This window comes from Malurus melanocephalus, unplaced genomic scaffold (assembly GCF_030028575.1).
Source record: "Malurus melanocephalus ecotype Western Australia unplaced genomic scaffold, MMel_1.1 scaffold_12, whole genome shotgun sequence".
Classification (NCBI taxonomy): Eukaryota; Metazoa; Chordata; class Aves; order Passeriformes; family Maluridae; genus Malurus; species Malurus melanocephalus.
Genome location: NW_026623244.1, coordinates 3,428,464 through 3,491,801, shown reverse-complemented (window position 1 = coordinate 3,491,801; position 63,338 = coordinate 3,428,464). Strand labels below are relative to the sequence as shown.

Below are 63,338 nucleotides of genomic sequence, written 5' to 3'. Positions count from 1 at the left end.
AGCTTGGCTGATGGATTCACAAGGATGCTGAAGGAAGAATGCCTGGAAAGGTGTAATGAAAGTACTGCATTCCTGAATTTTGCTGTTCCTCTACCCCAGAGAGAAAGCTGGACATAGACTCAATCTGTGGAACTTTTGGATTCACAAAAGGGTGGGAAAAAAAGGATGAGAGACAAATAGGGAGGAAAATGTCAACAGCTGCAATTGTCTCCTTCAAATAAAGAATTAATTACTAGTGAGGATATGAACAATATTCTATAACTTAAATGAGTGCAGTTATTAGAAAGCTCCCAAATACTCTAAAATTTAAATGTCATCTTTCTGCAAGTGACAAAGTAGTTATTCTTTTTTATCATAAATCTTGCTATATAAGAAAAGCAGGCAAACGGCCTCTTCATAAATGAGTATATTATGGAGTAGATCTTCAGCTTGTCGTAGCTGTCCATCGCTGTTACCAGTATTAAGTTCCAAAAAATAAGTATATTAAGTATCTGCAGGACGTTTGCTCCATCTGAGTTATTGGCAGTCATTCAGAGAGTGCTACATAAATTATGTAACCCTAGTACACAGTATATACTGTCAAACTCGGTCTTACAGAGTGCATCTGGAAACAATTTGAAGGAATGTTTTTACTGTTTTTCTGAAGTAAAACAAGTCTTGGTGCTTTAAACTTTGTTTAGAAGCATTTCATTCAGAATTCCTTGAGCATAAAAGCRCACCAATGGCAAGAAATGGAAGATGCCAAGAACCTGTCCAGAGAAAAGAAATAGATAAAAACCTCAGATGAAAAGGCCTGACGTAAAAATGTGAAAGGGAAAAATATTTTTTTAGGAGAGAAGGACTACTAGGAAATGACAGAAGAGTGTGCTTAAAAGAGAGCAACCAATGAATGGGGGAAGGGAGCAAAGAAAGTGAAACATTAAAAAAATGAAAGAAAAAATCTTGCTGAGACAGGAGCTGAAAGATGGGAATGGGAACTMTGCAAAAACATACTAAAAGCTTGAGGTTGGCAGTGTTTGTGTTTGTACATGCTCATGCAACCCAGGCCCCCGCCCCCTCCCGAAATTCTAGGAGCTTGAATTGTGAGCGAAAGGTTACTCTGGGAAAATGCATTTTCCTATTTCATACTGCTAGGCAGGCCTGTGTCACAGTGGTTGGTAATGCCTTTCCCTGAGTTCCAGACTGTTCTTTGAAACAGCACATTTAAAAAAATAGTAATATTGAAAAGCACTCCGAGCAAAAGAGAAGCAGAACAGACCGGGGCTAATCTGCCAGCACTCAGAGGGAAAAACATTTTTCCCTACCACAAAGAACCCTATTGTTCCCATGTTAAGTATTTAATTTTGCCTGTATTTAAACCAAGCTGTCTTAAAATGTGTTTTCTAACGATGGGGAAGCRTGTGCCAGTTACTGCAGCRGCGTTCAGTGGCTCCAGGCAGGAGYCGACCTCTGTAATTTCCAGGGCTGTTCCATTTTTCTCAGCCTGCTAAAACTGATTTTTGGTGGAGGAGAGTGTGACCTGCCCTTTATGGCTGGGAAATCTCCACCTGCTCAGCACRTAAAAGTTGGTGTTGCATGAGAGAAAGGAGCCTTTGAGAAATCTGAGCATTTTGGGAAATGTTGGGTATAATGACTGACACTCACATATGTCCTTCTGGTAAATCTTATTAATGACCCTTCAGCATATATACTTTTGTATAGGCTTTGTCTCTGTGTTTGTGAAACAAATTTTCRTTTGTTCTGAGTTAGGAAATTTTTGTGTGCATTCTTCACACAGCTAAAAAAAGTCAGGCAAGTATCACCATGCAGCGCATTTCCCTGGTAGGGAGTCAAGTCAGGGAGCGTCTCTCTTTCAATATTARAAGAATTTCTCCTTTATTTAGCAGAAATGAGGATGCTATTAATAYAAGCAAGCTGTTATTAACAGATAGTTACTCACACAGTACTTTCAATGATTTCCTCCTACAGTCACATTCACTCACACCCGTTTCGCAGTGAGGAGATGGAGAGGGTTGGCATGATGCTGTGTTTGGCATGTTCTTCAGGGAAGAAAGGAAGAGAGGAGCTGGGGGGACTGTCACTACACAAACATATTTTTAACAGGACCAAATAATGGGATTRTTGTTGCCATAGCACTCTTGAGTGGCACTTCTGCCTGAGGCTACAGCCTGAGGGCTTTAAGTTATGAGGAGCATTAAAAAACCCTGAGAAATTATTGCAACTGTCTTCAGGTTTAGGTCACCACTTGGAACTGCTGCTCTCAATATTGCAAATTATTTAAAGCAGTGGACATTGTGTTGAAAGCAAGTGAAAAGCTCTGTTTTTGTTGAGCCCAGCTCAGTTTGTGAGGATGTTGTGCTTAAGATCCTGTACATCTTCACGTGTCTGTGTAATTTTTTTGGTCATATGGAGGAAAATCTGTGGGGAGAAAATTATTCCCGAGTAATATAATTTAAAAATATTGTAGTTTAKACCATAAGAGGATAAAACATCTGAAATCTCTGAAGTGTACTGACCTGGTATATTTTTACACTGTGTGGTATTGTTGCTTGGAGAAGTTCCTTGATGCTAAAAATAATCATTTCTAGCACTGTTTTCCATCTCCAAGGTTACTAAATCTTTTTAACCTAAGCATAATTAATATTATACCTACAAAATATATTTTTAGCCTGTTAGATTTTCTGTGATGTAATGTTCTAGTAGACCCAGCTGAGTTAGAGGAAGTCTGCTCCATGGGACAGAGAACAGAAGTGAAATCGATAGTTTCTATGGGCAGTTGTTCTTTCTGTGGTTTTTGCATGGCTACAAATATTTTACTTAAGCACACAAAGGTTTTAAAGACCAGCAACCAATTTAGAGAAAGAAAGTCCATGTAAACCCTGAATAAATTTGAAATCTATATTAAAATCTTTGAAATGAGATATAACCTAATGGGTTTGAAACTAGAGCTATGCACCGGGTTCACTTTTTTGTACTATTTTCTTGTTCCAGTGTCTTTTAAGAAGTAGACTGAAATTGAAAAACAGTGAATTGAACAGACATGCCTGTTAGTTCAGAGGGCTAAGACCTCTCTCTTTTTATTCTTCAATGTTTTATTTTAATATTTAAGTAAKTAAGGGATTGGTAACATGAACACCTGCTGAAAGCCTGTGATCCACACAACAGAACCACTCTCCTAGTGTGACAGGAGAGTATTTAAATGAGTATCTGCTCAAAAATGCCTGCCTTTGGCCATGGATAGCTATCCTTTCCTCACAGGGCAGGGCTGGAGCTCCAAGGCCTGAGCTGGAAGGTTCTGGCACAGAATCCTTTCCCAAGCYAGMCTGGTCCTGCTCCAGCCCCACCACYCCTCCCCACCTGAGGGTGGATACRACTTTTTGCTTTMTTTTGCTTATTTTATTGCAATTGGTACTGTAGAATGAAAACTCTGCTGGAAACATCACCAGCAGAATCTCAGTGGGTGGTAAATCCTTACTCCAAGAGTGGCGAGTACACCTGGGAAAGGGTAGCACCTTACAGATAATTTATCTGCAAATGAGAACTGACTTCAGGGCCAGTAACTGAGATAGTTAAGGTATCTCTTTTGTGAAAAAAAAAAAAAAAAAAAAAAAAAACAAAAACCCAACCCAACACTGTGCCAGAAAGTGTGTTGTGGAAAATCTTTGGAAATGTGACAGTTTCCTTGGAAAAGAAACTTCTGTGCAGGAATCCCTTAAAAAGACAGTCAAGCATATTTGTTTAGTCCTTCATGGATCCTTTCAGTTGGGAGCATTTTTTCAGAACTAAATCTTTCCTTCTACATAACTTTTCATATTATTTGGTCCCCTTTGTCACTCTCTTTTTTTCCAAAGGATGCTTGCTAGAAATACTGGCATAACTCTTTCACACATACTAAAATAATGTTGAAAAATACTGAAATAACTGTTGTAGGAAATAGCTTACTAAATAGAGAACTGAGTTAATAGAATTTATTTTGTTRGTGCWGTCAGGTMTGGGGTTTGAAGAGTTAATGTCTTAATGAGAGAAACAGGGATATTTAACTTCAGAAAAAATGTTTTCAACTTGAAAAGACTCAGCCATCTGATGATGCTGAGAGATGTAGAAAGGCTATTTCTAGAACCAAGACTGTCGGACAAGAATATACTTACACATTTAAGTAGGTGAAGACACTGCTGAGTTTATATGGGGAAAATACTGACAAATGACAGTTTAAACTGTTTAAACTGGATGCCAAGTCGGAGATGTGTTTATGGGAAAAGTGGATGGAGGATGCTTCCTGCATGCTGAATGATTAAAGCACACATTTTGGTACGCAGAACAGCTCGAGGAGAAAACGTGCTTTGAAATGATCTCTGTATTTTTAGTAAGGAGAGTACGACACAGTGTTGTAGTTAATAACTTCTGGTCAGTGGTGGAAAAAGGAAAAACCACTAAGGGAAATAGAAGGATTGGAAAGCCATTTATGCCATGTAGTCAATATATATGAATTTATGGATCTTGGACCAATCCTACTTTATAAATACATGCACAAACACTTTATTTCATAAAGTAAGTCTCTCAATTTAGAATTGAGCATGAAGCTTGATACAACTGGAACTGATCGATCTTTTTCCTTTTTCCCAAAATTTGTAAATCAATGCAAAGACTAAAAAATAAATAATTGCTTACTTTAAACATAGAGTAACTAATTCAAAGAGATTTGAAATGGGATGAAGAAGACTTTATAAGAAGCAGAAGTCCTAGAACCCGTGGAAATAAAAAATATCTATCACCACTAAACTTGAGATATTTCCTAAAATTTGGGACTTCTTTGAAGTTTTCTTTCTCAGTCTCTTGAAGTRCAAAACTACAGAGCAGGAAACCTCTCAGAGACTAAATAAAGATGACCACACTGAAATGTACGTAACTAAAGTCATGGAAAGCRTGCATAAACCCACAGGGAGGAAAATCTGGTGGTGAGAATCCAAAAGCAAGTGTGAAAATACCCAAGAGCTCATATCTCTATAGATAGTTCTCCACAGTGCTCATGGATGTACGTAAGCTCAGCACAAGCACTCGGTGGAGTGAGGGGGGATGGAAAGAGGGCAGCAGGTTTGGACAGTCATGAAGATTGTGATAAAGGATAATAAATGACCAATTTAATTGTTTTCCAAAGCAAAGCTTACATGTGAGGCTTTCTAAGGAGGGAGAACATTTTATTCTTCTYGAGCACAGGAAAGCAGGTGGATGATTTATCATGGGTTTATTTATGCTTCTGGTTAACAAACATATGCAATTTAGAGATGATTGGGGGCTTTAAGATTTCTCCATTTTTGCCACTGTCTTCAGAYAGTCACTCTGGATGGACACAGTCAAATTCTCTTCTGCTATTGACTAAGGGACATCTGATGGACAATGCATCAACACGCTGCTACCGGTTTTCCTCTGTGAATGCTCACTTAATAAAAACCAAATCACTTAACAGAGGGTGAGTGGGTAGTTAGGCTGAATCCAGAAATTTAAAAAGCATTTATTTTAAACTTATAAACTTTAAACTTTTTCATTTTACGTATGTTTTCTACATTATGTCTAATTTTATTCTTTTGAAGAAATACTAAGATTGAGTGACAATCTGGTTTAAATATGTACAGYTCTTTTTCTGGAAATATCTGCTTTGAGGTGGTTTGTGTATTTATTTTTGTCTTAGCTACCAAGGTGCTGCATGATAAATTCAGATTTAACAAACAAAAATTAACTTTGGTCATAAAAACATGGATATGAGCTGGTAATAAAATGGTGTCTTTTCTTCAGTCTTAAGGTAGCAATTATTCAAGGCCTATGAATAATTGCATGCTGCTAATTCACTTTTTCTTMTTTTCTTTCTATAATTTACTATGTTTTGGGAGGTATTCTGGGTGTTAGATGGGGCAACTGGCACTTACTATCTTTCCTTATCAATTCATTATATTGTTATCACTTACTGTTCTGGTACTTTCTTCTTGTTATTTCCTCTTAGAGCTTTGAGGATAATTTTTTTGTGTTTTTCTTCACTTTTTCTTTCTTCTGCCAGAGTACCTTTTCATAAACCTCACCTATTTCTTTTTATAGAGCTCCTTTCTCTTCCAGATATTGGWGGCCCCATAATATAAAATGTGATACTAAAGATGTCAAGGTTATTAGTTGCTCCCAAGGCCTTCTTACCCTGGGAACATTGGAAATTTTTGCTTTAGTGATCTATTATTAGGGATTGCCTGTTCCTGCCTGATAAAACATTAGGAAGATACAAAAAGATTCAAACCATAAGAATAAAAGATCAAAAGGCATGAAAATACCACTAGCACTTGTGTATTTGCTAAAAACCAATAATAATAGTTATGCCTAGCTCAGTTTGCAGTTGCCTGGGAGGAAAAACGAGCTTTGTTGCCAGCAGGGGAGCACCGAAGTGCTGGATAAATACTGGTAAATGACTAACAATCTGAGAAGCAGATTTTTAGGGCAGGGTGTTGCTTATGACTGGGACTGTGACGGTTTTGTTAAAATTACCAAGCAAACTGAAGACTCTGTATAATTTGTTTTATCATATTTACAGCTGGCAGGGTTAAAGTACCCCATGCATGAAATAACCTGAGCAGAAAGAGCAACTGGTGTTCTGTCTACCATTTAATGAGCAGYTATGTTCCTTTTAAGGACATATTTTTCTTTTACACTAAGTTGTAGATCACATAAAGACTGATTGTTTTTACTTTTAGTATGCTAATGTGTCTTTGTAAGGTTAAATAAAATTAGAAATATAATATTTAATGATATTATGAGKCGCTCATGTTGAAAGTATGTTGAGCCTACAGAATAAGGCACTGCAAGCATGTTAAAGAGTTTCACCTAATACATAATTTACTAATGAATATGCAAATTAGGTGGGCAGTTTGAGGTGTAAGAGAATGGGTCTTTGGTACAGCACCTTTCAAATCATGTCAGTGCCCATCATTCACTCTGAGGCCGAGCATGGGAATTTACCTGCATGTTTGGATGAGGTTTTGTGAATTTTTAACAATAAGGGTGTCAACATATTTTATTTATTGCACAAAAATACAACTTTTCTTCAATAGTTGAGACTGTATAGAAAAACAAACCAAGCAGAATAACCAGAAAATTAATTTACTTCTACCAAGACACGAGAACTTTTTTTGCCAGTTTCAATGATCACCATTACTTCTGTGTTATCAGTTTTGTAGGGTTCATAGAAACACAGTAAATAAGTAATTAACAGCTGCTCTGCAGATGTCATCTGAGCACYATTATTCCTATATCATGAAAATAACAGAGAGAGGTAAATCTCCATGCAGGGACCAAACTCACAAGCTTTGTGTTTTCAGCACCGTGCTCTAAGCAGCTGAGCTCATCCCAAGGTGTTAAAGGTGATGCACAGGTTTTGGCTGACAATGCTTGTGAATACTGGTATAAAGACAGCTTYTCTGGAAGGACAATTACAAATATTTAAACCAAGACAAGGATGTAAGATGATAGAAAGGAACTTAAATAATTTTAACAGATAATGCATTTCCTAAGAATAAGGCTAAAGAGCAATACTTGTTTGCAGCAACATGAAGCTGAAGGTCATCTCATCTTTTTACCTAAATACCAAAAGCAGTTTATTTTTCTTTTTCCAAGGATTGTATTCTTTAAAAATAATGCTCAGTGCACTCTGACAAATCCTGTATAGCTCACTGCTTGTTTGTGTTTCCTCAGGAGTCATCCAAGAGGTTCACAAAGGAAGTATTTGGGGAATCTAATTTAAGCGTTTGAACTTCAGCTGTTCAGAGGAACCTGGAGATGGGGGGAGGACTTGGCCTACTGTGTTGTGAAAACTGTCAAGTCTGAGGTGATTGCAATGTGGGATGAGTGGGCCAAGGAGCTGAAAACTGTAGAAAAAAAAATCTGGCATCATTAATAGTTTTGGTTATTTGTCTTTTTTAATGCCTGGCCCTTCTTCTCTGCCTTTCTTTCGATAAGGAAGTTGCCCTAATGTCTTGGATTAATGTCCCTTTGCAGAGCATTCTGCTCCCTCCAGTCCCAGCAATTTAACAAGTTCCTTGTTTTTCTGGAGGCCTTCATGGTTTATCCCTTCCCAGAGATGCTGGGGCTGCAGGTTTGTGTACCTTTGCTGTCCCTTTTCCCAGGGCTGACGGCTGCTCAGAGGTGACACGAGCCAGCACACTGGCTCTAAATGCCTGGGAAAGCCCAAGGACTGCTCAGCCGATCCCTCACTCAATATTTACACGAGTTCCTTGAAGCTGCCACTCCCCCCTGTTGGTTAAACATAGAGGAGTATGTTGTAATCTAAACACGTACCCTCAGACCTCTAAGCAAACACAGATTTCAGTGTTGTAGAGCTTGTTGTTGGGATGGCCTGTTTCCATTTGAAATACTTCAGATTTTTTCATACCAATCATTTCTGTGGAAACAAGCTCCTTGTGGYTCTAATGCCTATAGGTTTGTTCCCAGGCTCGCTAACTCTTTTCCTATGGATGTTTCTTTTCCCCATCCCAAAGATGAGAGGTTCTGGCTCTGGATTCCAGMATCATCCTCTCAATCCCATCTCCTGTTTTCTGGAAATGAAGCTAACATATCCCASTGCTCACTCACTCTTGCTCCTTTCTGGTGTCCCAAAGTCAGCATACCTCATCTGCAAAATGGCAAATTCTAGATATCTAGGAAGTTTCATAATCTTAGCCACAAGCCAACACACACACAACTTGTGTAAACTTAGAGGGAAATGACTGTAAACAAGTTCTTACTATGGATAGGAAGAAGATGGGTATTTAAGATGTATTTGTTCCTCCAAATTTGCTCAGGATGCTCAGTTTTGCCCTGGGAGTAGAAGARTGGCATTCTGGGGGTTTTGCTATTCTTAACCCCCTGCTCAAGATATGTGGAAACTACATCCTGAGTTCTCTGGTTTCCTCTTTTTATTTGTGCTTCAAGCTTCCTCCTCAGCTGTCTGGAGCCTTATCTGAGTACAAATGCCTGCCCCGGGGGCCGTTCTCCTTTTTCCTCATTTTGTTTTCTTATGGAAATGACTGCGACACAGAATSTGCTGTTGCCTTCTGTTGGTTTGTGTATCGCAGGCGAAGGACTGCCCGAAGGCAGGAGGATCAGCAGGCAGAACCAAACTGCTCTAGCAAATGTGGATCTGAGCCTCTGTGGAAGGGGAACTCTSCTGTCATGTGAGGCTGAAGAGCCCACTCTTCCCTTTCAGCTGTGACAGAGGATGGGGAACGTGTTTCCTCACTGTCTCTTACACCTAAACTGAATGGCTGCAGAACAAGGTGCCATACCACCATTCCCTGCTCTTGGAGCTGTGGAATACTGCTCACAGGTATATCACACTTAAAGCAGATCATCTTCAACACAGAAATCTGTTCCCTGTGGCTCTGTGAATGATCTGGGTATTTTTAGGTGCAGCAGACCATCGCTGCTCACAGCAAACCCCCCACAGGGCCTTTGTTATCCAGGTAACCTCCTCTCGTGTGAAAACTGCTGTGTGTTTCATGGTCACTGGCTAATAATGTATCTTCCTTCCCCCTAAAAGTTTCATTTGTCTCAGTTGGAAGCGAAACTTTGCCCAGAAAAAGAAAAGAAAAAAAAAAAAAAAAAAAAAAAAAAAAAAAAAAAAAAAAAAGCAATAACAAATACAAAAGCTGTCTCTGGCAGGCTGGCATAAAAAAAGCTGATTGTAGTTTGTCACGTAAATACACAATTGAAATGCACCAGTCTGGGCATCCTAAAAGGTGTTCAACATGGTGTGAAGTCAGGTCTGTCTTTCTCTGAGGGAAGCTTRTAGACATCTTGCACTTGCTAAATTTGGACTCCTCAGCCCATAGGTGAGCAGAGCTGACTGAGTTTATTGAATTTCTACCTGCAGAGACTGTGAGTCWAAGCAAAGCATTTGAAAAATCAGTCTGAAATACCAACTATTTTTAAAAATAACTGTTCATTTTGGTTTCATTTATTTAAGTGTGGCATTTTTGTATATATTTRGTTTATTGCCTGTGATGATGCTATATCAGCAAGTATTCTTTCAGAACATGAGTGTGTGTGAACTGCTACATAAGCACTCATATTTCTAGTAGTTTTTTCCTTTTAAAAAAAAAAAAGTATTACTGATATATCTGTGCAGTTGATATTTATTTCAGTGAATACTTCTCAAGTTGCATTTATTAACTAAGCATTGCACCAACTATGCTCTTATTTTTTTAAAAAAAATTATGTTCAAGGTGACCAATAAAATTACTTCTGCCRTGCTAAAACATTGAAAAATGTTGCTGYCTTATCACTGGAAGTAAGATCAGTTCTCTCTTGCACTTTTTCTCATTAAGATGACGAACACTCAAAGGCTTCCTTCAATTCCATCTCCTGAAACACTCCTATGTGAGCTTTTGAACCAAAACTGACACTAATTCACAAAAAATCTAATCATTAAAACCTAGATTATGTATATTGTTTTATTTTGTTGATCCTTATTTTCCTGTTCCCAGGAAGATTATAAATGTTGTCTCACTGGGTGGAATGGTCAATGTTTGTTTCTGTAGGAGAAAGAACTGGTCATTGTTTGTAATGGGATGCAATAACAGAATTGCAAATTGGAATTTGAAACCCCATGTCCAGATGTGTTTCTCCAGATCCTAGCATCAGGATCCCGCTTTTCCTACCTCTCCTTGGGTAAGAATTCTGGAATCTGGTGGCAGGCACAGAGCTGGGTGATGTCCAGCTGCAGGCAGAAATCAAAAGTGGCAGCTCAGAGAGGGCAGCAGGTTCTGGCCCAGGCAGGCAGAGCAGGAGGCTGCATTGCTGGTGGCCCATACTCCAGCGATTTCTCCCTCGGGGTGAGCAGTGGGGAAGCTGCTGAGCTGATGTCCACTGCCATGACAAGGAAGTGAAAGAGCCAGGGCCGTTGACAATTTCCTTTGCAGCGGGAAGCTGACAGCTCTGCAGGCAGTAGTGTGGAGGCATTYGTGGTTCCTGGAATGGGACTGAATGTCATGAGCTATGGAGAAGAGTTGCTGAGGCTCCTCCAGCACTACCCTGTATTCTTATTTGTGGTGAGTCGATCAGGGGAAAAAGTAGGGGCGGGTGGGATCCCTTCAGGCCTTCCAGGYAAGTAATCTAACATTGGCTCTTTCCTGGAGTTCCTCAGGAGCTGCAGCCAGAGGTGTGAGTTCATGCTATGGGACAAGTAGGTGCAAGACATTACTTTTCAGCACTTACTGCAACTTTGTCTCCTTCCATGATTTGGTTGGGTTTTTTTCCTGCAGGCTGGATCTCAGATGTAGAAACAAGAARGTCATCTCTTCTCTGGACACTTCCTTCCGTGTACCTCGCTAGTGTAGAGGGGATCTGCTCAGTCTCGTGCGACTTAAGAAAAAACAAACAAAAAATTTAAAAAAAAAAAAAAAAAACCTGCCCTAACAAAAAAAAAAAAAAAAAAAAAAAAAAAAAAAAAAAAAAAAAAAAAAAACCTGCCCTAACAAAATCCTTTCTCTCTGTAGCCACAATGCCCTGTGCCCCCGAGCCAGGGATGCAGTCCTGCCCCGGAGCACCGGTTCCCTTGGGTAGCCCCGGGCACGCACCGCTGCCCCCGGCCGTGCGGGACCCTCCGGCCCCGGGGAGATGTCCGAGGCGCTGCTAAAGCAGCAGCTCTGAGGAAATCCGTGTTCTGAGAAAAACAGGAGGTCAGCCTGCAAGTTACATGGATTGAGTCATGTAGAGTTAAACTAACCCCTCCCACAGCCATGGACCACTGAAGCGCCCATTTTCATGAGCACCTCTCACTAAGGCAGCTCGGAGCCGGCAGAGGCTGAGAGAGGAAGGAGGGGGAGCGCGGGAGGAGGGAGCGAGCACCGGCACTGATGGACGAGCCAAAGGGTAAGGACAGAACGGAGCGCTGCTCTCCGAAGGCAGCCCTCATCGCCGGCGAGGGGCGCGGGGCTCGGCGGGGAGCCCCCGGGCTGGMGGCATCCCGCGGCCGGCGCTCGGGGGAGGCTGTGCATATTCATGAGGAGCTCCTTCGGGATGAGCCTGCCAGGCGGGAGCTGCGGCTGCGGCATCCCCGAGCGGAGCGTCCCTCCCTCGGCGCCCGCGGAGCGCTGCCGGCGGTGGGCGAGGGCTCGGCGGCGGGGGCTCGGCGGGGTGGGCGCAGCCTTGCCGCAGTCCGCCCCCGGCTGACATCATCTCCCGGCCCCTGCACTCCCGGTCACTGCTGGACGGACAATGCCCAGTTGTGGCCGSGGACCCGGGCGGGGGTCGCGGCTGCTCGGGGGAGCCGGCGGTGCCCGGGCTGGCGGTGCCGGGCGGGGCGGGCGGGAGCGGGGGCTCCGCGCCGGCGGCTGCCAGAAGTTTGTCCGCGTCAGTGCGAGGGATTCCCTCTCCGCGGCGGGCGACAGCCGGCGGCGAGTCCCGGCTGCCGTCCGCGCTGTGCCCGGGCCAGCAACCCGCTCCGAGGGCGAAAGGGGCGGGGAGGGAAGAGCCAAAACTCGGTGGAAGTGCCGGCTCTCGGAGACCTCGGAGGGAAACAATAGCTGTGAGGCTGCAGCAGCGCGGTGCTGGGTGCCAGCGGCTCTCGGTGCACAGGCCCCGAACAGGAGGGTTCCCCGCTGCAGCCTGGCAGCCCTCTGGCMTTAACTGCGGTGCTGAGGGTCGGGGCAGGGGCCCGGCAATAGATGCTTATTGCACCGCGATTTTCCTACGAGATCCGTGYCTTGTACTTGGCTTTGCCTTTTATAATCAGCTGACACGGTGCACGTAGCAGCACTAGTCACAACGTTTGACAGAAACATTTCCTAGTTTAGTATCAGCTTTTTTTTTTTCTATCTGGGTGCCTTACCCTCTGTTTACAGCGTYTTCTGCAACGCGATCCGTCTTTCCGTGCTGCTGAGAGCACTGCGCTCTGTGCGGGGCTTTCAAACACACAGCAGGAACTCGGACAAATACCCAAGAGGCWGTAAACAGGGAAAATATTTGGGCAGATAGTTTCTTATTTGGTACCAGGTGTAAGGCTCTCATTTATCATTGTTATGACAAAGCAGAGAAAAAATGTGATTTATTTTTTCCCCCTAGAATAAACAAAATGCTTAACTAAACCTTTCCAACGTTTTATCTTCATAGAATGTAATAAATGGCATTTGAGGGGAAGAAGCATTTTCTCAGTCTGACGTACRTCAAAATTTAAAGCAAAGATTGGCAGAAGGAGAAGGTTAGCTCATTAATTTACGCAGTCATGAGTGAAGCTGGAAATATTTGGAGATAATTTGCCTCTGTTGAGGAGGGAGATAAGAATAGCTTTGAAAACAGTCTTTTAAAAGTTTCATTCCAAAAATGAAAGACAATGCTTGAACAGAGATATCTTTTCTAGTGAGTGAGGAATCACAGGGAAGAAACTTGGATAATGAGAACTGATTTAGGAAAGACAACCAAGTAAGCCTTCTTTTAGAAAGTGGAATTTTAAAGAGGCAGAAGGAAACTAAAGGAAACCGACTGCGCTCAAGCCAGTGCAGAGGAGGCAATGATGGTACCATAATGGGCCAACTTACAGAGCATGCAAGTCTTGCAAGACCCTAAAGAAAATTAGTGCAATAAATAGCAAGAAATTGCATATCATGTGTGTGGGAAAAGAAAACACCAGGTGATGTTTCTGAGAATGCCTCTCACAGTATTTCTGCCACTGGGCTCGACAAGGGGCAGTCTGGGGCAGGCAGTATCTATCAGGTAATAGGAAAGTTTCACCTTGAAATGAGGCACAAATGCACACCAAGGGCATGTCCTTTCATCAGAAAGGAATTATTAGGAAGTCTTTCAGTAAGAGACCTATTTCCTGTGAGCCGTGTCCACAGGACTGTAATACATGGGTTTGAAACTCTATTCTTCAGTTTTAGGAAGCCTGTTTTTAAATACTGACACTGTCAACTCTGTTTTGAAATTTGGATCTTTGTGCTAACAAGGCCAAGAAAAATATTCTGTCTGAGATGCTACAGAGCAAAAGGTTATATTAGAGATCAGTGTTTAGAGATTTCTTGGGCAGAAAATATGACAGCCTGMAAAACACATGTTACTGGAAGATAGATGGGTGTGCTTCAGTCTGGGGACAGCATGACATTGATCTCATGTAGACAGAAGTGAAAATCAAAATACCTTCTAAAATTTATCTATTTTAGCATAAAAGATACTCATGTAGTAACTCTGATTTGGARGTCTCTATATTCATWGATATTAATTRATTSTTGTCAGATGACTGCTSTCTATAGATTGTTCCAGCATGAAAYRGTRATAAATCGAAATCTGATGGGGGGAAAAAAAAGTAAAGGAATGTGAATGGAAAATCACAAATTTAAAGAAGTCATTGATCAGCACATCAAAACCAAGAATAAAGATGACTTTGATTTGTTCATTACGACAGTGAAGGTAGTAAATAGAAGTTAAAACAAGTAAATGCAAAGGAAGTCGAGAAAGAGGAAATGGAGAACATCTGAAGGAAAACACAGACCCTGAATTGGGGAAGATTATTTAGAGAAAGTAAAGATGTCGAGACAAAATCTAAATTTATCAGGACCAGGTGCAGTTCAAAGGATGCATTCAGTGTGCCACAGGAACAAAATAAGGTATATCAATCAACTGCGTGATCATTATTGAGGTGGACAGGGTAAGATTTTAATGATAATGCAGGAAAAAGAACAGAAAAGTGTTGGTTAAATACTTTTCCAAATTTGGGGGAAGGGAAGRAAATTAATTCTGATATGAAGGAATATTTCATGGATGTTCATGGAAGTAGCTTGTTTTGTAGATTAACATTTTGGTGGGCAATAAAATTTTACAACGATTTGTAATTAAGTGTGCCAAATATCTACTGAGAAGATCTATACACAGTGATGTTTATTTTCAGCACACTGGAACAATATGGATATCCCAGGCAATGGGAAGAATACTATTGTTCACCCAGTATCCCAGCAGTGTGATGGTGGGTATCCTGGAGAGCTATTRCCAATTTAGTTTGACATCAGCTGTATATAAATTAGTGGATAGATCTCCTCAGTCACCAAGTTTTAATAGCTAGTTTGATTATATTCTTTTGGTTTTGTAGAGGGTAAAACTTACCAAAGCAATTTTCAGAATAATATYGTAGAAATATTATCATTGTCAAAATAGATAACAAAATTAATGCATCAAAAAGAAAATTACTCATCCCAAATCTATGAGTTCATGTGCCCCCTCAAATGAGCATGTTGGTCTGCATCYTAGAATGGAGATAGTCCCACCCACAAGAATCTGCAGGAAGAACTTCAAAGAATATGATTCTTTTGGGTTTGGAACTTGGCTAGACAATGCACTCATAAGAAGAAATGGTGGGAAGGATTTCAAGTACTTGTAGATCTTTTAATTTGTCTTTGCTTTCTTGAAGGCTCTTTTGTTTCCACAGTAAGTCAGATGACTTAAAAAAAAAAAATAGATGTCACACAAGCCTGGTGTGATTCCCACTTGGAAAAAAAAAAAAAAAAAAGGCTGCATTTTGGCTTATGCATGCTATCACTCATCGAAGTCCTGGGGAAAAAAAAAAAAAAAGTATTCTCAAAAGCTGAGTGGCTGTTGAATAAATCCAGGCTGTAAGTTAAGGGACTTTCTAAGCCTGACTCTCTTGATAGTTAAGAACTACTACACAAAAGGGGAACTGCAAGAACTGATTTCCCTGGCTGGTATTTGACAGCCATGGTCTGGATTATAAGGGTAGGACTGGGAAGGCACTGGTCCTTTGTTTTCCAACTAATTATTTGCACTTGTTTCATTTTCCAGAGACAAAAATGTGGTTGAAAAGAGTAAAATTAATACCTTCCCAATAGATGCACTTCTGGTGTTTAAACTTCTTCCCAATAGATGCACTTCTGGTGTTGTTCTGATTGAAAAAGTCTCCCTATGACTCTCAAGCAAAGAATGAACTAATGGATAAAGACCTGCCTAACAACAGACCTCAAAAATAGTTATCAAAGGAAATAATCATGAAACAGCTGTGTTTTCAAAGGTATTCTGCAAGAGGCCTGATGGCATTAGACATTTCCAATAATGATCTAAAAAGCATAAAATCATTGCTGATTTGCAGATGGAGTTTGTCAATGCTGGGAGGACCAGTACAAATACCAATTAAGTCAGAGGAAAAAGTCTAAAGAAGCCAAGAGTGGTTGGAAACATAAAGAGCAAATAAAAGGCTTCAAGCCAGGCTTGTAATAGCTCAGCTAATTTGACTTTCGGAAGAAAATTGGACATTCAAACACTGAATAGACTAGAAAGATTTCCAGACATTGTTGTTTAGGAAAAAAATATGTAGAGGTGCGTGTATGTATGTGTATGTCTATAAATATATGTATGTCTGGGACAGCCATAACTCAGAGGGTTTGGTTCTTCATTACCATGGAGGGATAAGGTTGTCCTGTAGTCAACCTTACTGTGGCCACTACAATCTGTTTGCCCTTTGATTTGTRTTTGCCAGAAAACCCTTGAGGGTTTAAAATAAAGAATTTTTTTTTTTTTTTCTAATGGAGAAAATATAAGTTTAAGAGGCTGGACACCTGAAAAGCAAAGGGCTACAGTAGCTATAATAATTTATAATCTTTCTGGCTTAGTGTGGTGCAAAAATTTTATGCTTAGTCACATTCTTTCTTTTCCTAAGGCATCTTCACGCCTGTGGGTTTGAGAGCAGCTAGGAGATATTTTGGGTTAATACCCTCTGGGTAGGTATTTTATACATTTTTACTATCCCAATGCCCAATAACAGTGTTCCACAGAGCTGGATCTGGTTGGAAGTGTGTTGAGAGAGGAGCTGACCTCTCAGCTCAGAAATTATCTGCTCAAGGTGGTTAGGATGTGGTTAAAGACAGAAGTGTTTAGGCTGAACTTTGGCATGAAGTACGTGATAGCAAAATGACTTTGGGGAGATGCCTCATAATTGATTATTATTGCTTGAGACTGATCAAGCATTAATTGTAAAATTTCRGTTCATGTTCACAAGAGAAGCACTCCAGTTGGTTTTCTGAACACTGAGTTAGACGAGGACCACTTATAAAATTGTATTTTCTTACTGTTTTGTCATCTGGATGTGAGAACTGTCTTTCTGTTTCAGCTCAGTGGAAACCTCTGTTCCCTGAGCAGAGCTGYAGGTTTATGGCAGGCATTTCCATCAGTGCCTCTTCTTCACAGAGCTGCTGCCAGAATGCTCACGCAGAGAACAGCAGAGCTTTAGGGTGCACTTCTACAGCTGGTGTCATTTGACATAAATCTTGCTGCTGAAAGAGAAAAGGCGCCTGTCCTTGTCTCTAGCCTTGTTCTTTTCATTCTGCGATAACTTCCAGCTTGCCTAACTTGAAAGTCAACACCAGCCCGAGCGAGAGAACAGAAGGAGGGTAAGGATAAAAATCACTTTGATGAAAGTTATTGGGGGGTGCAGGGGGAATCTCTTCACTGCAACACAAGGAGAGACACAAAACCAACCCTGTGCTCTGAAACACTGCTGCATTAGCAGCACAAATTAAGAAATGAGTTAAGGGGAAAAGTGTGAGAGACCAGATGGAAGAGAACAGAGTCACCTAAGTGCACACTGAGCAAATTCATCTGCTCACATCATCTCACGCATTCRCTGCCCCCAAATGTGGAAAATGCTGGAGAGATCTGTTTCCCAGCCTGCTCTTTGGGCTCCTTGTCCTTCTGTCCCAGTGCTGCATTGGCTGCTCACGCTCAAGGGTGACACAGGCAGTGCAGTGGTCACTGCTGTCACTGCCCTGTTGGTGTTCAGCCACCACCAGCAGTTCCATAACTCTGCCTGTCATGGCTCTTGTCTGAACTCTTTGGGGCCCATCTTTGTCCATTGGGAAGAGCTTTCACTGAGGATCTGCAGAGACACTTCACTGCCTTCCTTCACTTTGCTGTTCAAATTCCCTTTGTGTTGTCAACGCAGGGACTAAGGATGAGGAGACAATGTCCATCGGTCCAACCCTGCCATCCCATGCTCCCCTGTGACCTTCATCCAGCTAATTGCTGAATCTCTTCTGACTGAAAAGTAACCCTTACRGGGTGGCTGAATGATTTACAGGCTGGGACTTGCACCTTTGAGCAAAACTTTAATTTTTCTTAAKTAGAAGTTAAAGGCTCTTCGTTTGCTTTGTATTCTCCCCCTTGTTTCTGATCTCCCTGAGAATCTTGGCCCTGATCACAAATCATGGTGAATGCCAGATTGTTCTTGATGGAGTAGATGCAAAGAAAATGGACCTATTTTTACAAAGGAATGAGATTTAGTCGATTTTTTTAATTAACCGTCTGCAGTCTTTCAGCCAAAGCTCAACCATCCCTGGCCTTTGAGCTCTGTGTTCTGGCTGGAAAAGGTGAGTCAGCAGCCCAGGACTCAGAAACCACTTCAACCACTCGGCTGCTTCTCAGCACTGTCACAATCTGCTCGCAGGGCTCCCGAGACGTGGAGAGGCAGGGACGGCTCGTTCAGCTGCTGTGGTTTCTGACGTTTGCTAGAAATGACACTGCAGCTGGGGGCAGGGGACACAGCAGCATCTCCACCTTCCTCCCTGGGCTTAGCAGGAAGGAGTAGACTCCTCCAAATTGAGGGATGGAGGGAGTTTGGAGTCCCCTCAGGAGAGCTGATGGGATGGAAACATCCAGAGTGCATGGCAGAGCCCGGGGAGCCGGCATGCAGTGGGAGGAAAGGGGGAGCTCCGATGTGCAGGGTGGATTTGGTGCTGGGGACAGGTAGCTGAGTGGGATTTGTTCCTCTGTTGAAAACTGTCCCTCCCTGCTACCTGCTCTTTGCCAGAATGTGAGGGGGCAGCTCTTGCCAGGGAGAACATCTGCTCTTCGCCACAATCAGCCCCTAGCTGCTGGCTCCAGCTTCTTTTGGGAAATGCACTGGAAATCTGCGATTTTGTCTTGAATTGAATGTGCCAAATAATTCTGTTCCATATATTTAGCCTCACTTCACTGAGATAATATAGGAAGCTTACTGTTTGTCAGTTTGAGACTGCAGTAAACACAAAAACAGCGGAAACCAAAAGAATTTTATTCTGGTAAAGGCAGTGGTCAGGCTCTTGTTTACAATACTTAGAAATACTGCTGTGACCAAAAGCATGAAAGCCATACAGAAAAGAAGAAAAGAATGTTCCAGCAGTGCTCTTTAGAATTTTTTCAGTCATTAACTTAAGAGAATTAGGACTACATTTGAAAGGTGGAATTATGGAATAAGACAGAGGTAGGATAGTACCTTTTTGTGACAGAGCAAACAGAGCAGTTAAGCAAACCGTGAAGCTAAACCTTTGCACTCTATCTTAAATATAGTGGTTTACAATAGAACCTGGCCCCATGCTATGAACTCCTTGTTAAAGACAGTAATTTCACCATTGCTTTTTAGGTTACAAAGCATGTCTTAGCTACAGAGACTAGTAATTTCTCTACCAATTTAAGAAACTTCAGTGCTGTGGCCACTTGGCACCTAAGAATGTTAACTGTATCCCATAGGCCTTGCTGGGAATAGATATGCTTCTGTAAACAGGRATTTGGAGAACTTCTTCTGCCCCTTTACTTTTCAGGAAGACTATAGCCATAAATTTTCAGGAAATTTTGRTGTGGTGTAGCACTTAGTCTTTAGTTTATTTGCACCTTTATAATGTAGCAATGACTTCTTTTAACTCTGCTGGTTTCTTCTTCCTCTGTCCCTGAAGTTAATCTACAGGAAAGGGAATGCCTTTATTCCTCCATGGGACTCTGATGCCTGTGTATCTTTTTTCCAGCATGTTTCTTCTAACCTCAATGGCATTTTCAATTTTTATCCCCTGCTTTTAAAGTTGTAGCAGAACTGCCTAGAAATTGTAGTGTGAGTCATGTGTGTACTTTACTAGACCACTAATCTCCAAATTGTTGTTAGTCTGGCAGAGCATCAGAGAATATATCAAAATGATGGAAGACAAATTTAAGAGTAGTTGTAGACAAAGTGTGCTGCTCTTACCCCAGACCTTGGGAATTCTGCCTCTCTGCAGGAKGGACTGTGCTGCAAACCCTGGTGCATGGGAGCTGCCCAGACAGGAGGATGAGGCGAGCCACAGGACAGAGCATTGGGATGCCTGCTGCTCTCTTRTGCTTTTTCATCAAATGGGGAAATAAGGTTAATGGTGCTGACCTCTGTAAACTCTTTGGCAATGTATGGGTGGAAAGCGCTGTGCCAAATTTATGTGTTATCATTTCTTATTAGGGAAAAGCTGACACAACTATGATGGGGGCTCCAGCATTACCTGTTTTGTGTTAGCTTCCCATACGATGTGGGCAGACAGCACTGCTGACAGCTGGAGTCATCTGTGAAAGCCACAGAGTCACRGGGAGCCTGGAAATACTGGGAAAGTGAGAGAGTCCTGGCCTTGCTTGGTGTCTGTGTGCTGGGAGAAGGCTGGACTCGGTGACTCTGTGACATGAGAACACGTGTGTGTGTGCACAACAGCCTCCTTTGGGAGCTGTGGTTCTGCTCTGGCACAGCTGCAGCTGTCCTGCCTCACTGGAGCTTTCTGGGAGAAGCTGAGGTTAATKCCAGCTTTGTCCTACAAGCCTGGATACAGGAACAGTATCAGGTGTCTTTTGCACTGGTGACAATGGTGTCACCCTGTAGTGTCACAGGAACTGCACGGCCCCTGACAGGCTGAAAACAGCTCCAGCTCTAACACTGTCAGGGAGAYCTTGGCTGTAAACTATTTAAAATCCTCCGTGGTGAGTCTGGTAGTGACACCCASGGACAGGCTTCATTGTTCCTCTCCAGGATTCCAGCATCCTCTGGAATCCTCTGCCTTCCCAAAGACTGCCAGTGCTGCTGTGCCACAAGCTCCGAGCAGGAGACCTGGCTACAGCTGAGCAGCAGAGCTGCGTGGTTACCACAGCAGCACTAAAACCTGTTTCCTTTGCTGTTGTCATAACTTAACCAAACCAAGGACATTTTTTGCCTGATGCAATGATGGCCTGTGAAAAGAAGCTGCTGGCACACCATGGGTAAGGCAGGCAGCTGGAGGAGCAGAAATACCACAGCTGGCCTGGAGGAAATGTGAATGGAAGTGTGTATGAGAGAGAGGAGTAGAAGATGCCACAGATCATGGGGTTAAAGAATGGTCTGTTTTGATAACCAAGGACGTAACTGAGAGCACTCAAACTGGGCAAGTGCTGAAAAATGTGTTTGCAACAGGTCCAGCTGCCTGCGCCCTGATAAGCCTCACATGSATGGCTTGGCAGAAAAATGCCTGGGTGCTGATAAAGCTGCTGGGCAGGCGAGTCCTTGGGGAACAGCACTGCCCAAATAACAGACAGACGGGTCACGGTGAACTCACAGCACCTCCTCTATGCAAGCTGTGCTTCTCCTCTTTCAGCAAGAAGGCAGACAGTGGGAGCTAAAGCACCCAAAATGAGGCGGGGGAAAGGCACTGAGCAGCCACCTGTCCTAGAGAAAAAGGATTTCCAGTCAAAAGGATCACACTGTGGTAACCATTAAGTCCTGAAGATGGCAAAAGACCTGCTCAAGAATTTGTAACTTGTCACTGAAGAGGAGCCCAAGAGGTGCAGTAAGGATTTGGCATCTTGGTCTTGTCTCACACAGGATCCTGCCGGAGCACYGGGTGAGCTTGGTACTTGTGAGTATGGGGGGGAGTGAATGTGGGTGAGAAAATGGGATCAAAACCATTTTTCAAAATTAACATCTTCTTCCTGTTTCACAATGTCATGCACTGTTGCTGCATTAATTTGCTGTATCATAGCTACATTAAAAACTTCTCCATTCTTAAACAAAGCTTCCACATCTTTTTTTTTCATTTATAACTGATTAGCCCATCACAGTTTAAGAAGCTTTTGTTTTAGTGTGATCAACAGTGCAAAAATATGATCAGGTCCAAACTGAGCTGTAAGAAGTTCTAAGGGCTGGAAAACACTGCATAAAAATATCAGWCAAAACAGGAGGGCAAGGAATTTCTCAGATGCTTTCAGTGATGGAAAGCGCAAAACTGAAACGACTCACAAGAACTTTGACTTCACCATTCCCACCCAAAGTGAGTTGACTTCCCACATGCCTGCATAAAGGATGAGCAGGTCATGGCCCAGGAAGGGACCTGCTGCTGAGGGTCATCTGAGCAAGGCTGCTGTGYGAGCCCAGCCCATTTATAAATGGATTTTAAGGCTTGGGTTCCCACATCTTCTCTGAGGAAACAGCTCCAAAGAGTCACTGTACAGCTCCCATTTCTCCTTCAGCTGCTAGCTTTCRTTTCCATATTTCACATCTCTTTAAGTGAGCTTCATCTCTTTGGGAGCAAATCCTGCTTTCAATTAGTGTTGTTGTCCTTAYGAGCAACTGRAGTTKGAATTTTTTTTCTCTTGTTTGTCTTTTTCTGAGTTTTATTGTTTCCTGTGTACRATGGTGGTTTCCACAGATACCTTGRACATTATTTATCTCTCCTTCCTGGACATGCAGTTCTTCCCAATGAAATACAGAGCAATTTGCCACTTCTGCTTGAGGCCTTGGTTCCTTCATCCATATCACTGCTACACTGAGCATTTTAACTCTGTTGTTCTAACATTCTATCCATCTTGATAAGCTGCCTCCTTCTCTTTAYACAGCTTTCAATCCAAAGGACGGAATCCCTGTCCAGCCAGTTTTAAATTCAAAAATCGTGCCTTGCATGTCTATTTTAGGATTTTGTACTGATAATTGTTGGAAACTTTAGCTCAGCTTTTCTCTGCTATGGGTAACTGTTAAACAGAACAGTGTTTTGTTATTTTTGTTCTCCTTCCCCCGCCCCCCTTGAGAAATGTTATCAAAGAACAAAGTCTGGCAAAGTATTCAGGATTGGTATGCTCCTAAATGAGTGCTCAGATAGCAGTGACGTTGTTCTTTCAGACAGCTCTAGCGTGAGTTTGGTGAGTTTTCTCTCTTTATCCTGTCTCCACCTTGTCCCAGAGGAAAGCAWACGTCCTGGATTGCAGAGGTAGATGCTAATGTGAGTCACTTCTTGGTATTTAGTGGTGAGGAATTTGAGCGCTATCAGTCCCCACAAATCCTAACAGAAACAAAGAAAAATCTGCACATGGTGTAAGCTAGTGCTTTCATGGGTCTGTTCTGCTCTTATCAGGCTATTTAATGCACAAGTGGGGCTGTTCTGCTGATGCAGCATCACAAGAAGTGATGCCAGGGCAGCTCCAGGCCACATTTAGGGAATTACAGAGGAGACCATGACAGTCACAAGCTTTCTCTTTAGCTGATWTATAAATGGATTTGTTTTCTTTCTTGCTCATTTGTCCCAGAACTGTTAATAAATAACCTTTTCAATGTCCCTGCTCCTGCAGGGGATGTGAGGAAAGTGTGTGCTCGTGTGAACTTGCTGCAAGCTCTGCAGCTGGGCTGGAGATGCTGTGGCTGGAAGGCTGATGCTGTTGCTCCAGCTTGAGCTTGGGGCTTCCCATCCTAAATCAGAGGGAAAATGGTGCTGAGAGAAGCTGGAAAACACAGTGGCCTAAGGGAAGCTGCAGACCTGCAGACCTCCCTTTTGCATGGGCCCAGGGTTTCTGGGCAGTCCTGCTGCTGTGGCTGTGCTCCTCTCAACAGAGCCAGCTGAGGGCTCTTTCCTATGCTGAAGGTTTGTCCCTTTCGCTGCAGTGGCCATGTCACAAGGTKGTTGCTTCATCACCAGGAGTGAGCTCTGTTCTGCTGGCTTTTGACAGGGGGGGATGTGGATTTCCCTGTCCCATCAGCATCTTCRGACTCACAGAGCACAGAGGGAGTGTTACAGAGGGGCACGGGACTACCCAGCTTGGGAGTGGAATTCCTTGCTGGAAATGGAGAGCAGCTGGGGCTCTGACTGTGCTGGGGTGATGCAGTGACAAGCCAGAGCTGTGGTGTCCCTCTGGCAGATCCAGTCCTGGGTGCAGTCTTTGCAGATTCCTGGGTGCAGTTCATGCAGATTCCTGGGTGCAGTCTCTGCAGATTCCTGGGTGCAGTCTCTGCAGATTCCTGGGGGCACTCTCTGCAGATTCCTGGTGCAGTCTCAGCTCAGCCCCCCGAGGCAATGGGGGCTCCATGCTCCCCGAGCAGCCCTGTGCACACAACGCGCCCTGACAGGACACAAGGGCGGCTGCTGGGACTGTCCCCCTGTACCCATGCTGCCTCATCCAAAATATCTAATGTTTGTATTTTGAAACATTTGAGACAAGAATAGTTGGGRGAGGGGGAGGGAAGATTAATGGAGGCATACAAATTGAAGGCCAAACTATGGCTTGATTATAAATGTTTTTTGGTTTTTTTTTCCTGAGCCTAATTCTCCTCTTAGGATTCACTGCACATCCCAGTTACAAGTATTCTGAACTTTAGAGATTAATAGCAAGCATCCTGTGCCAGCCCATTCATCCAGCAAAACTCCTCTGCTGTTTTGTTGCATGTCGGTATGAGGCTCCAGCCTTTTCAAAGTGCTCTTCTGACCATGAAAATTTAGATTCATATTTACCTTATTACCTCTGTAACTTMCAAGAAGAAATACTTCTCTTACGCTCAGGAACTTTGTCAAGACCTCTGCCCCGCAAYAGCCTTTGATCCCATGTTCCTTCCCATTGGTTGTCACTAAAAATACCRCAGGGTAATTTGTTTCCTGCTATTTGAAATGGAAATTGTGGCAGCATGAGGAACAGAGAATTATATTCATGACAAATATCATGAGCTGAATTCTCCTCATGGTTTGTGGGAATCCTAGTTATTAAAGCTGACCTCTGAGAAATTAGTATATTTTTCCAAAAGGCCTGGACAGTGGATGTGCTCCTCAGCAGAGAAAGGAACTGTTCCAGCTGTTCCTTGTCCCGTGCTCTGCAGYGAGGAATGGCCATAGTGCTGACAGCTGGGGCTAAAGAGGTGAGCTGGGAAGTGTTTAAGCAGAGTGCTATCTTTTTTTATGCATGCAGCCCTAACCCTGGCCTGATGAAAGGAGGCAGAAGGGCTGCTGCCCTGCCTGGATAGAGAGGGCTTTGCTTCATCTGCTGGGATCAGCTGCAAAAGGAAGGTGCCTACAGTGTTCTCTGCTGCAAATGGATGCTGTGCATGTAAAGGGACGAAAAAACTCACTGGGTGCCTTATAGGACGGAGATCTGCTCCTCTAAGAATTCACACACCTGTGCTGGAAATCACACAATTAATAGCACAAGCTGGATACAGCAAAATCCCAGACACAGCTGAGCACTGCAGCTCACGCACTCGCACCCAGAACTGCTGAGGAATGGGCATCGTCCCCCAGGGACATTGCCAGTGGCTCTGCTGGTGCTGCACCAGCTTGGAACAGTGTTTGTGTGTCTGAGATCAGTCTCCAATGGTTTTTGGTCCAGAATGGGAAGTGAAACTTCAGGAGAAAAGCTGTTTGTTTTGCTGTGCAGAAATCCTCGGGCAGCACAGGCAGCGGCTCTGTTTGCTGGCACGTTGGGTGGCTGTGATATTTTGGAAAGCAGGGAAGTGAGCCCCTGAAAGCGGTAATGTTGCTCCACACACAGGGTGATCCCACAAATCTACAGCTCAGAGAAAACATCCTTGAAGTGTGGTGAGAGTTGGTGGCCTCAGCCCCTTCAAGGCTGTCAGTGGAGAGGGTGTTCAGGAACATTGGTGCCTGCTGGGGGCTGTGTTTTGACACCACTGGGTGCAGAGCGTTCTGCAGGGGGTTGGATCTGTTTTCTCTGCGGTCATTCCCTGTCAAGAACCTCCTGTGGGGCGTAGCAGCATTTACAAGATCAGGACTTTTTGTTCTCCAGGAAGTTTCTGAACTTGCTGGCCCACCGTGSGTGTTGGAGCGGGGGGGTGGTTGCTCTGGAGGCTGTTTCCTCTCTTTTTCTTGTGATAAATTGTGCGTGGGTGGTTGGTGGGACACAGGGAAGGGTGGGTTGGTGATGTGACTCACATATCACCAATCTTCCAATATAAGCAGTGGTCCTGCTGTCTTTAGCAGCAAAAATAATTAAATAGTTGTACACAATAGCTGCCTGGGGCTGAACTGGGAGCGAGGGACCAGAGCAGGCGAAGGTCATGCTCATTTTACCAACCAGGATGCTGGAGACAGAGAAAGGCATGGCTGTCTCTTTGGGGATGAGAAAAGCTGATATGATGGTGGATTTTAGTGAAATACAGGGCAATTTCTCAAAGCTGAGGGTAACCACTTCGCAATTTGCAATGCATTACTTTCAGCCCAAGAGAAATGTATGTTGGCCAGTCTCAACAGAAAAAGAGTTTTGAGAGTTTTGAATTATTATAAAAGCAATCCACACTTATTCTGTGTCAACAATGTCTAGTAGTTCTTAAAAGAAGTAACATTAGAAAATAAAAAGTACTTGAGCTGAATCAGCAGAGTATTTAAAATGTGGAACTAGGAATGCTAGTAAGAAGCAGCCCATTCCCTTCTTATTTTATTCCATAAAGGCCATAATCCAACTGTTGAAGATTATGTTAATCTGAGATATAATAAAATCTCTTAAAGATGCATATTCAGAAGCAAGAAGGAAAGATAAAATTAGGGCAAATATAAAGTTGGAAGGTGTAAAACATRGTCAAAAGAAGCATAAGGAAAAAAACATGGCCAGAGAGTTAAGAAGAGCAAAGAAGAATGTAAGAATCTTGAGCACAAGAGGAAGCCTGGCAGAACCCTTTGCAAGTCAGGATATTTGAACTGTCAGTGATTACCAAGCTGAAAAGGTGTCTGTTTGATGCATCTTTCCTTTCCCCTCAGAAAAACAAACAAATGCCATCACATCATGTGATAGTCAAGTATATTCAAGCAATAATTTAGCTGGTATCAGGGAAGAGGAGAAGCTCCCCTGAGCTCACTGGTTATTTTCTGAGGAAACTTCAAGCTTTGTGGGTAATGGCAATAAATCTTCTCCAGTAAAAATATAGCTTTGATGGCTGGTAGCAAATTAATACCAGAATTTTCCTGACAGGAAACTGATGTAACTGATAACAGTTYTCTCTTCAGATTTGTAAAACCTCTTTGATGTGAGAATCCTTAAAAAATTAGCATGAGTACAAGTAGGATACAAGCTTGRAAGTCCAGTAAACACCATATAAATGTGAAAAATAACTGCCTAAAGGTCATTTTGTCAGCAGCATCCTGCCACTTACTAGTTGTATTTAAGAATATTGTGTATCTTAGTCTGACTGCTGTGATGTAAGCCAGAAAAATCTCTTCCTGCAGAGAGACTAATGAGCAGGCAGTGGGAAAACYGGGTGGGGCTGGGGACATGGGCAGTGAGGACAAGGTGCCAGGGGTTGTGAGTGCCTTGCCAAGAGCCAGGGAGCACCATCCCCAGCACCACACCCCGGGAAGGTCTCTGGCAGAGGAACCTGYTTTGTGCTCAGGGTGAATGGGGCACTTGGTGTGGCAGTGTGGATTACTGGGGCTCAAAACCCCTGGCTATCACCTCTCCAGCAGCAAATCTGTGCTGCAGGGCCATGGGGATGCCCAGGCACAAAGCCTCTCTGTGCTGCCAGCAGCTGTGGAAGGGAGGCCTGTGTGCTGACCGCTCCTTTGTATCTGTCTCTTGCTGCCATTGCTCAGCGTTTCTGCCTCTAGCACCCACCAGCTCTCCAGGATTTCCACGTGCTTTTCTTTTTTCCAGGAAAACAGGGCTCTTTCAATGTGTCTTGTGCAATCTCCCAGAGTTGCATCCCAGCCACAACACGAAAAGCACTAAGAGGACGAGGGACTCCCAAATCAAGCATTGCTGTGCACATGGACAGCATAGAGCAGGGGGGTTGCCATGGCTCAGTTATGTCCCAACAAAACCTGGAGCTTTGTTGGGCAAGGGAGGGAGCACATTTATCCAACTGCAGATCCCACAGGGAGAGCCTGTGCACTGCCCTGGCCTTTGCTGGCAGTATAGTTCATGAGAGCATTGCCTTCTTTTTGCTGACTCCCTGCCTTCTGAACCAAGGAAACAGAGCTGGGAGGAAGTCCAGGAGTCACCCTCATCCTGAGCAGGATTAGCTACAATAGTGCTGGCAGGAAGAAATGTCATTTGTCTGAAGACAACTAACGAGTCTCCCTTGCTCTTCTTTTTTGCAAACTTAAAAATCCAATTCCTTCAATCTTTCCTTGTAGGTCAAGTTTTCAGGCTTGTGATCTTGTTCTCTTCTGGAGTTTCTCCAAGTGGTAYACATCTTTCCTGAAGGGCAGTGTCCAAAATTGGTCACAGAACCTCACARGAGGATTTACCAGCTTTAGATGGAGGCAAAGATTAATGTAAACTGCTATAGCTGCAGTAATGTTTTCTCTGGAAGAGTTACTTAACAGATTGCTCACCACGCTGTCCTTGGGTGATGGCTCTTATCTAACTGTTGTATTTTCTCTCATCCTTAAGTGAGTTACAGGATTCCACCAGGCTCTCCCTATTTGTCAAATTTATTTCCAATTCCAGTCCTGTGTGTCAGTGTGCTTTGCTCCCAGCTCGGTGTTATSTCAGATGGAAGCACACTCCTTGTCTTGCAGCTCACTAATGCCCAACTATGTGTGCACATGGGACAGTTCAGGGTGCCAAGCTGCACTGTCTAAATTCATAGGAGTCTGTGGGGTTTGAGACGTGATTTTAGTATCAAATGTCTCTGAAAGACAGCATCCAAAAAACCCATTATGCTGTTTGGATTATCACTTTCACTGACACTTCAATGTTTGTATTTCAGCACTTACAAGTATTTTATCTGGAAAAATATAACCCARTAAATGTGTATTTATTATTCTACATAGCACTACAAGGAGGGGCAGAGATCACACCACTATTCAGGCCACAGTCTTTGGAGCAGAGTCTCCCACACTCTTCCATGTAACAGTTCCAAAAAGTGACATAAAATCCTGATCTGGAGCTTGAATTCTAATTTCAGCATGCTGATTGTCTTGCCCTGATACTTTGAACTAAAGCCCCTTAAACCAAAGCCTGCATATGTGCTTGTATGTAAATTCTAAGACAAACCTGAGCCTCTTGACAGCCTAAGAAAATACTTTTCCAATGTGCTGGCTTGAAACAGGTGGTTTGCATTATTTTGCAGCAAAGTCTTCCTAGGTAACTTGGATACGAGCATGTTGAAAGGAAAAAGGCAGATGAAGGATGAGTAAGAAGTCAGTTGGGGACAGGGAAAATTTCACAAAAGGGTTGATAAATGAAGAAGTGTGGCTGTTCTGAGTGTTTATGCACTCAGATGTTTGGTTGTGGTGAATCTGAAGACAGGAGTGCCTTTTGGGTAATCAAATCCTGGTGCAACTCAGCAGCYTCACAGAGTAATCAGTGAGTTTTTCAGGCAATTCAGCCTGGAATCTCATTTTCACTCACCAGGAGGGTGATGTGTGTGTCCCCTCTCCATGTCAAACAGCAGCACTGACTGCTCCCCTGCCCTTTCCCTGCCATCACTGCCAGGAGAACTGCACAGACACAAACTCCTGCAGTCAGGAAATGTGCACAACAGCATTGCCAGAGCCCCTCTCTCCTGTGTGGGTTTGCTGGGATCACATGAGAGGCRCTGGGTTGATTTTGCACTGCCTGTGAAGGTAGATTATCACGTTTCTGAGGTCACCACCTCACTTCATTTCGGTTGAGACTGTATCATCTCCTGTGGTTTGTTATTGTGCAAGATCAGTSTCCTTGCATCTCTGGTCTGAATGCTCAAGAAAAGTATAAGCAAGTAATTCTATACACAGAGAATGATGCTGGGCTCTTCARGTAGACAGAAAAGGCTGGAAAAGACAAAAATCCATAAGGGATCATTTCTTACAAACTGACTAAGAGAACAAATTCCTGCAGGATTGAGCATTGCAGAAGTTGTGAGATAGAAGTGGAGGGACAGGCAGAGGGAATAGACTGGCATTAAATAAATTAATGTTGAAAATGGGAACGTTTCTGACCATACAGAGGAGTGCTGAGAGGATAAAGGTGATTCTAGGAACTGTCTCTGTCAGTGTGGCTCTTGTGCAGTGGAAGGGGGAYGTCCTCTTGTGATCCTTTCTGTAACAGATTGAGCATGAACATCCAGAGGAAAGATCAAACATCAGCTTTATCTGTTATGCTAAGTCAGAGCTTACAAAAATATTTGTATTTATTAGAGATGATGGGTCTCAGTGAGACTGTTTAAACCAAGTATGGTTTTCATCTATGCACAACATCTTTTCTGCTTGACATTCCTAATGTCAGTCCTTAMATGAGCCTTTATCTCTCCTTATTGCATGTTTAAAACAGCTGGCTGTCTGATTCCTTTTAACTTGTGTTACCAAGTCTTATTTGTTGCAAAAAGGATTGAGGGTGGGCATCTCCTGGCACACAGAGGTGCCAGTGACTCTAGTGGAGTGTTGGCTGGGAACTCCATTTCCTAYTTGTTTGGAGCTCTGGAACACACAGGAGTCAAATCTGCTTCCTTGCCTTCACTCAGAGCTGCCTCCCACGCTGGCGTGGTCCTTCCTGGTTATTCACTGCCAGCAACAGAGTTTCCACAGCAAAACTGCTGCTACCTGGAGTGACTGAYAGCATCCTTCCCATTCCCTGTCTGCGAGAAATGGTGTTAAATCTGTTTATGTTTTGGGACCATCACTGGATGGAACCAGTGGTAGGCAGCCCCTACAAAAAAGCAAAGAGACCAAAATTGGAAACAGACAGAGATGCCTGAGCAGCTGAGCTGTGCTCCAACATCTGGAGAGTGCTCAATGCCCGTACAGCCGGGCAAGGCTCCAGCACCAAGCAGCTCTCAGCTCTGACAGAAGAAAAGCAGCATCATTTCTAKGGCCCTAAGGGATATTTTTGTCACTGCACACAGTGGGCAGTACGAGAGAAAGAGTAGAGATCTGTCTCTGTTTGGATTCTGACTGGGCACAGAGACAGAAGATCATGTCTGCTTAATCTTTAGCTGGGGAAAACTGCTAGTGGAAGGAAAATCCTGGGGCCTGGCAGTCAGTCAAGTACTGCTCCACTTGGTGGACACTGWGGAGTRTTTGCATGACAYTGAGCAGTGTGAATGTGAAATTCTAAGGAGCTGGAGGAAGCTGGAATATGTTAATTCTTTAGCCCCTGCAGAACTTGCAATTACACCTCGAGCTGATGGAGATGGATCCAAGAGTACAGAAAAGGSAACTTAYTGAAATACCTCACCTTTCTGAACAAATGGCAAGTGAATTTTAATGATATTGAATTCTTTAGATGGGTCTGCAGTGGGTGGTTTTTGTTTGGATATTTTAAGCCTGTCTTTTTTAAACAAGTCTGTCAAGTGTTCAAGTCTGTACATTTTGAGAGCTCTTTGGAAGGTTATTACTTCTTTACGCTACCTTCTGGATTATGCTTGCCAACTTGTACCTTTTCTTTTATTAAAMTTTTCAATAAAATGCTCCTTGGTAGCATTACAGGTCACATAGGTGGATGGTCTGGTATGGGACACAGCAATGAAGTGAGCTATCTGCAAACCCCAGAGTCCTGAAAAGTGCTCATGATGCTGAACCAAAATTCAGGCTAAACTCATATTMAGGATTAAGAAAATAATGTGCCTTKGCAAAAAATTTACTAATTTCAGGCTGCAGGTGGGATGCCGAAAATTGTCATTATGCCTCTGCCTACAGACAAGGGATTTCTAGCTGATAATTGGGATGGTCCATTACAGTGAGAAAAAATGTTTCTGCTTTGCTGCCAGTGCTGGTACTTTCAGAGTGAGGCTGCTGAAAAGATACAGCAGGCAGGCAATGTCCATCACAACAGGAAATTCAAAAATCACAGAATTTGTGCAAAGTCACATGTCCTTCATTCCTAAGACAGCAAACACATAACAAATTTGTTCATGGCTAGCTCTAGGCAAGACCTGGAGTAAAGGTGGCAATAAGTACATGGATGTGCTGTGCAACCATCAGCATCAGTTTCAGTTTTCAAGCACACTGACTTCTAATTTTATATTCTAGAATCTGTTTTTACTCTTTTTTCTAGGGTTAAAAGAATTTCTGTTCAAAAGACATGCTCAGTGCTATCATAACCTGAGCCAACTAATCTCTCCCTTAAGAAGGAAGGTCTCCCAGCTGTCATGCTCTGCTGTTTCTAATCACTTCAAGCCCTGAATTCTGGGGCGTTTTTTTGAATAAAGTTGGATAAAATACATTCTTACTTCCTACTGTCTGGTATGTGCACTAGACTATTTTTTTAAGCTGCATTCTTGGAGATATTGGCAAGCATGCTGAGCCTCTAACAGGGACTTACCAAATGTGAGAGTTACAAGCTTCCAAATTTCACAGTTAACCTCGGCAGACTGACATGTGAGAGAGAGCACAGAGCTGCAGGTCAGTGTTACATTCCCAATGGATCTGTCTGCGGCATCTTCAAAGCAAGCCCTTCTGGCACTTCTAGGTTCTATTTGCTCTAAGAAGATGTTATTTTCATAYAGTTAGAGATTTCCAGAGGTGCATTGCTTCTTTTCACTCAGATTGAATTCTGAAAATGACTTGAGGATTTTGGGTCATTTGTAAGGTCAGGTAACACTAAATAGTTATGGAACATGGGACCACCTCTCACATGAAAACAGAGCAGTTAGAGGCTTACCCTGAACAAAACTTGAATGCTTTTCATATTTGGATGCATSACATGAAGTGCCAGGATGGATTTGTAGCATTGATCTGGGCGTGGAGGTCTGGAGACCTCTGGAACCCAAATTTTAGCATGCAGATGCAGAGCAGGTTCAGTCACCTCAGAGCGTGACAAGAGTTGATGTGGTTGCCTGCACTGAGGTATTGCCATATCCTGAATGACCTGAAATGTGTTTCTAGACATGTCCTGGAGCATTTGTGTGTAGGGAAAAGAGAAACCTGTCAGATGGTCAGTGCTTTTGAGTATGGAGCCATCACTGATGGTGGAAAGTGATTTCATGTCATAGTGGCAGCAAGTATGTCCCCCTAGAGCTATTTGTTGAAGGTGTTGAATTTACATCAAAGTTACAAATCTGAAAAATGTATYGATGCCCTTTATAGAGCTCCAGGTAGTAAAGTGCTATTTTTTTAAACAGCTGCAAAAGTAGCCAAGTCTAAATTGTGAAATGAGGTTTTCACCATGGGATACATGAAGGATTGTCCAAAGCAGGAAAATGTGAAGGACAGCATCATGCTAACCACTAATAGATGCAGGTATATGTATATTGGTTCTGAATTCTATTGCTAATCATGTATGTTAATCCACAAAAATCTTAATTAGTTACATAGGTTACCCCAATACACCATAACATTTAAGGAACCGAAGTGGTACAAGTTCTGCAAAGTGTGATTTATAACCATATTGTGCCAATTGTGCAAACACAGGCCATTCATAAGCTGATGGGCAAAGGCAGATACTTCATGGTGGAAAGGGACAGCAGGAACATGCCACAAGACATGCCTTTGGGGTGTGAGACAAGATGGGCTAATGGGATATTAACATCCTTTTCCTGCTCTAGTCACAGGTACCAAACCAAAGATGTCCTCGACAAGAATGATTCTACTCATCCTGGGATTCCTCTCGACTTTGGCTGTAATTGCTTTAATTGCTGTAGCAGTGACCCAAAACAAGCCACTTCCGAAGAATATTAAGGTATTACAAGGTGCCCTTAGAGGGAAACAAGCTGGGGGTTAGGGGTTTATYAGTGCTCAAGTAACCAGTCCCAACTTTGCAGTTTCTCTGCTCCCACACCCTTTGATGGAAGTTTTGCTCTGCCAAGAGGAGCAATGGCACACACTGGCACAGCTGCCAGGCAGATGGGCTGTGTGTGTCTGGTCCCCTGTGTGTGGAGGGGACACGCCAGCTCTGGTTGGGTGCCTGAGGTGTGACAGTGGCTCTGTTCTGCCCACAGTATGGGATCGTGCTGGATGCGGGGTCRTCCCACACCAACCTCTACGTGTACGAGTGGCCAGCAGAGAAGGAGAAYGACACTGGGGTGGTGAGGCAGGTGGAGGTGTGTAAAGTTGAAGGTAAGAGGAGAAAAAGGAGCTGTGGAAGGGGCATGGGATGAAGAAGAAATAATGTAATAAAAGGGGTGGGGGAGGAGAAATCTAGAGGAAGAGGCCAGTAGTAAACAGTATTACATCTGTGATTTAATGTATATCTCACTTCTTCCCATGGGGAGCTGTATGTCCCTGAACTTCTAGGGGAGAAAAATAGATCCACTTTTTCCTTTGTTTTTAGGATGCTTGCATGTAATACCTTCCTGGAAAGAACTACACCAAAGAATGTTCTTAAATAAATAAAATATCTGCATGCACTCTTGCTAAAGTGCTGCTGAAGGCAGTGACAGGGGAGAGCATGATTTGCTCTTTTTCAAGGCTTTTGTGCAAGCTATGTACTGGGCTTGTGGCTCAAGGTCGCTCAATTAAGGCGTGTCAGGACCTATTTTTTTATTCTCTTTAATTGCTGTGTAGCTRCTGTATGGTTTAGAAAGGCATAAATGAAGCCCAGGGGTGCACACAACAAGAAACAGCACAGGCCATCACGGATTGCTGCATCCTGAGCAGGTCAGAGGTGTTGTCAGACCTGCCTGGGGTCTTTTCCAGCCTCTGCAGAGCAGGGGAGAGCCTCACKGTTATCAGGCTGCTGTGATATCTGCTCAGCGCTGAGCATCCCACACCATGAGCAGCACACTGAGCACACGGCAGCCTGGAGCAAATGGGGCTTCACTGCCACGCAGGCACTGGTTTTGGGGCAGTCCAGGGAGCCAGGGGACACATGGCAGACAGGGACACATGGCAGACAAGGACAATGATTTTTTCCTTGGGTTAGCATAAGAGGCAATAGCTGCAGAACACCCAGTGTTGTAGAGTGARTATAAAGTACACAAACAAATGACAGCATCTGCCCCCAGAGGAGCCAGCACAGCAGGGTCAGGGATTTTCAGGCACAGATCCAGAGTACATCCAGGCAGGCTCAGCAAAGAGACTGCAGATGTTCAGGGCATGCTAAAGAAATGTCTTGTCTCAGCCCTGATTGCTGGTTCATGGCCTGCTTTGCAGAGAAAGGGTGGCAGATGCTGAGCACTGTTCCACCCACCCTGTGCATTGGGTTCGGGTGGTGCTGTAGGATTTCTAAAGCTCCTCAGGAATGGGGTGATTGACTCTGACACTGCTGCCTGCGATACAGTTTAATACAGTTTAATACAGTTTAATACAGTTTAATACACCTGCTCATGGCAGCGTTCTGGGGTTATGCTTGGCGGTGAACAATGAAATGTCTTTACTCCCTGCAGGCCCTGGGATCTCAGGTTACTCCCATGCCACAGAGAAGGCAGGTCCCTCTCTGGCACAGTGCCTACAACAAGCAAAAGAGGTGATTCCCTCAGCACAGCACAAAGAGACACCCGTCTACCTCGGAGCAACTGCTGGCATGCGGCTTCTCAGGTACGGCAGGGCTCCACCCCTTCTCCTGGGATAGCTCCTGGGGCAATGGGAGGCTCTCCAGACAAGTCCTTGGACRTGCTGCCAGCTCCCAGATACCCTCTGCTGACCTCTCTGAGCCCCCAGTCCCCTGGGCTTTTCCCTTGCTTGCCCACTCACTCCAACCCTCCATCATCTTGTGCATCCTCATGCGGCACAGAGACACCCGATCAGCGGTGTCCAGGGTGATGCCAAACTACAAACCCCACAACAAAGGGATGCTCAAACATCCCACAGGCTGGTATTAGGTCTAATCCAGGATTTTTGAGCCAACCATGTTGCAACTCCCCACAGAGGTCCATCAGAGGCCAAGATAACTTTATAATCACATCTTCCTTTGATTACAACTTGTGATTTTTGTAAGGGTGCCCCAGACCTCTTGTGTGGCTGGCACATGGAACTGATCTTGAGTATGTATCACCTGGGAAATCTTCCTGGGGATACCTTKGGGACTTCTTCTCTAATGGTGATGGTAAACAGTGAGGGGAATCTCMACAGTGCAATTCCTATGAGGACACATGCTACAGAGCAAGAGCTCTGTTCTCTGCTCCCAGCACCGACCACTCTCCGCTGTAGGGTCTGTAAATGTCAGAGCTGGTGGCAGCTGTGCTGTCAAAGTGTGACAGAGAGGGGCATGGCCAGTTAGAGCTGGATGACCCACATGAATGGCCATTCTCTTGTAATTAACACTTGGTGGGGAGTTGCAGCCTGCCTGCTCAGAATCAAGCACAGCTCACAGCTCTGCTGAGAGCTGTCAGCAGAGTCATCCCATCCTCTCTTCCCTTCATCCAGGTTGCAGAATGAAAGTGCAGCCGACAAAGTCTTGTCCTCAGTAGAGAAGACACTACGCTTAGCTCCCTTCAACTTCCAGGGTGCCAGAATCATCACTGGGCAGGAAGAAGGAGCCTATGGATGGATCACCATTAACTACCTTATGGGCAACTTCAAGCAGGTGAAGTATCAATAGCAGCTACATTGGAATCACTGGCTGGCAGCATTTTGTAARCCATGCTTTGCAAGAAGGTGTCACAGGCACTGTCTTCCTGTGTAAGCCATTGACCTGGGGTCAGAGAGCTGCCCATCTTGCCTAAGCAGCTGCTGTGAGCATATCCTGATGCTTAGAGGTATCAGGATGCACCACTATAGTCAGGCTGCAAGCACGGAAATAAAACAGCAGCATCTTCAATAATTTTGMTTGGGTACAGCATCCTTCTGACTTCCTGATCTAAAATATTTCTGTTTCTGAAAAGTTTGGCTATGAATCTTTCTTATTGAGCTTAGAAATATTCTGAGAGCTGAAACAGTAAGTTGATTGGTTTTTTCTCATAACAATGGTATTGGATTTCATATTCTTTGTCCTCATGCAAGTATTTGGACATGATCTATCTTCTGTATGTACAAGCTTGCATCTTTCTTGTGTCTTTTTCCAGCTCTCATCTCATGTCCCCTCCAGGGCTTCCCATGCTTTCTGTGTTCTGTGCTTCTGCTTCTCTTCTCATAGTTCTTTTTCATTTCTCCAAAATAAATCTTCTTCATGCCTGATATAGCTGGTTTACTTTAATTTTTTCCCCCCAAGTCTGGCTGGAAAAAGCTTCTACACTCCCTGAAATCCTTAAGTGAGACATCAGGAGCACTAGACCTTGGAGGAGCCTCAACACAGATTACCTTTGTATCAAAGGATCTCTCTTCTGAGTCCCCRGAGAACCAGCTCTACTTCCGTCTCTATGGCAAGGATTACCAAGTGTACACACACAGCTTTCTCTGCTATGGCAAGGACCAGGCTCTGCAGCAGAAACTGGCCAAGGACCTAACGGCAAGTACATCTACACCTGCTTTGGGATACTGGTGTTGTAAAAGTCGCTGTGTCCCAGGTCGTGTCTCAGTCAGGATTAGGGAAATGTYATTGTCTTCCATACAGACTGGGCATGAGGTGCCCAAAGAGGTGACAGTCAATACTTTCAAAAGTACTGCCAGTCTGGGATGCCYTGATTCTTGGCCATGGGATAGCAAGAGAACTGCATTTAACTGAAGTACCAGGGGGAGGTGACATTTTATCATCTCTGAGAAACCCAAATCAACAGCAGCTTCACAAACTGCATCTTGAACTAATTTGYCCAGGGTCCTACAAGGTGGCTGTGGCAGTATCCACATTCTCCTCTGCACAGCCAGTGCCTTAAGCCATCCGCATCCCTTTGACCTTCTGTGTGCACCTGGATGTGATGTACTGTGACAAGTGCCACCCTTTCTCGTGGCTTTTTCTCAGGGTGTTAGTSCAGAGCAAAGTGTAACAGCTTGGATTGATTTTTACTTTTCAGACCATGGAGAACAGCAACCTCCACGACCCGTGCTTCCACAAGGGTTATCAGAGGACTATAAATATAAGTGACTTCTTCAAAAACCCTTGCACATCAGACAAGAAAAARGAATTACCTTTCAATGAGCTGTACATAGAGGGAGAGGGGAACTATCAAAAGTGCCGAGAAAGCATTCAGAAACTCTTYGACAAAACCAATTGTCCTTACTCCAGTTGCTCCTTCAATGGGATATACCTACCTCCATTACAAGGGGACTTTGGGGTGAGTCTTCMCATTCTTCAACTCTCTCTAATCCAGAATGTCAGAAGAGCAGAAATTCAGAGTAATGCCAGAGTGCATTCTTCATGACTGAGGCAGGAAATCATTTGCAAGATGACTTTTGAGGCACGTAACTACAAAAAGCAGTGCTGCACTTGCTGTGAGGACAGACGTGTTAAGAGTTACCCCAGTAAACACCGGCCTAMCAGTGCTGCACTGTTCCCATTCTAACCCATCTCCTTGGGGTGCTCTATTTACTCAATTTTTAAGCTGTCCTTCCTGATGTCCAGCAGCAGAGAGCCTGCTGCAGGCAGGAACACTGCTGCTGAAAACCTTGTGTCCTGAGGTCAGTGGTGGTGCCAGACCTGAAATTCACCCAGGAGTGTCAGAGTGCTGCTGAAAGCAGTCAGCTCAGCTGTCTCTTCCCAGACAGGATGAGGAGACCGTGCACACTCTGAACACACATTGTGTGTGACACCATGTGACCATCAGCCCTAGAGCTSCAAGACCTCAGTGATTGTGAGGCTTTCCAGGGAGCTGCTCATACACCCTTGCCCTGTGCTCAAGCTGCCTCCTACTGATCAGCTGCTGGCCGTGGTCAGAGATGTGTTTCCTGGACTCTGGATTATGTGATGGGGCTCTGTACAGCCCTTTCAGACCATCACCTCTGCTCTTTGTGGTGATATTGGTTGCACAYTTATCTGGCTCAGTTGCCAAAATGGGATCATGGTTGTGATGGCAATCAGCACTCACTGTTTGCCACTGGCAAAAGTAAAGGAGAGAAGTTCTTCAGGGTACCATAATTCCTCCCTCCATCTCTCAGCAGCTCTGAGGGGTGTGCCTTAAAATTACATCACTCTTGAAAAAACTCCTGCTCTTCTGTGTGATGATGCTTCTTATATTTTTCTTTCTTATCTTTTTTTCTTCCTTTCTTTTTCTTTTGTGGTATTTATGCTGTACTGCTCATGCTGAGACCCTGTCAGATTAAAAGAATCTTTCTCCCTCAGGCTTTTTCTGCTTTCTATTTTGTGATGAACTTTTTGAACCTGACCAGTGAGCCAAACCCCCTTGCCCTGCGCACAGTGACGAGCACCATTGAGACCTTCTGCGCCCGGCCTTGGCAAGAGGTGAGCAGTGTTTGTTGCAGTAGACAGGGGCTGCTGGGACTTTTCTGTAGGAGAAATGGCTGGGGTTGATTTCCAGAGCAAKAAAGATGGGGAAGATGCCCCCAGCATGTGCAGTGGATGCGCAGGCACAAGCAGGAGCAGTGGGAARGTGTGTTTAACAATCTGGTGACTGCCTCCTTCCCTAGGTGAAAAYAGAATATCAGAACATCAAAGAAAAGTACCTGAGTGAATATTGCTTCTCTGGAGCCTACATCCTCTCTCTGCTGGAAAATGGCTATGAGTTCACTGAAAATAACTGGCAAATGATCCACTTCCTTGGAAAGGTGTGTTTCACGGTGGGGAGGGCTCTATCCCAGCAGTTGTTTGCAGTCTCTGCTGCACAGCCTGGCCCTTTGAGCCCGGGGTGCCACTGCCCCAGCAATGCAGGCAGCTCCAGCACCTCCCAGCACTGACCCTGCTCTTGTCCTGTTCCAGATYGGCAGCAGTGATGCAGGCTGGACCCTGGGCTACATGCTGAACCTGACCAACATGATCCCTGCAGAGGAGCCGGCCGGGCCCCCTCTCTCCCACGGCAGCTACGTGGGGCTGATGGTGCTGTGCTCCCTCGTGCTGGTGTCCGTGCTCCTGTTCGCCTGGCTGCTCTTCCACAAGCCCAAGTGCCTGCAGAAGGGGATTGTTTAGGAAGAACCTGGAGGGGAGAGGAGCCTTGTCATCCTGGCTGCTGAGGGCTAGGAGACACCAGYAGAGCCACCTGTACTGCAGAGTCCCTCTCACTGAAGTTACTGACTGTACAACAAGGGCATTTATTTCTTCTGAATCACACTTGCACTGACAGATGCTGGGACATCAGGCTCGCCACCTTTCTCTGCYGAGGACAGACAAGCTGGTGTCCCCTCCTTGAATGGGTCGTACTTTCATTCAATGAAACTTTGCTGCTTGTTGGTTTCTGCCTTGTGCACAGCATTATAAAGAGAAAAGTGGCAGCAATCTTTGGGAGCCAGTGCTCCTGCAAGGGTTATCTCAGGGTCACACACCCCACTGAGCTCTTGGGAGCTGTCACATACAGGGTGATCCTGCTCCCTCTCTGCTGAAGCTGTTCCCAAGAGCCCTTTCAGCACCAGCACATCTCTGCTCACCCCCTGCGCCCTGAGCTCTCACAGCCCTGCAGCCGGGTACAGCGCTCGCTCCTGCTTGGCCCCTGAAAGAGGGTCAGGCGCTGGGAAAAGAAGGGATGAGGATGAAGAAACTGAGTGTGCTGGTGGTCAGCAGCCCTTAGCTGGGCTCTGTTGGCCGTCAGCTCCTTTTGCAGGTGGCCAAAGGCCTTTTTCCCACGTCTTCCTGATGTTGTTGCTGGACCAAAGCTGGCTCGCTGTTGCACTGAGCCRTTCCCACATCCCGAAGGTACATCAAGCCACAAGTTCCCAGCCAGGCATTGCTGGGTTTGGTAGGGACAGCTTGTACTGGCCCGGGTTCCTTGGCCAGGAGTGATTATTTATGCCTGCAGGGACTCTGCTGTGATCAGTGTGCCCTCAGGCCCAGACCCACTGAGGCAATCCAGGGTCACCGTGCTGATAACACAGCAGCCTCCAATCTAGGGAAAACGTGCATCAGGTAATGTTCCTGTGGGCAGCTGGCAGCAGTTCACCAGCAGGGGTGTGCACAGATTGAAATACTCTTTCCACCAGCAAAATTAGAGAAGATTTGCCTTTCCTTCCCTCATGGCACAGGCTTATCCTATGGCCATAAGACCCAGGGCTTGTGAGTGCACATATTGCAGCCCGTCTTCTCGCAGACAGCTAGGACAATGCCACTGATTGAGTTTATGAATTTTTTTTTTTTTCCATTTTTCCTTTTCTCCTTCCAAGAAAAAGAGAGGTAAGTCAGAAATCCATTTTTGTAAAAACATTCAGAAACCACTGGTGCCTGTCTACCTCCCTCAAAATCTCAGAAATCTCTTCTCATAATGATCTGTAAGTGTGAAGGCCAAAAGAAAGCAGATTGTAGAGAGAAAGGCATAGCAAACACACACATTCACCAGTTTCCCCAAGCAAAGGTGTAGGCAGTGTGGAGGGGTCAGGAGTTGCAACCCCAATAATGCCTTTTYCTTTAGGCAAGCACAGACACAGAGCTCTCCCAGCCTGTCCCTCTGCACAGTCCAGGCTGGAAAATGTCACCCCGTTTTTTCTACTTCATGCCTGGAAGTAGAAGCCCTAATATAATGAAGGACCTAAAGGTAAGGGCAGATCATTGCTCTTCCAAAAATCTCTGTCTTATTTTTGCTCTAAATTAGCTGGCTTCAGCTTCTGTTGGATCTTGTTCTGCCCATTTCTGAAAGACTGAGTAACTCTGCTATTAAAACACCTTTTTTCCTTGTTGGTGCTTGGAAGTTGTCATTAAATCGTACTAAATAGATTGATTTTCAATCTGTAAAGCACTCTGTGCTCACCTCACTTGTAGCTCTTGACTCCACTTCTTTTAAAAGTTTTATATTGTTCTGAAACTTGGACACCAAAGTTCTCAGYAATGAGTGGTAGTAGAGTCACCAATAGTGTATAAATCTGGTTTTGATCTATATTCTATGTTCCCCACTCATATATCTCTGGTCCGGGTTCTGCTCACTTAACAGAAATGTTTTAGGCTGTTGAGTCCAGCTGGACTATTGCAATTCAGTCTTGTTTTCCAGTCGTTGCATTTCAGAACAGCYTCTGTCTCACATCATACATCACTGTCTCTCGATATGAGCCATTTTGCCTTCCATGTGGCTCCACTGAAACATGTGCTGTTCAAACAACATTTCCCCAGCAGGYTATCCAGCTCAGTCAGCAAATGACACTTCACCAGCTCTGAGTCCATTGGCCAGTTTTTGTTTTATCTGCAAACACACTGCGGTGTCAGAATTCAGGAGTCTTCCTTCTGCTGTTTGCAGCAAAGATAGGTTGATGAGGGATGAACAGAAGTTTAGGTCGTGGCTGGAAGGCGTGCAGGAGAAACTGCAGCTCCGACAGTCTCATTTGCAACACACCMCACCCACCCAGTGCCAGCTCCCGTGTGCACGGAGTCTTTGTAGCAGAGCAGATGCCCTGGAGGAGTTCCCCACTTGAGCTGGTGCATCCTTCCTTCCCGTGAACAGCAAGGAAATGGGCAGAATGGCAATTCCTCTGCTGAGACCTCGGTGGGGATCTGGCAGCTGCTCAGTTGTGGCCATGACAAGAGCCGGCAGATCATTAGGACATGTCAGAAATTGATGCAAGAACTCCGTGTGGAAGCTGGTGTGGAAAGAAAGGTTCTGCTGGTCTGTTCTTCTGGTCTCTGCTAAGGATTTATGTCAAAGGGAAATGGCAAATACCTGGGAGAAGAGCTTTTACAGTGTTTTGTACCTTCATTGCAAGTCCCATAGTATTAATATTGTTAGCTCCTGATTCTGGAGCCAGGTGAGCAGCTGGCATCTTCACTTGCTCCTCCTGTCTTAATTATCTCACTTTTTGGTTCGAGTTTTGGGGCTTTTTAAAGGTTTAAGTGTGGCTTAAGTGCAACCTAAAGACCCCAAACTTAGATAAAAGCAAAATACATTAAARTATTTTTAAACCTTATGACTTTTAGACCCCATTCTCCTGTTTCTCCAGGATCAGAACTTCTAAGGTGACAACAGACATGCAACTCGAGCAGGCTGAGGCTCCAGGAATTGGTTGACTGAAGGCATCCTGTCAGGGTGACACCATTGCATGTCACTGCCTGTATGTGAACATTCACAGAACAGCCTCTGATTGTTTTCTCCCCATTTCTCCCATTATTGCAGGACTTTATTCATGGAGGYTACTCAAAATCCTTGGTCAAAGAGTTCAAATTTATGAGCATTCATTTCTTTGCTTTTGTGGTGCATCTGATCCAGCTGTATTCAAAATGTGTGTTCGAGAGCCACCGGTGTACATGAAGGCCAYTAATGATAGTGAAGGGAGTTTCCAAATGTGCCAGTAATAATGTATCATTTCTCTGGTTAATACAGTTGATCTGCCTCACTGAYAATTATCTGTGCCTTATTTCTAATTTGATAGCTTCTGGCTTTAATTTCCAGACACTGCCTGCTGTACCATTTTGCTTTTCSCGGGTAAAGCATCTTTTAACATCACATGTTCTTGTCTAGCAAATATTTATTCACTATTCAGCTCTGCTGCACTGCCAAGACTCCAGACCTTGGTCTCTCCTAGAAGAGAGAACTCTCCTGGGCTCCTAGGAAGCTCTGAGTGTGCTGCAGCAAGGYGGGATGAGTGTCTCCAGTTTGGGTTCAAATGCTGATTGGTCCATTTTTGGGGAAGTTCCTTGCAGAGGGATGTGATGGGTTTGCAGGGTGCAGGAGCAGCCTGGTCTTGCTGGGACTGAGGAGCTCTGTGAGTCAAGTGTGGGGCAGAGCTCTCAGAACCTGTCAGAAGAGAGAGCCTGGATACCTGCAGCACGCTCACCTCTTACAGGAAAGCTGTTCCCCACCAARGCTCAAAGTACCCTTCACTCTGCTCCCTGATAAGGCTGCCTCTCCTCTGTGCACAGGCTACAGCTGATTTTTCCAGCCCTACAGCARAGTGCAGTGGGGCCTCCATTTGCAAGCAAGCTCTCAGAAGTGGGGCCATCACCTCTGCAGTGGCGGCTGATTTGAAGTGCTGGCCCTGGCCAGGGCTTTCTGGTTGCTCCCAGAGCAGTTCTGGGCCGGATGTGTGCCCCTTCCTTCTCCACCCCRATCCTTCCCATGCTCTGTGCCAGGCAGGATGTGTGGGCTCTGCAGGGCTGCCAGCTTTGTCACAGRCTCAACAGCCTGTTCAGGAGGCTCTGGGGAGGACAAACTGAGGACAACAGTCCCTGCCACCCGGGCCATGTGTTTTCCTTCTGTGGCCCAGCCCTGAAGAAATGGATCTTTGTTTTGATGCACACACAAGTCTCTGTATGCTTATCATAATAAAGATTTCTGAACTGATGCCAGTTAAGTTTTCATGCTGTTTTCCAGAAGATGGGAGTTTGCCAGTAGTGGAATGGAGCTTCTGGCACTAAACATGGAAAAGTCCTGAGATGTGATTTCCTCCCTTGCCAGCTCCTTGATGCTCTCCTGGGCCAGCTCTGAAGTTCCTGGTGGATGGGTAGCATCCCCTCCTGGTAGAGAAAGGCACTGTTGTGCTTCCCAGGCTCTGGGCACCTCACACAGGTTGCCTCACTCCCAGGAAGGCTGTTAGTGCCCAAACCACATCTTTCCTTGCCTCAGCTTYATCCTGACTTCCCCAAAACTGTTTGCTCTCCCTTGCTGTGARCTGGACAGGGGCAGTTCCCATTTTCCCTCTCACTGCACCAGTGCAGCCCACCTTCCCAGCCCCCCAAACAGGTGAAGGACAGTGGCCCATGCCCCTTGTTCACAGGGCTGCATGTCTCTGTGTGCAGCCACAGCCRCAGCTCTGCCAAGGCAAACATGCTTGTCATGGTTTTATTTTTCTTTCAGGACGCTCTCTTCGGAGTTTGCTCATTCTTATGGCTATTAGCTTGAACTTTCCTCAAATTTTCCAATCTTCCTCTGTTAACAATATGGCCAGAAYGAAGATGAACCCATCAGATGAAGTCTTTCCATGGCCAGCTCCAGCGGGATCAGCTCTTTGCTGCCTGTGACCATCAGCAATGCAGCAATGGGGGGACAGGGCTTGCATTCACATTCCTCTCACTCTCACCACAGTGGCACAGAGCATTTCTGCTTCCCCTCTTTATCCCACTGCCTCAAGGTTTCTCCATTTTTTAACATCTGGGTGGGGGGTGGGGCAGTGTATGATCTATCCCAGATGTATTAGCCATATTTTCCAAATTAAGCCTTTATTTATTTCCTGCACTGTTTCTAACATTTTATATTKTTTGATTCTACTTTCGTTGGTGTTTTCAAACATGTCCAAATTTATTACTGGATTAAAGATTCATTAGGTTGTCATTTTTCTAGAATGTGTAAAGGCCGTGCTAGTTCAGATCAAACAGGCAGCACACTGGCATGCATATCCAGCTGTGTGGTGCATGAGGATTTAGAGGGATGCTTAGGGAAACAGCATAAACCTTCTCTTCTACCCAGAGAGAGGCTCAGGAAACTTGTGATAAAATGATTGCTTAAAGATCTGATAGCTGTGGGTGCCCCTGCTATCTGTGAATTCACCTTATCCTCTTTTGTACTCATGTAACTTTCAGCTTTGATGAGGTAATTTCATTGTGCAAAACGATTTCCTTTTTTATGCTTTAAACCTGCTGCCTGCTAACAGGCTGTCTCCGTCTCTGTGCTATGGGTATGGATAAGGCTGACTAACTCTCCAGACCTTGTAGCATGTGAGACGTGTTCTCCACCCACAGGAGATTTTACCCAAGACTCCTTTTTAGGCTCTAATGGTCTGGCATTTCTTTTTTTACTGTTGTTTCTTACATCAGCATTGCTTGTCTCCATAGGAGAGCTTTCCTCATGTGTCCCTTGGCACTGCAGTTCTAACTCTGCCACTGCTGTCCCAGGCTACTGAAAGCAGYCTAGGAAGGGAAAGGGGAGGGGGGGAACTGGCCAAACATGGGGCTTGTGCTATTTTACTACAGCCCTGCCTAGCACTCTCTGGCTGCCAAGTAACACTGGATAGTGCTGGAAACCTGCCCACAACTCTTTTACATGGCCTTCATTGCTGAAGGCTGGGGAGAGAGCAGCTCCACGGGAACCCAGCAGCCCTGGGAGCTGAGATGTGAAGGAGGTGAAGGTATTTCCCGCTGCTGTGTGGGATGACAGCTTTGTGAAATGCCGTCAGATATGTCTTGCTCTAGAGACAAGAGCTGTCCTACCATACCCATGCTCACCATGCCACAGCTTTAGCTACTTTGCCTTGGCWTCTTGCATGTGCTGGGAGAGGTTATCACCTTCTTGTTACCTGGCTACAGATGGGTGCAGTGTCATTCCTGCTCCTGAACATGTGTTGCTTTCAGACTTGCTGACAAACGTGGATGTGGTGGGATAAAGCTTAACTGAAAGGTATTAATATGGTTACTGCTATCTTTATATTTGTATATTTTTCTTTTTCTGGTCATGTCTTCAAAAGGATATTTTTTTCAAAAACAGGGGGAAGAGGGAACTGTGCAGATGGCACAGAAGACCAAGGAGGCCAAGGGACAAGGAGAGAAAGGATCAATATGGTGGGGCTGGGGCAGAAGAAAGTTGGATATGGAAAAGTCTGAGTGAGCCAAGCYATGAGCAGGCAAGCCAAGTGCCTTGCCTACCAGCCTGTACTGTTTGCATCAGAGGYTGTAAACAGGGACTCCCTGGTTTTACCACTGCTCTTCCTGGAAAACTGAGGTGGAAAGACYGTCAGCACATATGGAGAACACATAGGAATGCACTGGTGCCAGGCAGCACTGATAGAGAATGTTTTGCAGGGTGAAGCAACCCTTGACACAGAAATTAGAGCAATGCTGCACAGATCCACCTTAAGGCTGAAGGGAAAAAAGATGCTTGGCATGGCACTGAGTATCCTGGGCAGCCCACTGCTGATGGCCAGAGGAGTTCCTTTCTAGCATGGCCTGGGCAGAGCAGAATAGCATGCCCATGTTACCAGAGCGAGCCTTTCTCTGGGTCTGTCCAGCCATGATGGTAAATTTTTTAGCTGTTTGTGCTCATGTTTGGGCTCTGTGTCAGGGCTGTCCTAGTAAATACCTGTTAGAGCCACTAGGCTGCTGGAGTTTTAGCCTCGTGGGGCAAGGCTGCAAAGCAAGGCTGCCTCCAGCAGATGTGGCATCTGCGGGCAGAGCACAGGGACCCTGAGGTGTCTGCTGCCCACTGGGATAAGGGTGGCAGAGGGGCCGAGAGGAACTAGCTTCCCCTATATCCAGAAACAGTTTGCAACCCTTTGTTAGCAGACAGCAGGATCATTTCATTTGTCTTTACTCAATTAAGCAATCTCTTGCTGCACAGCGCCTGTTGGAGCTCTTGCTCATGCCCGCTCCCAGAGCAGGGTAGGGTGATACCAGACTTCCGAGCGGAGCTCTCCGTGATGGTATGTGCTCAGCAGACAACTCCTGCATCACATTTCACGCTGCTCTGTGCTCCCCCTGCACCGTCCCCGCTCGGCAGGACAGGGGGCTGTGGGGAGGGCGGCRCGGTGCCTGCCTCTGTTTATCCCAGGAGCAACGGGATCGCCGAGAGACCCGCGGAGCCCGCGGCGGTGTCTCCTCTGCTTCCCCAGGAGATGGGGCAGTAGAGAAGGCGCGGCGCGGAGCCGAGACCGAGCGCGGGGAGGAGCGGTGGGAGCTGCCCGCGCCGGGCTGGCAGGGKCCGGGCAGGGCTGCGGGACTCGTGCGGACAGCGAGGCCGCCCCGGCACCACCCCCATCGCCCTKGGCTCTTGCCCCACGAGAGGGCTCGGTGACGGGCATCCCCCCGCCCGCCGGGCCCCTCTCTTCTCCTCTCCCCCGCCCGCCTCTCCCCGTGCGCTTGGCAGCCCCGACGCCCTCCGCAGCCAGTTTTCCAGCCCTGCGCTTCTTCTGCGGTGACAGCCAGTGGCTGCGGGGGCCTGTTTGCCGTCCGGTTAATAAGTGAGCTGGAGCGGGGGGAAACCTCTCGGCCGGTGCAGAGCGGGCTCGCCGGCGGCCGGGCGGGGGGAGCATTCCTGCGCTGCGGGGCCCCGGCGCGCCCCGCTCCCGCCGCCCCCCGGCGCCCCCCGCCCGCAGGTGCAGGGGGCTGGCACTCGGCAGCTGGAAAGAGCTGGTTGGAGTTTGCACTTTAAGCTCCCGGCTGGGAGGGAGCCGGGGCTGGGAGCTGGTCCGGGCGCCCAGCGCCGCGGGAGGATGGCGCGGTGGCTGCGGCCCCTGGTGGGAGCGCTGCTCCTGCTCGAGGGGGCGGCCGCCCTCAGCTTCCTCCACCATCGCTACGAGGAGCTGGTGCAGGCCCTGTTCCGCGTGCAGAGCCAGTGTCCCTACGTCACCCGCATCTACAGCATCGGCCGCAGCGTCGAGGGCCGGCACCTCTACGTGCTGGAGTTCAGCGACTACCCGGGCATCCACGAGCCCCGTGAGTACGGGGGGATGGGGACAGCGCTCGGACAGGACGAGCTTCGCTGCCGCTCCCCTGCTAAGGGCACTGTTGGGGCACCGGGTGGGGGGTGTCTCCTTTTCCAGGCACGACTCCTGTTAGTGCCAGGTGCCAGGCAGCGCGGTGTCCGGCAGGGACGGGCACACCCGGCCGCACACATGCACCGTGCCATGCACCGTGCCATGCACCGTGCTCGCGAGAGCTGCGGCGCGGCCCAGGCGCGTACTTTGGACGGAGCTCTTGAGTTTTCAGCTCAAGCTAATGCGAGGGCGCAGGCGAGTCCCTCCCAGCACCCCACCTGCACTGCCACGCTCTCCTTCCCAAAACAGTGTTGTTCAGGCGAGGAGAGGCAGCACCCACCCTCTGCCCTGTGCTGCTGGGTAGAGGCAGGAGGAAAAGAGTTCGGTCCTTCCTCCTCCAGACGGCAAAGCCAGGAGGGCAGTAAGCAGAGGGATCCCGGCTGAGAGGACACTGGGCTCCCACAGCTGTCCCAGCCCCGTGGCTGTGCAGCCCCAGTGACAGGCTGGTCTCAGCGGTCTCCACCTGCTGCCACGTGGCCCTGTGGAGCTCTGGCAGCAGTGGCCCCTTGAGCTGCTGCCCGTGCAGCTTGGAGATGCTGCCGAGCCAGACCTTGCTGGCAGCCCGGTGTCCCAGGGGGGCTGAGGAGAGCATCTGGCTCTCCAGGCTGGGGGGCTGCACACAGGGATCCCTCGCATCCCTGCCTGTGTCCCTGAGCTGCAGACAAGGACAGAACTCTTCCTACTTTCTGCAGGATCTTTTGCTGTTTCAAATCCTGCCAAATCCGTGGTCAAACGCAGGGGCCGACAAGTGCAGGCAACTTAGTGACATGGAAAACTGCTGGTAGGGCTGCAGGGGTGAACAGAGCCTGTTCCTGTGCCCCTGTCAGTGGAACATCATGCCTGGCASCACTGCTGGGGCTGTACTGCTCCACTCCTGTGGCCCAGAGTATCATTTTCAGGGGTGCTGGGAGGTGGAATGGGAGGCTTCCCACCCTGACTACCTCTGTGACAGCCCTGCTCAGCAYAGGGAAACCTGCACAGCACTGAGGGCATCTGGGGCACCTCCACAGTGCATCAAGGGCTGATTCAAAGCAAGGAGTGAGCAAAGGGCACTGGCAGTGCACCACTGGATTTTAGACTTGCAGAACCACATGAAAGCAGCTGCGAAGGCTGTAGGAGTTTGCTAAGATCTCCCCTGCCCCAGGCAGGCAGCATGGACCTGTGTCCCTGCTTGTAACATGGGGCATTCTCAGGCTGGCAGTTTCAGCTTSTAGCACAAGGAATTTGGGAAACTGTGGATTTCCTTGAAGAACATGAAAAGTAACTCTCAAAGGCAAACTCAGAGCCAATGGGCTTACATGCACTAATTAGAGCTTGTGTCTCCATGAACACAAAGTTTAGGGGTTTGCATGTCGAAAAAGGCTGGCAAATCCTGCTGCAGGCTCAAACAAAGAAGAGAACTCCTGCTGAAACTTTTTTTTTTAAAGGCTCCACGTATGCCCAGGATTTTCTGTATTTTTAATAACTGAATTATCTAAMTAAATCAATTCTCGTGTCTCTGAAATCTAACAAGATCATAATATGATGCTCACCTCTGGTTTCTTGCACTGAGACACAGCAGTCAAAAGACATGGAAAAACAAAATCTTTAGCTAAAATTAGTTTGTTTTTTTTTTCTTTTTGATGCAGCAAAGGCACAGTGCTTTTGCAAGCAGCGGCTCACAATCTGGGGATGTCRTGCCTTTTATCCCAGGGATTGTGATGGACATCATGCCTGGCAGCAGGGCAGCACACTGCCACTGTGACTCTGATCCCTGCTGGTGGCCAGAAAGCTCACGGTGCATTGGGAGTCTCAAGATCTGGCAGGCCAACATTTGTAACAACACCCTTTTTTCTCCTGACTCTTTCATGTGACAGTCAGGCTCCYTTTTTAGCTGAATTCCCCTGTTGTCTTTCGTTCTACCAATGCTGGCTCCAGCCTGCAGTGTGACATTTTATTTTCCCACAAGAAACTGCTTTAAAAGCCGCTCTGGGAAAGCGCAACCTGTCCCTCACGTGTCCTGCCTCTCCTTTAAGCAAAGCAGCAAGTCCTGTTCCAGCCACTGTCTGCCTGTGGCCTCCAAGTCTGTATTTTGAGACCTTATTTTAGAAAAGTCARTGGCAACAGACCTTTTTGGTCATACTGGAGCTGCCTGAGGGACAGTTTGATCCATATTCAGCTCTTCTGCTGTGGGTTTCTCCAGGCTCTCGTCCCTTGAGGGTGAGGAGGGCCTTAACCTCGACCTTGGAGGCAAAGGGGAAGGAGAGATGCAGAGCCAGGAATGTGCCATGCTGGTGAGAGGCACTGAGAGCAAACGTGGAAGAGCAGAGGTGGGAAAAAGTCTGTGCCCTCCATTGCCAGCCAGCACAGAGCTGTGCAGCCCCGGCAGCCTGGGACAATCCTGCCAGTGCTCCCTGGTCCTTTTGTGCTGCCTTTCACCAACCCAAAACCAAACCACCTGCAAATACTCCTCTGTGCTCCAAAGGCCCAAAGCAACCTGRCAGAGAGTCTGAGCTGCTCCCAGGGTGCTGTGGAAAAATGGAGGGGAGCCCATAMCAGAACTGTGCCATGTTCCCTCACTGAGGATTGCATTTTCCAAGGGAAAGGGTCATTTTATACCATTTATTGGGTGTTCCTTGGGTTTGCCTGGCTCTCCCTGTGGTAGGAATTTGCTCTTCGCCCCAGTTCCAGCCCAGGCTGATGGCGTCACTCTCTTTCTCTCTCCAGTGGAGCCAGAGTTCAAGTATGTTGGGAACATGCATGGGAACGAGGTGCTGGGCCGTGAGCTGCTGCTGCAGCTCTCCGAGTTCCTGTGCGAGGAGTACCGCCGGGGCAACGAGCGGATCACGCGCCTCATCCACGACACGCGCATCCACATCATGCCCTCCATGAACCCCGACGGGTACGAAGTGGCTGCCAAGCAGGTACCAGGCAGTGATCGCCTCCTCCGGACGGGTAGGGGAAGAAAGCCCTTCAAATCCCTTTGGGATCCTCTTCCCTGCAGTTAGGAGGAGGGGGAATCCTTTCTCTTCATGCCCTGTYAAATTTGTCCCATCAGCTGGTGTCAGCCTCCCTGCCAAGGGCTCATGTCCTGTCACAGGTGACCTTGGCAGCTGATGGAGGAGACTTCCTACACCTCTACACCAGTCTTACTCTCCTTAGAMGTTATTTGTCACAGGAAAGTCACTGCAAATCCCCTGTCCTAGACTGGGAAAGTGGCAATTGAGTGCCACTGTCATAAGCAGACAGTGACATGAGACATGGGGGAGGAAATAAGCCCTCTAGTCCYCCCAGAAAAAGATCACCTGTTTCTTTGTGCTGCTGGACTTCAGGGAGATACTCGTGGCTCTTTCAGCTAAAGCAAAGTATTTCTTTGTCTTGTGGCTTATTCTGTCACCCTGGAAAATGAAGATGTTGTTATTGATTTTCCCTGTCAGTACCAATACTCTTTATTATCCTGCCAGCAGTAACACATGTTGTGACTCCAAGGCCCCGGAGTGCTGTTACAGTGGGCAGTCTCTGCCTCTCTGACACCCCACCTGACTGCACCCACCCTGTASTCACCCCTGTGATGCACCTTTGCCCCGCAGGGCCCAGACAGCAAYGGGTACTTGACGGGGAGGAACAATGCCAATGGAGTGGACTTGAACCGCAACTTCCCTGACCTCAACACACTCATGTACTACAGCAGGGAAATCAGCGGGCCAAACCACCACATCCCACTGCCTGACAACTGGAAAAGCCAGGTACCGCTCTGGGATGCTGTGAGGGCAGCACATCCTCTTAGATTGTCCCAGCATGCAAGCAAATACATTCTCCTTTGGCTTACACAGTGCTCATCTCCTTCTCTGAGCCTTCTGCATGCAGAGAAGTGATGCAATCRTGGTCCCATATGATAGCTTGCACCTCTGTCAGGAGAGGCTGGCAACACGGCCAGCTTGGGGAGGAAGTTGCAATGTGCAGGGCAGAGGAGGTGGCACATGCTGGCTAACACCTGTAGGTGTAGCTAAACCCTCGGGTTTGGGGTTGTTCCGGGGGACCTGTAGCAGGGTATGCACAGGAGGAGCCTGCTTTGTGTGTCAGGGCAGAGGGTGGAGAACAAAGGAAGCTGCAAGAGCTGCAGCAGACACATTGCAGAACAGGGTCTGACATGACTGATCACACCACAGGCTGGCATGGAGCAGCAGCTGGTGCAGAGGTGACTGAGCTCTTGTCCCTGTCTCCTTCTCTCTTCTCCTCACAGGTAGAGCCAGAAACAYTGGCTGTGATCCAGTGGATCAGCAGCTACAACTTTGTGCTCTCGGCCAATCTGCACGGTGGAGCAGTGGTGGCAAATTACCCCTATGACAAGTCTCAGGATCAGCGCTTCAGGAACCACCGGCGCACAGTCAACACGCCTACCCCTGATGATAAGTTGTTTCAGAAGGTGAGCACGGCCACGCTGGGTGAGGACATTCCCTGGCAGGCTGCAGAGTGAGAGCTGGATGGGAGTTTCTGGTCACAGCATGAAGCAGGAGCTGAGCCAGGAAACGTGTTGGAAATAACCATTAGCAGACTACAGCATTTCTGCCAGCCACTGGCTCAGGGGCCAAGTCAGGCCAGTCTCTCCCTGTGAGCCAGTCCCACCACAAGAACAGGCCAATCTTCACCCTTAGGAGCCCCCTCCTTTTCCATGCTTTKCTTGGGTTCCCCATAAACCAAATACCACTGATATTCTCAATAACAACCTGCTCTTCCAAAGCTGGAAGCCCCCATCTTTGCCACACCATCTTAGCATGCACAGGATTTTTTGTCCAGAGAGGTGGCTGGGGCTCTGCGGAGACCAGGATAAGGAAGGTGGGTGTCCAGCAGAGGCTTTCAGATGGTGAAGAACAAGGACTACAACAAACAACAAGAGCTCCAGMAGCATAAGCAAACATCAGGGAATKCATCAGTCYGTGCTGTCAATCCTGTTTGTGCTASCTTAAGTTCATGTTTTTTCTTTATTATCCCAGAAAACAATGCCTTTAGTCACTGCTTCCATTAGGAAATACCCAGCATAAGAAAAAAGTAAGTCTGCATCAGAACAATTAATGAGAAAAATAAGTCTGAGCTGGAGTTCAGCCTTCTCTGGAAGCGGAATCTGCAGGGGCTTTTCAGGACCTCCTGGGATCACGGCTGTGCTCAGACCCAGATGTGAAGAGGCTGCAGTCTGGGGTGTAGGCTAATGATACTCACATGGCCTCAGGRCTCAGAAATGTAGAGAAGTAACTGTTTTCCTGCTGACAGAATGATATTACACTGGGATCTGAACCACAATACAAGGGTACAGTTTGCATTAGAAAATGCAAAGGCCAGTCTCTCTTAAACTGTGTCTTATGCAAAGGACTGGCTTTGGATGCAGCAGCACAGTTTTAGCCTTCCCTKCATGTCTAAAAATAAACAGTAATCTTAATAAGGGCAACAAACAAGTGGTTGCTAGAACCAGAAGTTGCCCAAACTCTTTCCCAATCCAAATTCCCCTGATATATATGGTATTTGCATCAGGACTGATACTGGTTTGTTTTCTTCGTGTATATTTTCCCCTGCCAGTGCCATTTGCTGTGTGAGGCCAAGTGTCCCTGCACGGGGACCCTCAAGTGCCCTCTGCTCCCCTTCTTCTCAGCATGAGCAGGGCAGAAGTCACCTGTGCCATCAGCAAGCTTCCATCCTGCCAGATTACTGCTCTTCCTCCTCCACCTTATCTGCCTCCACCTTTTAGAGATCCTGAACCCCTTGTGTTGTTTTTTGTGACAGTAAAATGCAGAAACTGTCTCCTGTCTGAATTCCCTCCTATGCTCCTCAGCAAAGGAGGGAGTGTGTTTTGTCCAGAGCCAGGCAGGTTCTCCAGCCATGCGGGTCTGGAGCAGTGACCACTGGCTGCTCTCCCTCTAGCTGGCCAAGACCTACTCGTACGCCCACAGCTGGATGCACCGGGGCTGGAACTGCGGGGACTACTTTGCTGATGGCATCACCAACGGGGCATCCTGGTACTCGCTCAGCAAAGGTAAGGGCTGGGCAGGTGAGCACTGGGCAGGTGAGCACCACCCGCAGCAAAGAGAGGTGAAGGGATAGACAAGAAACCTCAGGACAAGAAACCCTCTTCCTCAGAATGGGATGGGGAAGGACTGTGGCAATGGGACTGTGCCCATTACTAGACACCATTCTGGTGTTTGTATCTCAGACCAGGAAGTGGCTTGGAAGCACTTGAAGTGGCTTGGGAAAGAGCCACAGAAATAGCTACGGTCTGCAGAGACTTGCAGTGTGCTGCTGGATGAAGGAAGCATTAATCTTTTACTGAATTTGAAAATGCCACAGTGTAATCCCATCAAAACCCAAAACTGTGACCAAAGGGAAGGCAGCTGCTGGTTTCTGAAAAATCTGATTAAAAAGAGGAAACTGAAAAATCAACACATAAAACTAGAAAAAAAAAGATTGAAGAGGAGCTGGAAAGAGACATATAGGCCCCTGGGTTACTCAACCTCCCTGGGCTTCTGAAGGCAGGTTGGTGAATGATCCAGCTGAAAGAGTTTGGCAGCCACAAAGGGAGGGCTGCACGGGTGGAGAAAGCTCTAGTTACACTGTCATGGAGGGAGGACCCTGTACCTAAGGTGCAAACAAGGGGTCAAAGACAGATGGACCAGGATAACTGGAACGTGTGAATAGGAAGGAAGCCATGCCCTAGCCATAGGCTATTCTTCTCTTCCAGGCATGCAGGACTTCAATTACCTCTACACCAACTGCTTTGAAATCACCCTGGAGCTGAGCTGCAATAAGTTTCCGCCCGAGGAGGACCTGGAGCGGCAGTGGATGGCCAACCGGGAGGCCCTTGTTGCTTTCATTGAAGAGGTAAAGGGGCAGTCCTGAGACCTGCACCCTTCTCCTGCAGTCCCCATGGGCCCTGGTGGTAGRGGACCAGGAGGCACTGGGGTGGAAGGGAATGGAGCTCCTGGGGTGCTCTTGTGGGTGGCCTTTGGGGAAGCTGTTGTATCCCAGACTGACTCTGCTGGGGATAACCAGGATGCAGGGAAAGGYAGAGTTGTCCCTGAAGCTCTGCCCTGCCCCAGCAATACCCTCTTGAGCAAAGGAGGGGCTTTGATCCATAGGTCTGTCTCCCTCCCTGCAGGTTCACCWGGGCATCAAAGGGATGGTGTCCGACGAGAATAACAATGGCATTGCAGGAGCAGTGATTTCTGTCCAGGGAATCAGCCATGACGTCACCTCTGGTGGGTTGTCCATCCRCTTGCATTTCTGGATATGTGGATGMAGGTCAGCAGGCAAGGCTGTMATATGCAAGGMCAGCATGGTTTKCTTCCCAAAGACACCAGCAGGGAGAAATATACCTTATTCTTATCCTTGACCAGGGAGGMCTTAGGAAAGCCTAGGAAAGACAGAGGTGAGAACTGGAATGCAAATTGTATTGTGAAGGACTTGAGAAACTCAGTTCCTATTTTATCTGAGAGAGACAATTGAGGGGATAATCAACTCAAGCATGTAAGTATCTGCAAAGAGCTGAAACAGAAGATAGCAAGAATAAGATGAATGACTGAAAGTTCAAGCCAGACAAGTTTAGACTGAGAACTGCCACTTTAGTTTATCTAAGTTGTGGTTGTTTCTCCTTTGCTGGCCAATTTTAACCTCAATTTCATGAACACCCTCTTCCAGGCAGACCAAACATTCCAGACTGCCTGCAGAAAATAGCTGATACTACAGCTTTTCAGAGTCAGACTACGAAATCATCAAAGCTTCTCCTGGCTAGGTCTGTGACTCAGTTACACTAATATTTGGTGCTTATTTTGCCAATCTGCGTAGGAAAGGGGACTGTGGAAGAAATCACAAAATCACAGTAGAGCTGGCTGCCAAGGGCCCTCTGGAGTCTCCTGTCCAGCCTCCTGCTTGAATCCCCAGCATTGGCTCTGATCAGCCACTGCTCCCTCAAGCCAATTCTCACTGACCCTAAGGATGGGTATTTCACAGCCTAACTGTTGTCCTGTGCCAGGTCTTTACCACCTTCACAGTGAAGCTGTGCTCCAGACCCACCCTGAAGCAATTTGAGATACCCTTCCAGTTCCATAGATGGGATTACACTCAGATTTCCAAARTGATCCATAATGTGGTGCTTACCTCACTGTTGGCCATCTCCTGTCCCTGAGCACCGTCTGTAAAGTGCTCCTGGGTCTTTCTTATGCAGASAATTAGGGAGCAGCTGAGCTAATGAGCAACTAAAACCCTGCTAACCCAAATGTGGCAAAATTGTGTGTGTGTTGTWCATAAGGAGTGAGACTGGAGCTTGTCCTTAGGTCTGCTGTCATCTGACTGRCGAGTGCTCAGCTTTGCAGCCTCCCTACACAGGCACAGCCAGTGCTGCTGTGCAGTCCCYTTTTATTTGGCTTTTACTTGCAGGCTGACCTCTCCTCCATGGCACTAATGAGACATCACTTGCAGTGTACCAATATGAATCCAGCCTTGCACTAGCCAGCAGATTTGGGGAAAAAAAATCTGGGTTTTGAAGGCTACACATCCTAGAGGAAGTAACTCAGCAAGRGCTACTGAAATGTCTTTTGTTTTGCTCCCTGAGCATCCTGAGCGCTTTCTCTTCCTACCTTTGTTCCAGGTGATATGGGGGATTATTTCCGGCTGCTGCTGCCTGGCACTTACACTGTCACAGCCTCTGCAGAGGGGTACCAGCCCCTGACAGTGACAACAACAGTGGGCCCAGCTGCCCCTTCATTGGTGAGTCAGGCTGCATAGTCACGAGGGTTTCTCAAAATATCTTCACCCCAGGGAAAAAGAAATGCAGTGGAGGATGTCTAGTTAGCAAAGAGAAAGGAGATGGGATGTAGAGCATTGCCAGTGGCTGCAGGTTATCTGTTTTGGCAGACAAGGCTCCACAYAGTTCACAGTGGGGAACAGAGTGAAGACAATGCCACATGCCTTTCAATTCCTTACTGAGGCCTTGCAGCTGCACTGGGCTGCCATGCCAGTTCCTGTGTCCTTCTGCCTCTTGGCCAYGGGGAGAGCTCCTGGCTGGATGGAACTGCTGCTCTTTAGCACTCTCTCCACATTCTTCATTCTCCAGGATGAGATGATGTRGAGACAGCATCTGTTCCCTGAGGTTCAGTTATCTCCCCAGCTTTGTGGGTTTCAGCACTCTGCTATCATCTGCCTTCTGCCTGGGACYAAACATGTTATCAAACTCACAGCARGAGGCTGAAGTCTGCCTTTCTTTGTGCTGAGAGCACCAAAGGCAGATGGGAACTGGGTGCCRACAAAGAACAGCCAAGCACCTTCTGGAAATGGAGTGCTCTTGACACTGGTGTGGCCCCTACAGTGCCTTACTGAGGGCTGGCTGGACAACTAGAAATCAGTTGTAAAAACAGTGGGTGGTGACCCCTGCCCCTGCTGTTGCCTTGTGAACATGGTGGAAGCACAGATTCAGCCTCCTGTAAGGACCAGCAGGACCCCCCCATCTGCAGCATCCTGGCACATCATTTGTATGTACACAGGTCAGGCTCTGCTGTAAATATACTGTGGTTGTTCTCCCACCCTCCATCGCTTCATCCCACCCTGCCCAGCCTCTGAAGTTCTTCCAGAACTGCCCTCTTCTCAGGATTAGAAACCTTCTAATTTTCGTACTAAATTTATTTATGGTCAGTTTATTCCTATTTGTTCTTATGCCAATGTTGTACTTTAAATAGCTCCTCTTCTTCCCTGGTATTTATTCCCTGGTGTATTTATAGAGAGCTGTCAAGCCCAGTCCTTTGTTTTGCTAGGTTAAGAACCCAGCTCTTTGGGTTTCCTTTTAAAAACAGATTTTCTTTTCACTGTGTTACTGTAGAAGACTGATTTGTTCCCTGWTGGTCTGATTTTTGCGTATCTCCTCCCACAGCAACCCTCTTGTTCCCATTTCTGCAGCACCTCCCATACCCACAGTTCACCCTATCTCTCCTCCAAGAAGCCCATACATCCCCATTCTGGTTTCACCTTTCTGTATGTCTTCCCCATTCCCCATTTATCTGACACTGTGTTTTACATGCTCTCTGTCTCCTTCTCCCTAATATACCTACTTGCATGGCTGTAGTGGATGGAGGTTTCTTTCCTGGAATTTTTTGTGCCTGGATCCACTAGAAGCATGGKTTTCTGAAAGACTGATTAAGCAGATTCAGCTAACAAGATGCAATTGAGAAAGAACTGTCTGTCCTAAACCATCCTGTGTATTAAATATTCACAGAGTTGCAAAGCAACGCTATGTCTCTGCTCTGTGGTGAGAAAAGGAGAAGAAAGGACATGGTTTAGTCCCTTGCCTTTTGCAGCCATCCTTGGACCATCCTAGGACATCCACTGCCACAGGAGCAACTCTCTGCATAGCAAATACAGTTCATTGTCAGTACACTTTACCCTTGAGCAAAAAAGTTTACATCTGCTTTAAGAACTGAGTTTCCTTGACAATGTCTGAGACCCATTATTGTTTGACTTGGCCCCAGAGTCACCTTCGAAGGCAAGTGGCAGAGGCAGGTCCTGCAGACCCCTGAGCTGGCTGAGCATACACRGTTACATACAGTTATCTTTGTTCTTTCTCCAGGTGCATTTCCAGCTCAAACAAGAAGTGGTGAGGAAGCCTGCAGAGCGTAAAGCCTCAGGCACACGTATGAACAACAAAGCCCTTCAGAAGAAGGTCGTGCCAAGAGCCACCCGCCGAGGGACCCAAAGATGAGGACAGCTCACTTGGCTGAGAGCTGGGGAAGCCGTTTACATGAGGCCTGGCTGATGACTCCGGCCAGTGAACTTTCCAACAGTCCAGCATGAAACTAGCCCAAATCATTAGGTTATTAAACAAGAAAGTATTTAACCCCTGAGCAAATTGTGAAGTCATTCACAACAAAATGTGCCTAGGCTCCAGTTCCCTGGGCAGTGTGTCTGTGTGTGCTGAGTTCTTCTCGTGCACTTGCTCCATTTCAGAGAGCTCTGCTCCCTTTACTCCTGGACTGTTGCTACAGCCCACRTGAAATGCCACTAGTAATACCAGGGTAATGAATCCAAGCCTTGGTGTATGCTGCACTCACAAACTAGGCCCATGAACATTAGTCCTCCGGGTGCAAGTGCCATGCTTCTTCCACAGGTAAGGACACTTGCTGCCTGCAGACCCCAAGATTGGGGGAAGGTCAGTTTTAAAGCAGGCGGTGATTTGAGAAGCTCTGAACACAGTTTGAACCACATGCAGCACAGYTATTGCTGGTTGGCAGTGCTAGGAGGAGATGGTTCAAGGTCATCTCCTGATCTTGGGACTTTCTAGTAACTGGTTTGGATTATTTGTAGTCAGACAGGCTGAAAGTATTCATGCTGGCAAAAGCCTAGAATTATCCTGTCTCCTTATGTCTTCAGARCCAAACCAGATGGGTTGCTGAGGGGTCTGATCTATCCAACCCAAACTATTATTCTGAGCACAGATGCAGCCAGGTGAGGTCTGGCAACTGGTGAGGAGTAGAAGTCCAAGCCAGGTTATTTGATATTCCTTTAAGACAAATAYCCTGAACCTTGGTCCCATCAATATGCAGTAGGGAAGTGTGGATGRTTGATGCCAGCAGTGTGCTGTGCAGGTACAGCATCAGCCATGCAAGTTGTAATTGGGTTAGGAGGGACAGGATCCATAGTTCAGTGAGGTGGGGTACAATAGGTTGAGRCTTAAAATGCTGCTTAAACTGTGTGGGTAGGTTTGGAGTGGRAGCAAGAGAAGAAACAAAACTGGTTATTTCCATGGTAAAAATATCTTRAGCAGGCAAAACCTTTCTAGCATTCTCCATTGAAAATAACTCCAGAGGGATAAACAGTACCACCTATGTGCCCCAGCAATTTCTTTTTCCCTTGGCTGGTTATTCCAATATACACCATAAAGCCACTGGTTTACACTGTTTCTTCCCTGTCTCAAGCCTGTCCAAAACGTGTTCCCCAAACATTCCTTTGCTCCTCCTCTTTTGCAAACATCTCSTCATTTCTTGTGAGCAATTGTATCACCCTATTGCAGAAGCAATATTGTGATCTTCACTCCTCACTGTCACCTCCTCTGTCTCTGCTACAAGATGCTGGTGGCATTTTCAGCATTAGCAGCACACACACACTTGTGGCTGTGTCTGCTAACAGAAGCTCTTTCTCTGTCATGCCTTTCCTTGTAAAAGCAGAGGAAGCTGTCCCTTGCAGRTTAATTATACAGGCTGTTGCAAAAAAGTGCCCAGAATGGTAATGCACTTAACCATGGCTGTGAGTGATTTTGGTCTGCAGAGGCCAGTGCAGGTTGGAGACATTGGCCAGTTCAGCAGTCACAGCCAAAGTTCCAAAGCTGAATTCCAGTTCTTTACTATTATCTTTTTTCCTTCTTTTCTCTTTTTTTTTTTTTCTTTTTCTTTTCCTGTGGTAGAAGGAGATGAAGAAGGATGGTGAGGCTGAGATGCTCAAACTTCTATGTGGTTTTACACCTCTTCCACTGGCCAAGCACAGCACAGATGCTGGACCCTCCTGTTTGAAACCAARTGCACATTCACCCAAGGAATTTCGTGGTGGACATGCAGGCAGGACAAGGGAGGGCACCCTGCATCCCACAGCCTGGCCCCATGCGGCATTTAGTGGGGTCTGCTGTCACCAAGACTGGCCCACATGCAGGAAGATATTGCTGCTCCCAACTATGGCATTGCTGGCTGAGCTGACCACTGACCTCTGAGGATGTGTATGAAGCTGAGAGCAAGAAAASAGCTCCCAGGGAGCAGCCTTCAGCTGGCTAATTCGGCTGGGTGTTCCCTGGACAGGGAGGTGCCGAGCCTGCTCAGAGCTGCCGTGCCACCTGCATCCCAGCTGTGTCACAGGTCATCTTGCTGAGCCTGCAGGCTGCAGGGTGCTCTCATATTGCCCTCTTGTGGTCCTAGAAAATGTGAGACSGTCTCAATTCCACGTATTTTCCAGGGCGGAGTCAGAGGAGGGAGATTCCTTCCCTAAAACAGGGACGACCAGCCCAGGAGGCCACATCACTCACCCTCACAGGCTGCTGTGGGTTTGGCAGTGCAGCAGAAAAATTAGAGCCTCAGTCACAAGCGTATTCCCCTACAAGAAGGGGATATAACCCTGTGGAGGTCTCTCTCTCTCTCTGGGGTGGGATTTGAGCAGCTCGTTCTCCTCCCAGCTCTGAATATTTTTGTGTTGAACAATTTGGTACTGCTCCACTTGGCCRTGGCTGAGCTCTCCACGTGAAAACATGGTTACAAAATGTTTCTGAGGCAGGACTTTTAAGCACGCCCCTCAAAAGCCTGCCATGAACTTCGCCCCCAATGTTGCAAGAAGTGTGGGCTAAAGAGTGCACAACCTTTGGATGTAACATCTGCAGCACAGGGATTTCTTATGCTTTTGAGGTTTCAGTCAAGGCAAAAATAGTTGACAGGTTTGTGTCAGAAGASACAGCAACCAGTCAATCCTCCCCATCTTCTCTGGGACACTCATGATTTTGTAGACCTCTTCCCCACTGTCTCTCCTTCTTCCAAGTTGAACAGTCCCAGCCTACAGTTTTTCACTGTACAGGCAGTTCCTGTATCTCTGAGCATTCTTACTGCCTGCCTCCAAATCTTCTTCCGTTCTCTATTACCCTTTCTGAGATGAGAGGACCAGAACTGTATGCAGACACTGGAAAAACATTTTTAAAAAGCAAAGCCAGGCCCAGTAAAATGAACGAAAATTCTTATAAGCAGAACTATGAGGATCTTGGGAGAACCAGGAAGGTGGATAGAACTGCATTCAATGCCTTCTATATTTGGCATGGAGGACRCAGAAAAGGGAAATCACAGATAAGTAAACTCAAARAAGAGTGAGGCAGCTTTGWTGGTGATGTCTGCAGAGAGCTGGTMATGGCAGTGACCTGAAAAWCTGCAGAAGGGATTATGATGATTAAAAACACTCAAAACCTTCTTTGGCAGGTAAGAACAACAGAAATTTTGGGTCAGAGGATGTCAAGAGCCCTGTGGCAGGGTCTGGTGCCCATTCTGCACCTGCAGAGAATAGAGCCCCGTGTTCCCTGTGCCGTTTCAGGCCCCTGCCCAYGGCATGGTGCCATGGCAGCAGTGTGGGTCCCCACCTGGGGAGAACAGACGGGGATCAGCACCCAGCCTGTGCACGTACCAACACGAGTCTGAGAGCAGGCATGCAACGCATTCCGCACWCCCGCTCCTGGATGGTGGCAAGTCAAGCTGGGATCTGTGTGGTTGCTATGGAGAAGTGTAGCTAAATGCACAAACAAGTGCCAAACAGTGGTAACTGTTCAGGGGGACTTACAGACTCCGGGCTTTAACAACGTGTTGCTGAGGGATGGTATCCCTTGGGGCATGGAAGCTTTTTTTAGCCTGCCAGGAAATGCAGAGTGGGACCTACTGTACTTAGTACGCCAGATCCTCAGTGATGCACAAACTGGCCCTCTCTGTCATGGATTTCTGCTGGGGAGCTATTTGTTTTTCCCCATCTTGATGCTCTGGCATGATCTGACAATGTATCTAAGCAGCCAAGAAGGCTGCTCGCGGCAAAGCCGAGACTGTACCAGATGGACAGTGCAGACCCACTCGTCAGATGCTGCCAAAGCTGAAGCCAAGGCAGCGAGATTCCCACCAGGCAGCAGCGGGGAAGGGGAGCCCCGGCAGTGTGTGCGAGGCGGCAGCGCTCCCGGGGAAGCCGAAGAGCGTTTGCACAGCCAGCTCAGCCGTGCTCCACGCCGGGCTCCCGGGTGCTCTGCCAGCAGCCTGGCCCGGTGCATGGCGCACGAGTGCCGTGTCCAGCCCGGGGGCTCGRGGGTGGCCGCAGCCCTGTTCACAGCGGCACCCAGCTGGGCACGGTGTCCCGCGGCGGGCTGTCCCCAYGGGCCGCCAGGGGGAATGGCCTGGCAGCCTGGGGAGCGGAGCTGCACAGAGCCATGTCCCCACGTCACCCGGGGGCCCCGGGCTCCCCAGGCTGCGGGCCAGCCCCGCGGAGCGGCTCCGCCTTCCCAGCGGCACCACGCCGGGCCGGGCCGGGCCGGGCGGAGGC

At 46.6% G+C, this 63,338-nt stretch overlaps 2 protein-coding genes across 2 annotated transcripts; both read left to right on the top strand.

The window, feature by feature from the left end:
- The first annotated feature begins 29,374 nt into the window (after positions 1-29,374).
- ENTPD1 (ectonucleoside triphosphate diphosphohydrolase 1) lies at positions 29,375-45,180 on the top strand. The gene is given in 11 exon segments (XM_057380911.1): positions 29,375-29,502; positions 29,505-29,531; positions 33,485-33,618; positions 33,878-33,995; positions 35,264-35,414; positions 36,243-36,402; positions 37,027-37,263; positions 37,766-38,026; positions 39,031-39,150; positions 39,336-39,473; positions 39,625-45,180. Coding segments are annotated over 11 exon segments (1,653 nt in total). The 5' UTR covers positions 29,375-29,402; the 3' UTR covers positions 39,832-45,180.
- A 2,263-nt stretch (positions 45,181-47,443) lies between these two features.
- On the top strand, positions 47,444-59,166 carry CPN1 (carboxypeptidase N subunit 1). Its single transcript, XM_057380900.1, has 9 exons — positions 47,444-48,192; positions 51,000-51,196; positions 51,863-52,018; positions 52,516-52,698; positions 54,186-54,297; positions 55,000-55,139; positions 55,417-55,516; positions 56,905-57,023; positions 58,873-59,166. Exons 1-9 carry the CDS (start codon positions 47,970-47,972, stop codon positions 59,002-59,004), a joined length of 1,362 nt encoding a protein of 453 aa, XP_057236883.1. The 5' UTR covers positions 47,444-47,969; the 3' UTR covers positions 59,005-59,166.
- Positions 59,167-63,338: the final 4,172 nt, after the last annotated feature.